Raw genomic sequence first — 72089 nt, forward strand, 5'->3', positions numbered from 1 at the left:
ACACCATCCATCAACTTTTTTATATTATTCCAAAGCATGATCCCAAAAATTATGCACATCTAAAGTTCAAATCAACCACACTATAAAAAGTAGTGGGAATGTAACAACTACCATTAAAACCTTCCTAAGGTCCACCGTAAGATTATTTGTCATCTAACCTCTTCATAAGGTCACATAGACCTGTATGAAGAGAAAACACAAAAACGAACTTGATTAGAGCCTTCTGTAGCCCTAAGAAGTTTTCAACAGTAGGCATCTAATTCTCACTGTTTACTCCTGCATTGCCTACATGAGCCTTAGATCTGCCTAGATTTTGGCATTAATTTTTAAAATAATGTGAAAAAATGGATGAACGATGTGGATGAAACATATACATTAGGGTAGATCCCACGTAGCCCTAGACTGTCTGTCTCTAGCCAAATCCTCATGGGGTAGAGTACCGAATCCCTAACTGGATTCGGAGGGGAAAGCGGATTGTGTGGTGTGCCACAAGACGCGGATTTCCTGCTAAAACCTTTCGCTTGAAGTCCCCGCACAAGGATTTTGGAGATCCAAAACTCAAGTGGGCCATACGTGATGAAACAATGGGAAAAGGAACGCCTACCGTCGAAACCTTTCTAGGCTCCAACTTGATGTTTATATGCCATCCAAACTGTTTATAAGGTCATTTTCACTGAGATGAAGTGAAAACACCAAAAACTTAGCTTGATACAAAACTTTTATGGTCATGTAAATGTTTCAATGGTGGTCACTAAATACCCACTGTTTCCTCTCGTGTGGCCCATTTGAATTTTGGATCCACCTTATATTTGGATGAATATCCTAAAATTAGCTCGAAAAATTGATGGATGGGTTGGATTTCTCACAAATGTCGCAGTGGGCCCCACTTAGAATCCTTGCGTAGGAACTTACTGGGAAAGGGTTTAGCAGGAAATCCGCATGTTATATCCACACCGTTCATCTATTTGGCAAGATTAGCATAGATCATGAGCCTAAAAATGAGTTATATTAAAAGCTCATGTGGACTATGCCATAAAAAGCGGTGGGGAAAATGATTCCCACCATTGAAATATTCATTGGGTCCACAATGATGTTTATTTTCCATCCAAACTGTTTATAAGGTCATATAGACGGGGTGAAAACTAAATATCAGATGGGTCCAAAACTTCTGTGACCCCAAGAAGGTTTCAATGGTAGATGTTCAATCCTCACTGCTTTATGAAGTGTGGTCCACTTGAGCTTTGGATCTGTCTCATTTTTGGGCTCAGGTCTTAAAATGTTCTCACCAAATAGACGGACATTTTGGATATAACACATACATCATGGTGGGGCCCACTAAACTTGTTGACGTCAAGGATCTCTATGCCGACTGCTTAGCGTAACGAGCAGGCTATTGGATAGTACATGTTTTATCCACGCTGTCCTTCTATTTTTCCAAATCATTTTATGACATGAGACCAAAATCAAGACATATCCAAATCTAAAGTGGACGACACCACTAGAAAACAATGGTGATTGAACACCCATCATTAAAAACTTTCTAGGGCCTAATGTAATGTTTGTTTACCATCCAATGTGTTCATTAGGCCACATAGACATGGATGAAGGGAAAACATAAATATCAACTTCATCCAAAACTTTTGAGGTCCCTAAGAAGCTTTTAATGATGTGAGTTCAATCACCACTCCACATGAGATTTGGACCTTCCTCATTTTTGGGATCACTCCCTAAAACGATATGGAAAAAAATAGATGGACGGCGTGGATAAAACACATACATTATGATGTGGGCCACACAACATCATCCGATAGCCAGGGGCTACTAACATAGTCGGTACGCAATCCAGATTCACTTAGGTGGGTGGGACTCCTGACTGTGGGGCCCACCGTAATGTTTGTGATTACATCTATCCTGTCCATTCGTATTGAAAGCTCATTCTTAAGCATGATCTAAAAAATAAAGTAGATCCAAATCTTAGATGGACCATAGTACAAGAAAAGTGGTAAATGACAATTAAAAATCTCTTGTGGGCCACAAAAGCTTTGGATTAAGATGATATTTGTGTGGTCTCTTCATCTAGGTCTTTTTAATATTATCAATAAATTGAATGGCAAATAAACATTTTGGTGGAATCCATGAAAATTTTAACGGTAGGGATTCAATCAGGACTGTTTCATGTGGAGACAGGGGCAAATGTGTCAAATTAACATATTTCAGACATTTCGGAAGTTAGTTAACAAACTGGTTGTTCCGTACTCATACTTAATTTTATGACTTCATACTTTAGATTTAGATTTCAAATTTAGCCTTCATACTTCAGATTTAACAAACAGGCCCATATTCATAAAATCAATTTTAATAAAGTATGGTGTATGCACCCTTGCATTTTTTTTTGGTTAGCTTTCAATATAGAACTTCATTTGTCCAATTGTCACTTATATTAAATATTTGTTTTACATTAAAGATATTTTGAATTAGTAGGCTCCATTTTTGTAGCTCACCTGAAAATTGATTAAATTTAAAAATCGGCTCAACTGTTCATCTAAATATAATAAGCATATTTTAATTAATTTGTTTACATGACGAAACACGAAGATATATATGTTCGGACACTACTTTCATAATGTGGCATTCAAAGATATTATACAATCTTTTAATGTTACTATATATATATATATATATATATATATATATATATATATATATATATATATATATATATATATATATATATATGTGTGTGTGTGTGTGTGTGTGTGTACTCGCATGTATGCATGAATGATCCACATCTTAAAAAATTAGAGGCGTCCAAATATCTCATAATAGACGAGTTCGACGGTAGTCCGTCATACAAGAAAAAGGGCTTCATGCAGCTACAATATTTTAAAACGCATGTGATCGTTTCCCTTCTTGTAGGTCGCCTCTCTCCACGTGCATAAGTTTCATGTTCCATACCCACAACTAAATACTAAAAAACGCAGCATTTGCCGAAAGCGTGGGTTCAAGGCCGGTATGATAAAAGTAGACGTGCCCTGCACTGGAGCACGTGGAATTAGGTTGCATGTGGAATTCTGTACGGCACAAATAGATACCATGAGAAAAATAAACGGTGTGGTCCACGTGATGAACGACTTAGATAGTATACCAGATTGTCATGTGTTGAGAATCCTGCATGTGCACGGATGCCTTTTGCACCGATAGAGTAGGGGTCAAAGGAAACTCCTCCTATTTGGGCTGGAAGCTAGATGCCCTACTTTTTAGGTATCCAAATCTGGCGATTCTCACCAGATTTTACGACCTGCGGATCCGCAGTGCGCTCGCTGTTCACTTTTCTGATGCTCCTGCCTCAAGTCTGCAATCTTGGAACCCTCGTGCTAGATCCAGTCGCTTCATCAGGCAAGGAACACAGTCTATATGTCTCGAACCAAAATCTAGGCTGATCTGATCATCTAGTGGACGATATCTGTACAAAATAAATGAACGGTTAAAAAATACCTACAATATACATGTACGTCGAACCGGATGATGCGGACTGCCCTGATTTTCACTCAGGTACAAACGGTGCGGCACACCGTTTGAGCTGCTTGGATATTTCACACGAGTGAGATATGAGATTGGGAGTGTAGCGAAAGAAGTGCAGTCGCAATTCGCGAATAGAATCCGGTGCTTTCTGCTCTGGAGATGCCGTCACGTGCAGGAGAAATGGACCGTATCCTGATATCCGTCCAAGACTGACGTTCGGATGACGTCGCAGATCCGCCTTGATTGAATTCAACTTCCGTGAGGTCTGCACTCAGCGCCAGACGACTTTTACTTTTCGCTGGATAACCTCAGGCAGTGTATGACCGTCCATTTCGCAGGCCTACAGCCACTTCCTGTCGAACACGTGGCATTAGAAACCATAACAGTGATTAGTAAGTTAATCCCATTTAGACGATCTCTCGTTGTAGAGCCTTCTCGGATAAGGATTTTGATGATCCACCCTTGCCAGGTGGCGGCATATGATAGGATCTCACCTCATTAATGCTACGATGCAGATGGGATTTCTAGCTTTTAGATAAATTCCTCTTGGGTAGGCTGTACATGGAGCCCAGTCGGGTCCAGCTGGGCAAAGTCGGGTCCAGCTGGGCAAAGCTAAGCTTTACCTGTCGATGCTATGCTCGAGTTTGAGCTTGCCTTCGAGCTAAACATTGAAGGTTAGCTTACTTGTCAAAGCTTTCGAGTCAACCTTGAATCAAGCTAGTGGTTTAAGTTGAGTCGAGCTTATCTCGAGTTGAGACGAGTTTGTTCATATGCTAACCTAGCACTTAGCCCGACCCAAACTCACACCCAACTTAACTCGGTGCTTAACCCAACTCAACTCAGCCCCCACCTCGACCCAAACTCACACCCAACTCAACTCGGTGCCTAACTCAACCCAACCCAGCCCTCACCCCGACCCAAACCCCAACCCGACTCAATCAAGCACGGTCAGATAAGGTTTTTTTAGTAAAAACTTTTAAGTTTTAACTCTCTTTTTTTTAAAAAAAAAGTTAAACATATTATATATATATATATATATATATATATATATATATAAAATATTAAAATATATTATTCAAGCCGAGCTCGAGCTCGAGCTCAAGCTTCGAGTCGAGTCGAGTTGAAATGCACCATGATCAAACTCGGTTTGAACTCAATTCAAGCTTCAAAAAACAAGCTTGACTCGCCCCGAGTCGGCCTTTCAAGCCGAGTCAATTCAAGTTGACTCAAGCCGAGTCGAGCAAGCTTTTCAAGCCAGCCCTGCTCTTGGGTTAAAAATGTGGTTTTAAAAATATTATTAAATATTAAAAAGTTAGGCATCCACTTAAATTTTATTTTATTTTTTCTAGGAGCAATAAATAAGCTATGCTTTGAATATTGGGTAAAGATTAGCAAGTCTGACCCAACTTACCTAAATTTAAATCAAATTCAAGCTCATGTCTATATTTATTTTGGCTTGAATTCAAATCCAAATTGAGCTCAATGACAGGCCTAGGTTCTAGTCATCATTGAGCTCATGTCTGTTATAAGTTCACGCCCAACTACCACCAAAAAACTGGAAGTTATTTTCATTGAACCCAAGCTTACATATGAATATTACTTCATTGTTTTGGACCATCTGAAATCATTCATACTAAAAAAATTAACCATTATTTTAACAAATGTGGTCGTGGGAACATGACTGAGATAAGTAGAAAGATTAGTGACTGAAGATCACTACAAACAGGAGGATTCTTCTTGAATGATTAATTGCATTTAATCGGATTTCGTTTCAAATATGTATATGTGATATCGTCATGAGTTGTAAAAATGATTTATCAAATCTAGTAAAAACTGACATGTTAAACAAAACGAATTTTGGGATGTGAAAAAATAAAATTCAATTTCGGGATTTGAAAACATAGAATCCTATTCCTGTTGCAAGTTGAGAAATTAAAATACATTCTCAAATCACCAGAACATGCTAAACGCACTGAGAATTCAACTTGTGAGGAGAAAGCTGCCTACACAGTGCTTGTAGGATGATGAATCTATTAGGAATATCATATAAGGTTTGATGACATACAACTAGATGCTTAAATCACTCTTACTTGCCAAATAATTAATTTTTAGAAAAGTGAGTTTTAAGTAAACATCCTACTAAATTACTAACACTTCAACTCATGAATCCATATGTTAGTTATAAAGTGTCAGAAGGAACATCTATAGTCAGTCATGTTGCAAATATGGTTGTCATGGCTAGAGAACTGGCCTTAGATAGGATAGGTGACACTTCCAAAGAATTTATCTTTTGAGAAAATTTCCCTCATCCTGGGAATTAGCCTTGCAAACCTTCAATTTGTAAAAACGTTTAACCTTGAAAGAAATCAAGGCTGAATTGATCAGTAAGGGCCCCTTTGGATACCACCAAATAAGTTACTTTTTCTATTTAAGGCAGTAGATAAGTAATTTATTTGAGATAAGTAAGTTTGGTTTATGATTGATTATAAGTAACTTTTTTATTTAAAATTACTTAGGGCCTGTTTGTTAACTCTGAATTTTTATACTTAACATGGAATTTTTGTTAATGTGGAAGAAGCAAAGCGCTCCACCATTTTACGCTGAAATTTTTACGTGAATCCAAAATTGTCCTCTGTGACAAAGATTTTCTCCCTTGTGTTCTCTGAGCCCACCATGATTTCTTTGTTAGATCAACACCGTCTATTAACTTTTCTATATCATTCTAAAGCATGATCTGAAAAAAGTTGCACATCCAAAGCTCAAGTCAACCACACCACATAAAGTAGTGGGACAAGAATGACTACCGTTAAAACCTTCCTGATGTCTATCGTGAAGCTTATTTGCCGTCAAATCTCTTTATAAGGTTACACAGACCTGGATGAAGGAAAAACACAAAAATTAGCATGATCAGAGCCTTATGTGGCCCCAAGAAGTTTTTAATGATAGGCACCAAATTTCCACGGGTTCTTGTAGTATGGCTCATTTAAGCTTTAGATTTGTCTTGTTTTTTGTCTTAATTTTTAAAATAATATGAAAAAATGAATGGACGGTATGGATAAAACATATATATTGTGGTAGGCCCCACAAAGCTCTTAATTGTCTATATTTAGGTAGATCTTGGTGGGTAGTATGCAATCCCTTCCCAAATTTGGGGTGCAAATTATATGCAAATGCCTTTGATAGGAAGTTTTTGCGCTGGAATCTTAGGTGGAGCCCACCGTTATATTTGTGATAAATCTAATCTGTCCATCCGTGTTTTGAGATCATTTTAGGACTTAGAGACAAAAAATGAGGATGATACAAGACTTAAGTGGGCCACACTAAAAGGAAAAGCTAGGTAGGAAAATTCTTACTGTTGAAACCTCATCGAGGTCAACAGTGATGTTTACATGCCATCAATACCATTCATACTGTCATTCCTAGTGAGTTGAACTCAAACCACAAATATTAGCATGATTGAAAACTTTTGTGGCCCCACGAATATTTTAATTATGAGCGTCTAATCCTTGCATTTTCGGCCCATTTGAGTATTGGATACAGCTTATTTTTAACACTATATCTTAAAATGATCTCACAAAACAGGTGGACGAGATGGATTTCACATAAACATCCCGGTGGGCCCTACCTAGATTTCCAACGGTGGACTTCCGGGGAAAGACTTTCCCATGAAATCCGGCTCACACCTGGGGACGTGGTTTGGCTAGTGGTCAGTGCTTTGTGGGCCCACCATGATGTATATGTTTCATCTATGCCATTCATCCATTTTTCAAACAGTGGTGATCGACCATTTAAATAAGCTTCAAATCTTAGATGGACCTTTGTACAGGAAATAGTGGTGATTGACCATTTAAAAATTCTTTTGGGCCACAAAAGCTTTGGATCATATTGATATTTGTTTCATATATGTAAATGTGTCAAATTAATATATTTCAAACATTTCAGATGTTAGTTAACAAACAAGTTATTCTAAATTTACTATTAGTTTTCCGGCTTCAGATTCAGATTTCAGATTCAGATTTAACAAACAGGCCCTTAATCACTTCAATTAAATTTTTTTACCTTTTTTACTTTTCAGGAGTTGCAGAAGGGAGGCAGCATTAGGAGAGACGAAAGAGAGGAGAGGCTGATAAGTATGTTGTTTACCATTGTTTACCAAACACACTTATCCACTTGATGAGTGTAAACCAAGATAAACTAGTTGAGGCGTAAGTAGCTTATTTTAAATAACTTACCATCCAAACGTCCCCTCAAAGACTGTATAAGGAGGTACGTGATACAAAGATGGCCTTTATTTCTCAAGTAAATCCTGCTGGAGAATCATTCAGTGGTAAAGAAATTTCAAAAAAAAAAAAAAAAACATACAATTTGGAGAGAGAGAGAGAGAGAGAGAGAGGCCTCATCAAAATGGAAATGGAGTCAAATGCTACAGAAAAAAAAAAGAGAGTGAAATATGGGCATTATCAGCTAAATGTCCGAGTGGAAAGAAGAATTTAGGTGAAAAACAAACGGAGAATCAAGGACGTCATGAACCAAAGAACAAAGACCGTGTGTATGTAAGCACTAAGTCTACAATGGTGGATATAGACCCAAACAACTAGTGACCTGGCTCTGGGTCTATTTGTTACATCTCCAGGACAGAGATCAGTTCAGGGAATTCCAATTAATTAAAGTTAGGGATTCGTATTATTTTAGTCAAGTGTCTAGAAATATTTTTCTAAATAATGTTTATATAAAGTAACCCGCGACGAGATGCTATTTTCTGGGTCACTGATTAAGAACTTGTATCTTCTGAATACTGAAATGAATGTTACTTCTTATGATTGCTTGCATATTTCTCCTAACGGTTTAACATATTTCTCTTCCTCTGATCAACACTCCACTACAAGGTACTGCCCATTTGTTGAAGGAAATCTAGTCACTCCGAAAAATGAGAAGCAAATCATTGTCGCTCATTCTAATGAGGCCGAATACCGCAATGGTTTCTGCAACTTGTGAATTACTGCGGTGTACCTTTATGATTTTCATATTAGTCTTAGGCTTAGCTTCCCTAATTTCACTTTTATTCTACTCTTTAGCTACCTATTGCAATTAAACCCCCTCCTCTCGTAAGTCTAAATTTTCTATAACGTTTAAGGAGAGAGGGAGTAGATGCAAGCTCTCTCCCTCGTCTCACGTTCTTCTCTCCTCTCCTCTCTCTTGTACATATGCTTTTCAGCAATAATCCAACTGGCGATCTAATTTTTTACTCTCATCCAATGCCATTTAAAATTACATTGCTTCTGATTCAAACAAGAAACACAAACTGAATCGAATGAAGTGACAATATTCTATGAGTTTAAGTCCGCAAGAGTTGGAATTACAGGCACAAGATAGTTCCCAAACTGAGAGCTGAAACTTCTAAAATTTCCGACGCATCCATCCTGCTGCGCCTGTGCTACTGCAAATTGCTTGGCTTGTTGAACCTTGGGATCCATTCTACCTACATTAGTCACTGGAACCTGCATATATGAAATTCCCATGAAGATATATGGTTCCAGAAATTTATACAGATACTATAACCAAAGCAGTGAAAGGTGGAAAATTTGTACTGCTGAGCTGTGTGACAAAGTTGCAAAAATGTCTGTCTTTGGTGCTGGTGAAGGGATATTCATATTCCTGCATAGCAATCAGAAGAAAGAATCAACACATGAAGATCACACACTATTACAGAGAATGAAACAAAACTAGCAAAAATCAGAGTATGAAACCAGAAAACCCAACTATACTCAATGTCTAGCCTACTCCGATGTGCCATGGCAGTAAAATGCTGCCATAAAGGCCCTGTTTCAAATTTCTTTTCAACTCATGTTCGAGTAAGGCCTATTTGTTTGAATTTCAGCATGTCAGGCTAACGGACATCATTCTACTAAAGAATGGACTGATAGGCCATTGCATATATGTTAAAAACACTGTATGTATATATAATATTAATACACTACTCCTTAAAGCCAACTCTTTCAAGAAGAGCCTCTTTAAGATTTTTAGGAATAGTAAAAGAAGAACTCAAGGGCAAAAACAAGGACTTGTAAACTGGAGATAGAATGAATAGGAAACAAAATGTTCAATAGGATGAAAAATACAGTCTTTTGGCTTTTCTAATAGCAACAGACAAATCCAAAGATGAGTTTAGATATGGATCGGTAAAAATAGGCAAGCCAATAGGAATACTATCAGTACTTGTCGCCAAAGGAGCATGCTTCATGGTGACCTGAAGAAGAACTAGAGTACATGCATTCCTTTCACACACCTTCAAATCTAGTTTAATCGATTGCGAATAAAAAACAACATTATCATTAACATTATCAGGTTTAAAAGGAACAAACCAAATTCAAGAATGGGAATAAGAACCATAAAATTTTGCTCTCCTGACCCATGGAAAAATATGAGACGTCTTAAAAAAAACTTAACACTTAAACAAAAAAAACTGTGTACTTCTCATTCTATTGAACATTTTGTTTCCTATCATTCTGTCTCCAGTTCACATATCCTTTGTTTCTGGCCTAGAGTGTTTTGCTTTAACTAGTTTTAAAAATCTTTAAGAGGCAATTAATTCTCCTCTATAGCAGCAAGCTATGGAGAAACAGATGGTTACCTTTGAGAAGAATCATACATGGGAGATGATTAATTCATTAGTTTGAAAGAATCCAGTGGGTTGTCGCTGAGTGTGTACTCTTAAGTACAACCTTGATGGTAGTACAACTCGATATAACGCGTCTTATAGCTAAACAATTTACACAAACATATGTTGAGGATTATTTTGAGGCTTTTACTCATGTTGCTAAGATGAATTCGGTAAGCATGATTATTTTGAGGCTTTTACTCATGTTGCTAAGATGGATTCGGTAAGAGTGATAATTTCTCTTGTTGTTAATTTGAATTGGTCGTTGCACCAATTAGATGTTAAGAATGATTTTTTGAATCGTGATTTGACTAAAGAGATTTATATGCTTCCCCCCTCCTGGTTTTGATAAAAATGGGGAGAAAAGATAAAAGGGAGATCAAGGGAGGACAAGAAGAAGACCCTAGGAACTTTTTTGCTCTAATATCATGTCAGAGGGGAAAAAAAACCTCTGGGAGGGGGGAAAATGCTTAACTAGGGTTGAATGTCCAACCCCTTTCTTATTTATATTAAGTGATGTCCCAAATTACATAAAATATCCTTGAGGGAAAAAGCATAAAAATAATAATAATAATAATAAGAGAAATAAAAGGACAATAAGAAACAGCCTATGGTTCAAACAGAGAAGGCCCACGGTCTAGAAATATCTACAATTAATAAAAGTAACAGGCACCCAAGCAACCCCTTAGGGAAAGTAAGCTAGCATGTAACCTAGTGGGAGTTAAGCCAGCATGGATCTTTTCCAAGTATAGAGACATGTGGGTTGTAAGTGAAATCTAAGCCATTGAATGGCTTTTTGCAGGTGAAACCTCAACTATTCGAATGACAACAACCACATTTTCATTTTCCAAAAATACCCATAACATCATCTAAAATGTCATCTAATCTCCTTTGAATGTTAAATTTCTAACCCCCTATCTAAAAGAACCAATTGGGGGGATAAAAATGTCCAAACACAACTTAATTACAATAACGAAAACGGGCTAATGTGTGAAATGCAGTTCATCAATGCAAAGAAATTGTGCATAGTAATTACAACAATCAAAACAGGCTAACATGCAAAACATATTTCCTACTGAAAATAAAATTCATCAATGCAAATAATTTGTCATTTGATTGGATGGTTTCAAATTGGTTATCTTATAAAACCAAACAGCCAAAACAGATTCGTATCTTTTAGATTCAGAGGACCGCAATCTCGGAAAGATGTGTTGTTATTCAAGAAACCCAAAACAAAGCCCCCAATCATCACTATGACCTAACAAACTGAACATAAAAAAGAGTTTCATTTTTTTCTTTCTTTATTTTTCCCCTCCTTTTTCTCCAAATGAGAATCAAGTCAACCCAAAGGACTTCAATCCGACGGCATATATGGTAATATTGCCATTGCTTGTTGGCATTTTTGCTCATGATACCAAAGGCCTAGAGGAAAACCAATAGTACATGGGAAAATTCCTTGCAGGAAATAGCATCTTCTAATAAAAAAGATTTATGAAATGACTGGGCCATTCAACGGTCTAGATTATCTTGTCACAATTCCCATATTTATGCTTTTGGGGAACATATGATTCCTCTACAATATACTGCCAAAATAGTAAAAACAGGAAGAAGGCATGTACAATGGACCTGAGACCCTAATTCCATAAAGGGAACATGATCAAGACCATTCATCTGATAGGATCCACTATAAATAATGAATCCCCAAAATTTTTCAGATGGATTATACTTTATGTAATAATCATTATAGACAAGTATTGTTTTTAAAATATTTAATATAATTTCTATGATTATTCATGCAATTTGAAATGTCTCCCATGTGCAATGCATGTGCATTTTAGTACATGCACGCACACGCGCGCACACACACAGTGTTTTACTTTTTCCCTCTCTTCTTGATAATTTTCAAAACTACTTGGGCAAAAGCAAAAAAAAAAATCAGTCGATAAGGGTCTGATAAATCATAATTTTGCTAAAATCCCTAATTTTTCCATGCCTCAAAAATCCAAAATTTCAATATTCCCCAACCTCGTAACCTAAAAGTTTCAATTCCCCATAAAATCCCCAATTTTCCATCTGTCCATTATATGGCACAAATGAAAGTTCAAATTGCTTTAAGAAGCCCAATGTAGTTCTTGAAATACCAATAGAAGAAAGAAACCAAGAGGAAGATATTATGAATATTATACAATGCCTAAGAAATTTAGAAGAGGATGTATTTTCATAAATCAAGCTTTGATATAAAAGAAATGGGGAAAATGTACTCTTAAGGGGGTTTACAAGATGTCTTTCCACCCTTAATGGGTGTCCACATTTAAAAGATACCACTCTTTAAGGTAACAAAAGTTTACATCATAACATTATGCATGTGACAGCCAAGCACACCCAAGCTCATTTAAGCATCAGGCACAGCTTCATACATGCATGGGGATAATGCCTCGCCTGGGGCCCAGTCATGCAAAAGAACCTAGATCACCTTTGACTATGCTGCCAAAACCTATATGGGATGATGCTCGCTACGCGCATGATGTAATTATATGCTCATACAAGGTTTGCTGATTGTAATTTGTATCTAGTTCTCATTATTGGATGATGTATGCCATCCAACTTGTGCCGTAAGATCTAAACCAGTGGATCTAGTCCTTTGTTTTCAAAACTATTGCATTTACTAGTTCTCAAAGTATTGAGGTTGAGATTGAGGATGATTGGGACCATCCAACAGTCACCATCTTGTGATCGTTGGTCAACCCAAAGACTTGAATGATACAATATCTGAAGATGTAAGGAAAATATAGCAAATTTGTCAATAGTATAGAAAGCAGAGGATAAAAAATAAAAATAATAAAAAAAGGGGGGGTGGGGGTGGGTGGGGTGGGGTTGGTTTATTTCTTTCAAAACGCTTTTTTTGTTTTTATTTTTTTTAGTTTAGAAGTTGGAAAAGGAAAACCAAGACGACACTTGGTCGAGTTGGGTGCATTGAGCCCATTGAATCTTGATAGTCTTGGCCAATTCAGTATTTAGGTTTTTTTTTTTTGAAGGATCCAATTGAGTATTTAGTTGACTCAAAGTCTAACCAAGCTGAGTTTGACCTTTTATTTATTCAACTTTCCAAATGACAGAAGTAATCTAAATAATTATCAGTCTCTTTATTGATTGATGCAGGGCCTGATTTTCTCCCCTTGAACACTCATAATTCAATGCGAAATGAAAAGCAAGCATCCATTTCTTACTATTCCATTTCCAACTTACCCAAGCTTTTCTAGAATTGCGAAGATGCCCCTAGTTTCTGTAGTCATTGTCCATAGAAATCTGACACAACGTGCGTGTCATTGTTGGACATCACAATCTGAGAACCTGAAATATGTTTATGTTTGTAGAAGCGAGTTGCAGTATTAGCAGATGCATTAGATGGCAAGTACAGTTATTTTAAATAGATACAAACATACACAACAAAGCATCTACTTATGGATTGCTTGTATATTCATCTCGTTCTGGGTTCCAAACTTGGGTATGTGAATAGGTCTACCCAAACCTCCTCTTGCCCATTCCACCAATCCAAGTTTCCACCTCACTGATGTTTGTTGTTCTACTATGGCTAAATTATGAGCTTCCACTGGCACTATATGTTTCCATGTTTCCTCCTTTCTCCCATCATTCCGTTGCTCATTATAAAAGAACAGCAGATATAAAACAAGACAAACAAACAATCCTCGAGAGACAAGGAAACATGAATACTCGTTATCTCAATCTGAGACTACTCGCCTCAATACACAATCAGTTACAGATGTCTTTGCTTGGAATCTTTTGGCTCGAGTATTAGCAGGCCCTTGTTTCCCCTCTCATCTAGAAATTTTATCTATCTCCATTCAACATCCAAGCCTATTCAATTTTCAGTAGTTCAAAAAGATTGCTAAACAAATCTACCATCGCTATTTCAAATCAACACTCCACTACAAGGTACTGCCCATCGCTATTTGTAACAACCCGCGTCTTCTAGTTCAAACAACTCCAACTGTCTATTCAATACATTCCACACTACGATGCACTTCAAAACTCTCTAAGTCTACGGCATTCACACAACATTTTTTTTCTCCATTGCGCAGATTCAATGGAGGATATCTATCAGGTCTTTCGCTGTAATCTTTACTCTTGTGCAATTGACCCATATTTCTCATGCCAAAGAAAGGGTTGTCACATCACTGCAACTGCTTGCACACTTATACTCTGTTTTCACTGCGATAGAATTCAAGTTATCATCTCGTTAATGTAAGAAATGGTATTCAAAACGTAACAGTAACAGCCGATATGAAAAAAAAAAAAAAAGAAGGCCCGTAACAGACATGTAATGGTTATGATGGCCATTACAGGCCCGTAACAGGCCGATATGGGCCTAATATATTTTCTTTTAAAAAAAATAACCGTTATGGGGCTGTTACAGCCTGTATCATAACAGGCATAAGGGCGGCCATTACGGCCACCGTTACCATTATTGAATACCATGTATGGCCTCCTATCATCACTACTCGCATCTCTCTTATTAAGCATCCCTCTAGACTTCATTCAAACTATCAGCATCTCAATCTTTACAGCCACTTGCTTTGTTGTCTTCCCTCACATGGATCACACCAAATTCCTCAAAAGTTTTGTGAATATGCTTTTCTTTATTATCCTTGAACATTTAAGGTCCACTACTATGAGTCTATGACTCAACATTTGGATACATATCTTCCAAGATACCATCTTCTATGAGCATATGCTATTCTTTATATTTAAAACATTTATACTAATATAGATAACACTCTATATTAGTAATCATAGATTCGTAATTGTAATCCATTCATTTAAAATCATAATCCATTCGTCATTTAAACCTCAAACTTGACCACAGCCCATCGTACTGATATAAACAACACTCTGCCATTGGAGTAGTCCGCCTTCCATCCATCAATCTTCTTCTTCCTTTTTGCACAATTTTTGTTTATTCAAGGACAATCTTCCTAAGCCGATCCTCTCCACATGCTAAAAAACGTTTATGTAATTGCATAACTCTTCCATGGAGGGCGCTACTCCTGCTTCAAACTCTTGACTTGCAGACACTAAATATCACAAAATAGCTTAATTTCTACTCTTTCTTGTTCTGGTACCAACCACTTCTACAATTGACCCAAGTAAGAGCTCATGCATGAAGAGCTAAAAATGCTTGACAGTTCGGTTCAATCGCATGACAGACATCATGACACTCATAGCAAGGAACTAACTAGGAAATGGGTATGCAAAGTGATGTCGGAGTTATATGCATTGTAGCCAGCATGATGCAATCAGCTCCCCAACCTTGCATCTCCTTCAAAACACGCACTAGTATCATGCAATAGTAACGCTATAGTAGTATATGGTGCAGCCTGGTTATCAAGTCAATGATATCTCGACACCAGATTGCAAAGAAATGGACAAGAGTACACCCACAAGAATTTTTGAAAAGAGAATGAGAGAACTTTATTGATATCAAACTTTTGCTCTTACAATGCTTAAGAAAAACTCAACTTATTGATATAAAAAATAATAATAATAATAATCTTACAATCAATCTATGCGCTTCTCTCATATTTTAGGAGAGCCCATATTTGTTTAATAGTTTAGAGGCAATAGAAGCCAGTCCTTCAATTAATCTATTATTTTTAGTAGTCCAGATGGATATTTATTTATGAAAGACATTTGAGGCCAAAGAGGAAACACCCTATACAACTCTATAGTATAACCTATACCCAAAGACACATATTGAGAATTGAAATAAAGATAGTCTTCTTTCTGGATTTCCCGCAAGGGGAATTCATCTCTAGTGGTGCAACACCCTAGAATCTAGTGGTGCAGTTCCCTACAAATCTGTTGCTGCTTCTCCTTTGGCCTTCAGCCTCATGTGGAACGATTCCTCATGGTTACCCCTTTTTTTTTTTTTTTCATTTATGGTCTGTCTTCAAGATTCTGGTATGTAATGTTTTTAGAATTTTGCAATTAGACTGTTTTAATTCTAGTTGAATTAGATCATGTACAAAAAAAATCCACCCTCATAGTTGCCCCTAGCAACACCATTATTAGCCAAAAAAAAAAAAACACTTTTAGTTCCATCCTCACTGCCTGGATGCACAAGAAACAAGATCTGCCAGCCATATATAGTTCCAACACCAGATATTGAGCTTATATCCTGTACCAATAGCAAGACCATCGGGCTTCTAGTACTAGTTTGCAAACCACTTAAAATCAATACAAAGCTCTTAGGGTCTGTTTCGTAGATGCCTTAAAACGAGTTTGTTTCTTTTTAATTCATCGTAATTATGTATTAGAGATCATTTTTCTTTTCAGTAAGGATAAAAAAATAACCTTGGTAACCAACAGTCATCATCTCTAATACATAATTATGGTTAGCTAAAATGAGACAAACTCATTTTTAGGCATCTACCGAATAATAGGCCGTTCATATTCGTGTTTGGGATTTACATATTCAGTGGTGGACAGGATGTGCTACCATCAAATTGGTAGCAAGACAAAAACAGCATAAGCACATTTTCTGTGGGAAAAAAAAAAAAACCGCTTAAACATGGGCTTCCAATAAAGATTTGGGTTGCTTAAAAACAGGCCATTTTGGATCCATTCAAAGCACCCTCAAGGCTGCCCAAGCTAGTATTTCATATATGTATCAGATAGAAACTTCGATGCTCTGGCAGAGTGCAATGGTTGATACACAGGCACCAAGAAATTGCAATGCTGAATACCAGAAACCTAAATTAAGTCATCCAAATTGTGCATCCCAATTCCAATGGCTTAGAGACCAAAATTGACACTGTTTTGATTTCCCAGCTAGTTGATTAGTGGGCATTTGATGGACGATCAAGATGAAAGATAACTAACAGTCCCAACTCAACACAAAAAAATGCTCATTAATCAGAGGTTAGTGTCTTTCAATTAATCCGAATTATGGAAAGTGACCACAATCTGGACAGCTTAAATTGAGCTAATGCATGCCATGTGCACAATTTCTGAGTTCCTGCGTATGAACCGCCAAACTCTGCCAGAATATCAAATAACATGTTGAGATCGATTATCAATGCATAAAATGGCAAGCTTCTTTCAGTGGGTAAATCCTTCAATTTCCCAACCATTCCTCATCTCTTTGAAACATGTTTTCTGTGAAAAAAAAAAAAAAAGCAACAAAAAGATCTGCGGAGAGAGAGAGAGAGAGAGAGAGAGAGAGAGAGAGAGAGAGAGAGAGAGAGAGATGAATGCAATACAGAAGAAGTTAAAAGGGGAGGAATTACTGGGGCATTTGTAGATAATTTCCGTTTCTTGGCTTTCTCCTCTTTATTCCTCTTGTCTTCTTAGGCGGCATCTTTTCAGAATTCTCTCTCCCTTCCCGCGCTTCTTTGTGATTCCTGGCATTTTCTAGGAGCAACGAGGAAGGAGAAAACCCCAACTGATGATGTAGGCGTGCGCTGTAGGCTGTAGCTACGGTACAGGCGAGCTGTCCACCGTACACGTGGGCTACACCTCCCATCCGAACCGTCCAAATAGAGGGATCGAGTGTAGATGGATTATGACCCAAAAATTACAGCGGAAGGATGATCTTAAATGATGGAATGGGTGGACATCCAGTGGACCGTAGAAAAAAGAGCATTTGTAGGTCAGAAAACAATGTTGGTTGACAGAGGTAAAGATTTTCTAATCAAAATGATTTTTGATTACCTGAACAATGTAAAATGCGCAGCACAATTTGAACGGTTGGGATTCAATTGAAGTACCATCTTGTAGAGTTGGATTGCTCACATGTATTGTAGCTACAGTCAATTTGGCAGCTGCTTGGACGATCTTCCCTCACGTGCCAGCGCGACGCACGTATTGTGGAGCCAAGTCATTGCCCTCATACTAACCTTGGCACAAAAATCAGGTCGTAAAAAACGAACGGTTAGGGAGGGCCCGTGTTCCCTAGTGCACACGGTTCGGTCATGGTTACGGGGTGAAATACGAACCCAAGAAAACTAGAATAGGAACCGGACTGTTTGCACCCTATAACCGAATTGGAACTTAACTGTAAAAATCGGTTCGGTTCTATAGTTCTGGACTTTTTACAATCTAGTCCAGTTGCATGGTTTTTTTTATTTTTATTTTATTTTTTATAATCCAGCTCAAGCTCCTCTGCTGAAAATTTTCGCAAAGAGTAATCTTGTCATGGTTTGTTTTTATGAACCTTTTGTGTTCCCAAAATAATTTTGCAGCCAATGTGTATTAGTGTTGTGATCTATTTTATAAATGGTATAGTTTTTTATGTTTTTTAAAAATAAAATTTAAATATTATTGGCCAAGGGTGCGTTCGAGGGTTCGGTTCTACGGTCCAGATCATAGTCCTGTTCGATTCTGCACAACCCCAAATCTAGAATTGAACCGAACTAACTGGTTCTTTAATTTTTAGAATCGGAACCGATGCACTTCAGAACTAGACCAAACCGTGTGGTCTGGTCAGCTCTGGTCCGGTTTATTGGTTCTACCAGTTCCATGTGCACCCTAGTGTTGGGGGCGGATTGACTGGTTAATGGATACTACCCACACTAGGACCTAGCTAGAGATGAATTGTCATATTAGGAGCTCCGTGGGGCCCACCGTGAAAATGCACAAGCCCTAGAAAGGAAGCATATCAAAGGCTCAAGTGGACCACACCACATGAAGCAGTACTGATTGAACTCATTACTGTTGAAATTTTCTTAGGGCCTACCATGATTTTTATTTGCCAACCTGCTCATAAGGTCAGGTAAATCTGTACCAAGTGAAAACATAAATATCAACTTGATCCAATACTCCTACGGCCCCCCAGGAAGTATTCAACGGTAGGCTTTAAATCCCCACTGCTTCATGTGTAATCCACTCAAGCCTTCAATCTACCTCAAAAAAATGATCCGTTAAAATAAATGATTTTAATGGACCGCATGGATAAAACATATAGATCACATTGGCCCCCACAGAGCCCCTAACATGACCATCTGTCTGTAGATAGGTCCTGGTTGGGGTAGTACCCAATCCACGCCCATATATATGGTACCTGATGGGGTCCTCAAATGACGAGGCCAGAAATACATGTAGAAATACAAGTTTGAATGTAGATTGTTGGCCTTTCTTTCTAACTATTCGTTTTTCTCATTTTAAGCATCCAAAAATAAAGAGGCCTGGGTAGGTCATCTTCATGCAAGAGTTGCAACCTGGGTTTAGGTCAGCTTGAACCAGGTTGATCCAACAGAAGTTTGGTCAGGTTGAGTTACGGTTGGAAAACTCCAACCCGGTTTAATCAGGTTGGGTTCAGGTTAAACAAATTCCGGTCGAGTCAAGTCAAGTTGAGAAAAATCACTGGTATTTGGTTTGGGTTAATTGGCTAAGAGTCGAATATAAAGGAATTGTGTTAGGTGCAGTTTGGGAGCCTCGTATTGGAATTCAGATCAGGCTGGAGTCTGGACTATGGGTCGGGTCTTTTTCAGGTTGGGTCAGGCCAGAGTTGAACATCAACCTGACCTGACCCAACCGAGTTGCACTTCTAGTTCATGGTGTCTCCCCAGATTGAATGGTTCAAATCTCACACAACCATCAACCATGATGGCACATGTACAATGATCCACCTCTTCAATCTCTCCTGGCTTGAAACACCTTTTCTAAATTGGAAGCAAAATTTGAAGTGCTGATTCATGGCATTTTTGATATCCTGTGAGACATATTTGGCATTGTTAAAAGTTGAGTCAGTCCACTTAGATGGGACTATGTTTTAAAAAAATAATCATAAAAGGACAAATTTCGAGAATTAAATTTCATGGAAACAGAATTCATTCCTAGGCAGATAGATTCCCAAGAGCCAACAGCAGATCATACACATGATGACTGATTTCACGAGTGAATTGGCCTCCCGACTGATGAATAGCTAGCCAGGCTACCATTCGCATGTCATGCTCGATCCAAAAGAAATGAACCCGACCCACTTTCTCAAAAGAGCTCAAATGAATGATCACCACAGGACCAGTGTACATGCACCAATCTCTCGATGAAAGACCACATGTATAATCGCACAAGTAATTTTAAGTAAATAGCTAATATATAAAATGTTAAATTCACCTTTCGATGCAAAACGGATGAAAATAAGTCCACTACGTACTCAATATTTGACTATAACAAAAATAATGCATACTTATTAAAAAGATAAAACCAAGGTGAGAAAAGCTTATCCCCAATTTATTTATTTATTTTGAAAGATAAGCTTATCTCTGATAATATTCCATGCACATACATCATGTGTGAAAAATGTATCACCATCCATGTTCCGACACCTATATTTGCTACCATCAATCTTCAAGTGCCTTACATGTGTCAATGTGTACATGCTTAGTGCACTTGCATCACACATGCAAAATGTGTTATTTGACAGGTCATAGACAACTTCATAGAAAGGTAGGATCAAAAGAAGTTATGTGTGGATAGTTGAAATAAAGAGAAAAAATGGCTTCAAAGAGGGTTGGTATAAGAAGTTTAGCATGACTAGCTGAGAAATAGGAAAAGAATAATAATAATAATAATGAGCATATAAAATATAAATTTTGGCGGCTAGTAAATTATCAATATCAACAGTATTGTGCACATAAAATATCGTAAGAAAGCTATCCACGAGCCCTACAACTTCGCCAATCAAATGAGGTACATTAGCACCTGGAAGGCTTCACAAAACAAGGTCATTTTAGGGGCTAAATTTCAATCTAAAATCAAATTTGATCATTTTTAGTATGTTATGATTTTGCTATTTTTCAATCATTTGAAGGTTTGAAGAGTCCAATCGTAACTTTAGTCCTTTTTGAGTCATCTAATTTACTATTTTGGATAGTTACGAGCGTTGTAAAAGAACATTTAATTAAGTACTATCAATTTTATTCTTGTTTTACAGGTTTTCCACTGTTGTGGATTTAAGGCTTATTGAAGGAAGGAAAACTGTGATCTTTTCCCCCTTTTTTCTCCATGCACCCGCCACATAAATCTGCTACATGTATGACCACCCATGTTTAGACCCCCACATGTACCACCGTCAACCTTCAAGTGCCTCACATGTGCCACCCGTGTCAACGTATATACATGCCACAAATGCTACATGAACAACCGACCACCTTAAGCTCCCAACATGTTCCGCTACTCCCTGTTCCACATGTTTGGTAAATAGGGAACAATGCAACTAATCGAAAATAGCATGACCTAGATAGCTTAATTGGGACAGCACATGCAAGATAGCTTGTGCATGACACAACTTAGCTTGCGTCTGAACAGCCCTTTAGATGTCGCACACATGTATCAGGTTGGCACGTGTGGCCATGTGTGGAGGCTCAACAGAGTTATATATGACTACCTAACCATGATCAAATGACAAACCAGCTAATCAATTGAATTGCTAGAGTCTATCAATGACATGATTGCCAAGAGAACCATAACCCGAATAAATGGGATAATGGATCCAGATTATTTGATCTAGGATGCCTTTGGAAGTCCTCAGTTCTCCTGGCTGACACAATAAGCTAGCACCAAAACAGCAGTGAGAAGAAGAATTGGAGCTGAAAAATCGGAACCCGTTTACCGCCGGCATATAAATCAGCTCAAAAGTCCCACCAATTGCAATCAAAACAGCTACTTGACTCCCTTCCCTGCTCTCCCAATACAATTGAAACAAGATATGCATCACAGGCAATTTAAATTCAGTTGGGAAGAAACCAAACATGTTGAATAAAAGAATGATATTTGATCACATTATTCTTCATTGAGTGATACAGATAGCAAGATAAATGAATCGCAATTACAACAGATCAAATGTTGAAGAACTCAAAAACAAGATCAGAGTCGAGGTTCGAAAGAAAAACCACAAGAATTGTGATAGTGAGGGTCTAAAAGCCAAGGCGAAGGGTCTAAGAACTTCATACAATTGCTCGATATAACATACATTGCAACATAAGGACACCTCTTACTGGTGAAATATATGAGATCACCATGCCCAGTGCAAGCGAATCGTCTCCTTAGAGATTGAAGGAAGAAATTGCAGATTTCTTTCTGTATCCATCCAATCACTTTCCATTCCCTGCCTGATTCGTCGAGCTCCCATATCCCAATCTCTTCTGTGATTCCTGCCATTCCCACTCCGCCGATCATGACCAACCTGTCATTGCGGTCCATTAGTCTAATTGCAGTAAGAGAATGTGGCAATGGAGCCTCCACCATAAACCAGCCCTTGATCTTCACATTGAAGGCTATGATTGACATTGGAGATCGGCCCAATACACAATAAAGAACGCCATTGCTGATGGCCCGCCATGGAGAAACCGGGCTACTCACAGGAAAGCTCTTGATCCTGACCCATAATTCAGTCTCAGATTCGTAGACTTCAGCCGACAGGACAAATTGGCTCAACCCATCTGAGATGGGATTGGATCCAACTAAAACCAATCGAAAGAACCCATTAATTCGATCGAAAAACAAACCAGAAACGATGTGGAAGTACCTGAAAAGACTAATGGATGTCGGTATATCAGTACAAGATTTGGAGATCGGATTGCAGAGAGAAAGGCTAAGGCCAGATGGGGTCTTGCACAGCAGGCAGACGAGCCCATGGCCAGCGGCAATTGGGCGGAAGAGCAACGGGAGGAATCGGAAGGAAAGGTTGGTCCATCGGTTGAGGCAGGGATCATAGGCCAAGCAGAAATGAGAGAATTCTCGGTGGAAAATAAAGAACCAAGGGTGGTGGGAATTTGGTGGGATTTGGGAATTCAGCGTTTGGAATAATGGAGAGGAAATGATGGATTTCCATGACTTGCACAAGAGGGTAGATCTGAAAATGATTGAGATGGGTAGATATGAGAGGACTCTGGCCATTAGATCTTCTGGGAATCTGCACCAGATTCTCTCATCCATGTCCGAATTTGGTTCTTTTTGGTCTAATTCTTCTTGGAAACGGATTTTCTTCACACTGCAATTGGGTGGATTTGCAGTGCTTGGGATTGAAATTGGATTCATTTTCTTTTCTTCTTTTGGAGGTCTGTTTGGTGGAGTCAGATGAAGATTTTGGTGATGGAACTGAAAGAAAAGAGATGAGTTTTTGGAGAAATTGGGAAGAAAGAAGGGAATTTGATGATTTCGTCTGAGGAATGTTGATGGTGGGATTGAGAAAAGAAATGGCAGGTTGCTTTTTTAGTCAGAGATTTCTGTTGAAGCCTTCCTTGGACAATAATCGTAAGGTCCAGATGCATATGCATCAATTTTATACAAGTTTAGACAAAATTTGAGTGATCCAGACCGTTGATATGATGGGCGCACCCTTAATATCTTATTGAACGAATGGATTTCAGATCTAACCATACGGTCCATACCACATATGGACTTTATTTTGGACCGTTATAATGTTTTCTGTCTAACCTTTTGTTTGTTGGCCATCTATCCTTTTGTTAAAATCATCCGAACTAGAAAATTTTATTAGGAATAATCCGTTCATTCTCTGCTCCTTCAGATTAACCGTTAGGATCCACCAACTATGGGTTAATGTAAACATTAGGACACTTCTAACTTGGATGCAGAAGGACCCTATAATTCCTGAGCCGTACGGGGATTACTTCCGTGAGATCCATTCCTCCCCATATATCAGGTATGGTGGCTAATTTTAACAGTTTGAACCCAAAATCCATGATCATCCATAACTCTAGTCCATAAGAATATATATATATATATATTCCTAAAACCTCTAAATTCACTTGACATGGCCCACCTGACCTCTATAATAATTTGATTTTTGGATAATTCTTTCACCCTGATGAGGCACATAAGAATGGATTGGAAGATACAAACATCATGGTGGGTCCTTCACAAACAGTTAGGAATAATATATTTTTTATGGACCACCTGAGGGTTGAATCATCCTGATTTGTGGGATCAAGGCCCAACAAGGGGTTGGGTATGAGATGGACGGCTTGGATTTCATTAACGCTAGATTTTCCTCCCACGTTGTTGAAAGTAACCCTTGTAGGTATCTGGCGGAGGGTACCCAAGTGTTTCGATGATTCGTTTCTTCCGAATGGACTGCAGTGAAATGATTCCGTCCCTTACAGGAATGATCGTATACGTTTGAATGTACAGTAATTAGGTGCATTGGCAATTGAAACGGTTCATCCGGTGAGACTCGTCATGGGAACAGTACATACCAATAATTACTCCTATAAAAAAAATTAGGTTGGACACCCCAAAGGGAGAAATGTACAATCTTGCCTAGAGACCATATAATTACTTCTCGTGTCCCTCCTAAAATTTGGAACGTCTTGGGTTTTGGTATGGAGGGCAACTGATGAATGGGTTGGATGTCAAGGACACGATAGGGTGGACTCCACATGCACTCTGTAAGCTCGTCCCCAGCACCCTTGCTTAGGCAGGTCTCTCCCACCAAGTTGATTGAAAAACATTATTATCAAGTGGTCAACACGCCCATAGAATTTGGAGCAATGGTTAACCACTCAAAATCCCTCTCAACCATTCATTCATTTGGTAGAAATTGGAGCATTAGTGAACCACTCAAATCCCTCTCAACCCTTCATTCATTCGGTAGAATTTGGAGCATTGGTTAACCACTCAAATCCCTCTCAACCGTTCATTCATTTGGTAGAATTTGGTAGAATTTGCGCTAACCACTCAAATCCCTCTCAACCATTCATTCATTTGGTAGAATTTGCGCTAACCACTCAAATCCCTCTCAACCATTCATTCATTTTGCTGAGGCATCGATGACCTAATAATCATATAGGCCTGGGTCAACATCATCAGGCCTGATGATCAGTTGCGATCTCTACACGTTGTTCCTGGCAGCATGATGGATGATGATACGCAGCCCCTTTGGCAAAACCGTTCTAATTATGGGTAACAGTTTAACACACCATGAACGGCACTTAATTACAATGCAACCATCGGGCATTATTTAGGAAGTTTAAATGAAAGAAAACCCACGGTCCAAGTTCAGTATCGAGTGAGATATTAGGGGCCTTAACTTACAAATAGCACAATCTAGTTGAACAAATTTGAGTAGCGTATTAAAGCCTCCAACACCAGAGGTAATAAATAAAATTCATAGATGCATGCATAAATTCATAGTAGCATTTTGTTCGGGCCAGCATTCACCACATCCAAACGATTTGTGATCAGGATCATTCATGAATCAGATCCTACACGCCCACCAGACATCTTTAGCCTAGCAAATAGATAGCCAAAATCCAAACTTTGGACGAGTCTGTGTTTTGATCACACTGTCACAAGGCGAGTGGAACCAACAATCGCTATAGTGATCACCTCCTACAAGGGGGAGGATGGAGCAGGAAAAAGTACACTACAAACACTGAACTAAGAAACAGTGTTTGTGGTTTTCGGATTAAAGATGCAAATAAGAAAATACCAACAGCACTGCATCATTCATTCATTCATTCTAGCATGCCACAATGATCATCAGGGGTGAGACGCCCACAGCCTGCTTAGATAGGTGCTATCAGTGGGCTGGGGCCAGGCAACGCATAATAAAATTTTATATCAGAATGACCAACCAGTTCAAAAGCCCAGGCCAGAACACACAACCACCCTACAGTTAAAGAGGTTTGAATTCCACACACACACACACAAAGTAAATGTTAAGAATATTGTATTACAAGGGGCACCAAATGTACAAGGGTTTGAGCACGGAGAAATAATAAGTTAAAAAAAAAAAAAAAAAAAAATCTAGTAAAAAAAAAAAAAGATAACAGAAAAAGAGTGCACCACATCTTCAACCCACCCAACCTGCTTGCCTCAAAACCTGAATCAAAACCCCTAAAACCTGCCTTTTCGTCCCCATTTTCCTCTTAGCCTAGTGTTACAGAGCAGAGCCACACCATAATATCACCGACGCCCAAAGTTAATAAGAAAACGAAAAAAAAAAAAAAAAGAAGAAGAAGAAGAAGCCCAGTAGCTGCCATTTCTCCCCGCTCTTTTAGACGAGAGCTTTTGGTGCGTACAATTGGCTTCTGCATCAAACACCATAATACACAAACTACTGTACAAAGAAACCAGCAACCTTACCACACTTGGCCAAGATTACCAGTAGTCTGACCTGGTCCCAAACCGCACAAGATGGCACGCACGCACGCACACAAACAGCCACGACTCAAAACCAAATAGAAAGCCAGCAATTTAAAAGGAAACTTACCCTTCAAAAGTGCTGGCCTCTCTCAATCTCTTCGGCTCAAATGTCTGCTTTGCATTCTCCATTAGCTTGAAACATCCGCCACTAAAAATTCTTTCTCCATCTGCTTGAGATATCTGCCACTACAAATCCCTTATGCTGTCGAGGTCAGACTCAACCTGCCACAATGATAAGACCCGAAAAAAACAACCAAACAGGACAGCATAAAGATAATATAGCATGAACATCCCCAGCATAAAATTTAGGGTTTAGAAACGCATGCCTTATCACTGGTTTCTGAACAGGTTCAGATTTGACTCCACTCCGAGCTTGTAGAACCATCCCAAGTGCATCATTTGGCTTCATAAATGCAAAACATAAGCAAAAAGGAGTTTGCTGGGTAAGCACATTTTGTTTAGCTACGAGGTGGAACAAAACCTCAAAACAATAAAGAAGAAGAAATTGGGCATATGATGCAACCAACCTCCAACTCTTCCGTCAAGCCATTCTGAAATCTTCCACTTCCATCTAAACAACTATTCCCCAAAACCGCCTCTGAGTCTGCCCCAAGCACATCACCCTGCAAAGACTCCTGGTTGTCACTCTCTGCAATACTCTCAGTATTATCCTCGCTGCTGCCTGCGACAGACAGCTCCAATTCAACCTCTCCACACGAACTGACCTGACTTGTGACATCCAAACTGCTGCTGCTGCTGCCATCTTGGAACCGAGCCTCAGCAACCTCCAATGTCCGCTTCTCCCGCTTCACCGTCTCACCAGCCTTAGCATCTACCATGTTGCCCACTGGAAAATCCTCCACTTTAACATCCTCAGCCAAGCTGGCCTGACATGACCCACCAGACCTGCGACTACAGACATCTGATGGAGAAAGAGCTTGCTTATTTGGGCTAATAGAAGCCTGCTTTTCTGGTTTAGTTGACAGCATCAGATGATCCTCTGAATCTTTTCTCCTCATGAGAAATCCCTCGGCTGACCTGGACTCAGCATTCTTCATTTTCACTGCCTCCACATCCTCTGCACATGAGCTTATGTGACTGCTAACTTGAGATAGAGATGCAGAATTCTGCCTGTTTGGGGTAAGGGAAGCCTGTTTCTCTGGTGTATCAGGAGATTCCTGTCTACTTGGGCTAAGGGAAGCACGTTTATCTGGTTTTTCTGGCTTTACATCGTTGTCTTCAGCATCCTTTTTCCTCTTGAGCTGTTGCTTCTCTGGGGACCGAGACCCACACTCTTCACCTCCATCTTCGCCAGAATCTTTTCCAGGCTGGTGGCTACCGTGCCTTGAAGGCCGGGGACGCTTGTACCCAGGAGGAAAGACATAAGAAGGGATCTGCTTCCTACGAACGTGAGACACATATATTTCCATCCTTGGCTTCCAAAACATGTACATGTTCACTGAGAGCCTGAACTCATCTACCGTTCCGCGTATGTCAAACTGTTGGCCTTCTTGGATTCTCACCCCTTGTTTCCTCTGCAAACCCATGAAAAAAGCACAATGCGGACACTGCTTGGAAGTATCTACATACTCATTAGGGTAAGGGTGGCACTGCAACATCCCATATGTGTCCCGCTCTATCTGCAAAGTCAGAGATGCAGAGTGGCTGTTATGAGAACAGAAAACAGCATTTGCTACTTTGCTTTCACATCATTTTATTGTATATGTTGATCATGAATAGGTTTAGCAGAAGTTTTAAAACACCAAAGTGTCTTGGCGCCAAAAAGCATATTACCGAGCATAGAATTCTTTAGCAAGATCTCTCAATCTCAATCATGAACAGGGACCCAAAAGCATAGAATTTACCTTCAGAGTCAGCTGCCTCAACCGGGATTCCACCCAGCCCTTCCAAGAGAGCAAATCATCAGCATCAGCGGCAACAATGTCAACCTGCAAATAATTCTTATATGCCTCGAAGAATAAATACGGCTCAAATAGAGAACTCCAATGAGATTTATTCAGCTCAATCTCCTGGATAAAGAGAAACCAAAGAATACGTGGATATAAGTAATTGTGGGTACAACCCAAGAGGGCGGTAATTAAAAAAAATTATCATCTTACCTCACAGATTTTGTTACCATTCTGAAATTGCTCCATCATAACACGAAGAGTACTTGTTGAAACATTGTAACTGGAGTTCATGCATGGATACGCAGGTGTAATTATCGGCATATGATGAGTTCGGTCCCGAGGATTCTTACGTGGATCCCATACTGGAAAGCCAAGTTCATCCTCCTCTATTGCACATAGCATCACAGGATTCGGCCAACGCCACTGTGTATAAACTCTAAAAAATCTGGGAACTAGCATGCTAGGAACTGCATTGGGATAAAGCTGGCAGACACGAGCAACTAAGAGTGCCCAATTCACACCGCCAAGAAATCCAGTAACCTGAACAAAGAAGAGAAGGGACAAAGGGAAAAATGGTCAATCTGAAATTCCAGAGCAAATACTTAGTAAAAGAAGAATCAAGGAAGCCGACTTACATTTGAATAAACACCACGCCTTTTGGCCCAAAACTTTAAGCACCTGAGAGTCATTCGGAAATGCTACGAATGACAGAAAAGGTTCAAAAATAAATAAATAGATAGAATAATACATACCATATATGCATTCAGCCATTCACGCATATAAATACATCTATATAGACACAGCTTTAGTACACCTACACATGTACAAGGCATACCATTTACACTCCACGTGCCAACGTGCTATACATGCAAAATCCAAGCTGTCCATCTGGTGGGCCTGTCTATATGCAGATGCTCTGTCCCAAAAATAAAGCTGGTATGCTAAGCAAGGCGGGCAATTATTTTGGGAACAGGTGGATGGACTCGTTTTGCAAACTGTTGGCACCTGAGTAGTGGACTGACCTGATTCTTGGGCCAGGGAATCTATGTAGTGGTACCCTTCATTGATGGATTGGATATTGTACCTTCGCACCATGTTGGTATATGTGACGCTGGTGCACATGTGGCGCATACATGAACTCCCTTATACATGCATTTGTACTTATGGAAACTCTATAGGCATTCACAAAAAAAAAAAAGGAGTAAAACAGAAAAACTTTGTAGTTCGAGCAGTGAAGCAATTATGAACACTATAGAGACGGTCCAATGGTCAAGTATTTAATTTTTCTACCTCAACATTTGGAACAAGTCGAAGAATTTGATCTGCAACCCTGCAACCATTAAGACTTCGAACAGTCGGTTCGTCAACATTGTACAATACAGATCCCTGAGAGATATCAAAGTCCTACACAAAAGTTGGTTTCAGCAAATCGAGGGTGTTAAACACGTTGTTTGAAAAAGACGGGAAAAAAAAAAAAAACAGATTTGCGTTTACTTTCCATGAGATAAGCTGGAACAAACATTAGATAATCATAATCAAGTGTTGTTGTAAAACATTGCACAGAATCAAATTAACATGCCATTTAAGCACCGGATGGCCTTCGCATTAGATTGTAAATAATAAATAGGTATACTAACACACACGGTGCTCTTACAGCACAATAAATTATAGTTGCACACTGTAACAGACAAAGCAATTTAGGAAATAAACAATGCAATGCATGCTTCCATTCCACATAAATGAATATACCCAAAGCAGAATCACGCAAAGACGTACGCTTGACCAAAGATGGGTTACTCAATGATATGTAAATGCAACAAGTGCTTATGACAAAAATAAAATAAAATCCAGTCCCTGCATTCTGGGAAAACATTTACCACACAATTAGACTGCACTGCATTATGCATCCCCAAAGAATAGTTTCATGCACAGCACAACCACAACTTCAGAAGTGGATGACTGTATGCAAGTGGTTCCAGAGATATGTATATGCGACAAGTGCTTATGACAAAAAAATCCAGCCCCTGCATTCTCAGAAAACATTTACCAAACAATTTGACTGCACTGCATTATGCATTTCCAAAGAATAGTTTCATGCACAGCACAACCACATGTTCAGAAATAGATAAGTGTATGCAGGTGGTTCCAGAGATACGCATATGCGGCAAGTGGTTATGACAAAAACATCCACCCTGCATTCTCAGAAAACATTTACCACACAATTTGACTGCCCTGCATTATGCATTTAGCAAGAATAGTTCCATGAACAGCACAACCACAACTTCAGAAGTGAATTACTGTATGCAAGTGGTTCCAGAGATATGTTAACTACTACAGCTTCAAAAGTGGATGCTTGACAGATCCTTTCCTAGGAACAGTATGGTGCCCTATCACAGCATGATTTTTGTTGATCTAAAATCACGTCTTTCTGATATCCAAAATTTTATGTTTTCAGTTCTTCATTAGATTACAGCATAGACAAAGTAGTTGCAACTTTGACTGTTGTCCTCAACTCGTGCTACAAGTTGGCAAAAGAACAGCTGAAAAAGAATATGAAGCAAGGGAAGTCCTGTGGCATGAAGAAAACTGTAGCTTGAAGTTAGAAAGCTGTTCGATAAGAGAACTCCTCTGGCTGCAGGTAAGAGTAGGCAAGGGGTTTCAAATAGAAAAAGTTAAGCATCAAAAGACAGAACAGTGTTCCAAAACTACAAAATCAACTATAAAAACAAAAACAAAAACAAAAACAAAAAACAGAATAAGATTCCATGATCAAAGAAGGCTAACTCATTTTCCTCTCATTAAATATGTGAGGGAAGTTCTCTCAGTAAACTGAGGAAAGGAAGAAAAAGAAAACAAGAAGAAAGAAGAAGAAAGCTCATGGTTGCAGGACATTCTTGTTACAGGCTACTGGCTAGAGTCCCTGACCATGAGCCCCCTTCCACAGCACCAAGAGATATGAGAGACATTCAAACCCAAGAAAACAGGGTTCCATCCAAAATTCAATTCAAGGAATCATGTGAAAGGCGCTCCTTCCATCTTTCAACAGGTCTTGATGTTTCACCTCTAACCTTCTCTTATTCCCTTACAAGTTATCAGATAACCCACTGTGAAGCAATGAAACTCCACAGACAACAAAAAGGGAAATCATTAATTTATGACAATTAAGCATAGAAGATGTTCCCATAGAACAAGTAGATTAAGAATTCTTAGTTGCAACTCACTCAGAATAAGATAAATTACCCCTATCAACCTGAGGAACCATCATAAGTTAGATATATATAGCTTAACTAATTGAAATTGAAAATTAAATAAATAAAACAAAAGGTATAATAGATAACATTGGTTTCAGGAAAACTTGCACAGAAAACTTTCTGATGGTGGATTAAAGCAAATTTATACATAAGAACAAATCACTCAAAAGAACAGAAAACCAGAGGGAAATCTATGTTTTAACTGACTTACTTCAGGAACAACCAAGCGAGAGATACTGGCATAAAGAAGATCAATTGATATTCCGCAGAACTTGAATTTCATTACTGGTACATGAGCATCTGGAACTGGTTGTAATTCGGTCACTTCTTCCCTTTCAGCCAGGGTGTCATGCAATATTATGAAAAAATCTTCCTGCAGAAAGAAATCAACAACTTAAGCTTGCCCTTAAAATCACAAAACAACAATCTGAATCATGCAAAAAGAAAAACAAAAGCCTCTCAGTTTACATTGGAAAGAAATCACAAAACAACAATTTGAGTCAAATATTAAATACGAATTGCGCAAAAAGAAAAAGAAAAAGAAAAAGAAAAACCTCTCGGTTTACATAGGACGGTCCCACGCAGAGTGTATCAATATCAGCACCAGGGCCATGAACCTGTCAACATACAAAAGGGCTGCAGGATTATTAAATAGAAAAGGACTAATCTCTAAGCATATATAAGAATATAAAAGCAAGAAATTACAGTGAAGCAGCTATCATTTGTAAGTCGATATCACAATAAAAATCCCAAAGAGCACAAAAAGACAAAAGTCAGTGGATTATGTAAGATCTTTATAGTTCCTATTTGCTCAAATATTTTCTTTATTGAGCATTTCTTCCTTAGGTCCCTCGTTGAATAGGAATGGGATTGGGAACCCAAAATTTCCTGGCAGAGAAATCAATGATACATATAGCTAAAGCTAACAAGGAACACACTGTTTTCTTACCTTATGTGAGAAAGAAATGCCAGGAGCAAGGAACTGACTGTGTCAAAATGTTAGCAAGCACAAAAATATCTAGGAAGTAGGACACAAGTCTGAAGTGGAATTTGAAGGACCACCTACTTACAAAGATTGTGCAACTAAGTACTGGCATGTTGCCAGCACTGATTAAAAAAAGGCAATCTAACATACAGAACTATTAAAGCAATTGAACACTGTTTCCACACCTTATCAAGTACGGTAATGCATGAGAATATGAAGAATCCGTGGATTATTAGATAAGGCAGGAGAAGATAAAGAGTTTGTAGATTATTAGAAAAGGGAAAAGGAGCGTGGTAAAGATGCAAGGACAAGATCTTTTACTACAGCAAAGTGACAAATCCAAACCAAATTGTGATGATGTGTGGCAGCTTAGAACATTTCAGCAGTATTCGAGACTGGAACATCAACGGTGGATGCCGAAGTGGAAAACAATGCACTTAACTGGTATTCTAATCATCCGTCATCATCATAGCCCAGCACCGCTTAACATAGGATGAGTATACAGATTCCTTCACCAATTATAATGATTTGAAACAGGAATTCTCATGATTGCTTGGTGAAAGTTAAACATGCCAATCAGACATTAAACCACATCCATTACTCAGGCTAGGGACCATATGCCACACATACCATGGAAAATTTTGCAAAATGAATGATTAAATTCTGAATTATGGTTCCACTTGACTCATATTTACTTAATCAAAAAATCTATTTCCAATAAATTACAAGAAAATAAATTTTAGGAACTTCAATATTGCCGCAGTAAGAAACAAGCTCAAACTCAAATCTTACCCCTAATCTATAGGATCCAAATGTAAATATGACAGCATTTGCATCCTCAATCATTTGATCAGTATAACCTCTTTGACGGGTCAGCTGCTTCACCCAATCTTTCACAATCTGAAATCTCAACCAAAAACACTGAGAAAATCGGGAAAAAACAGCATCTGACCTTTCAACCATGAATTAACACAAATCTAATCTTTCAACATTTTTTTCCTGTGGAGTATCTTTCAACCATAAACTAACACATTTAAACCATGAAAAGTCACATCACATTTGCAGCCTTAAGATTATGCCAACTGTTTTATATCTAGAAATTAAAAAACAAAAAAAAAAAAAAAAAAGCCAAGCAAAAGAGCTTCATCAACTTATGCAACATATGACAAACTCCCATCCGACTAGAACTTAACTTTCCAGCAACAAAATTCCTGCCACAACATTATACCCTCCCACAATTGGTCATAATCAACTAAATCATAACTATGTTGATATTGGGATTTTCAAATAGATAACTTGATACGCTTTCCAACTGTGGCAAAGTGGCGGAATGCTGGAAACATAATATAACCATATCAACTTCCAACAGCTCCATTCAAGAAACAATATTTTTTTATGAGAGAGAGAGAGAGAGAGAGAGAGAGAGAGAGAGAGAGCTTCTATTAGAGCCTTTTTGGGATAATGAGAATCAGATTATCGATTTGGTAAATTCACGGATTAACACTGGATTTGGATTTGTGGATTTGACAAAATCCAATACTGTTTAGTAATAGTAATAAAGCTACAAATCCATGAATTTGGGGAGCATTTATAGTAATAGCAAACATTAATTACAAGGGCATAACGTCTATTACTTTGAGAGAGTCAAGTTTGTGGATTTGTCAAATCTTTGGCTCTTTTAGGGATTCAGATTTGACTGAAATCCATGAATTTGTAGGAGTATGGGATTGGGAAATCTACAAATTTGGCAGATCCCCAACAAAAAACAAACAGTGGAGATTTTAAATCCGTGAATTTCACAAATCCTGGCCATGAATCCCTAACTCCAAATAGGTCCTCAAAGAAAACAAACATGCAGTTCCAAATAAGTGAGGAAACGTGACACAACACCCCATGGCAAGGTTTACAAAAATGGTTACGAAATGGCCATAACCATTACGCGTTACAGGGTTGTAATAGCCGTTACAGGAAAAACTGCCTGTAACGAAAACGGTTATGAAATGGCCATAACCGTTACGCGTTACAGGGTTGTAACGGCCGTTATAGGAAAAACTGCCTGTAACGGCCTCGCAACGGTCCTGAAACAGGGTTTTTCATATTAAAAAAAAAAATGTTGTATTGGCCGTTACGGCCCATGTCATAATGGCAATGGCGGTGGCCGTTACGACCACCGTTACCATTATTGAACACCTTGCCCCATGGAGAAAACCCCATCCTAGAAATCGTAGTCATTTCAAGGAAAAATGGGTGCCTTCACTATCTGCAATGTTATGACTCCAACAAGCCACCAAAGTTTCTAGAACAAATCATCACTCCCAACCAGTTCAACTTCTCTGTTCTCCTCCTTTAGGTTTCTTTTCCACTGGGACATAAAGGTTGTTAACTCACCCCAAATCTTGGTCCGAGCACAACTGCTTTATATTTGGCTTGGGAAAAGCTTAGACGCCAGTAGTTTGACCAGTAAGTCATCAAATCAACACATTGGAACTGTCTGCTTAAAAGCCTGACAGGCCCCACCTCCAGCTTGAAACTGTGGTGCTCAGAATCTCGAAAGGTGACAACTGAACTGAGACTGACATCCTTATCTCATGGAGGCTAGGCTTGGACATACTTAGGTCATTGGCTTGGCCTAATGCACTTCAGCCAGGTCAAGTGCCATTACAACCCTAGTCTATGTCAATCTTCTAACTGGAGGACTGAGGATTGGGTCAGTGTTGTTATAGATGGGTTGACTACCTTGAGACATTTTAGTCTATCAATATTGAGACAAAATCTTGGTTCTTGAAGTCAACAAGACTACTTGATTCATATTGTAGTCAGTATCAGTTGGCATTGAGACAAGATCTTGGATCTTGAAGTCAAGAAGATTACTTGCTTCATATAGTAGTCAGTATTAGCATGCACACATCACATTTGATCTCTTTTCTGGATCCACTTAGAAAACTGACTGGAGAAAGCATCACTCTGCCTCATTTGAGTGGTCAGAATCTCAAAGCTCGGTTCAGAAATCACAAACTGTACCAGTCTTCAAATTCACATGACCTGAACATAATGCAGAAGCTTCTAAAAAGTCAGGCAATGTAGGAAGACGCTTAGTTGCACAATCCTTCTAATCAGGTGACACTCCCAATTTGAATAGTGCTGTGGACTCATGATTCTACTCCTTCCTAGCAGTTTGTAGTTGTTAACATTTTGAAATAAACTCGTCCTACACCCACACCACAATACATTGCTCATACGCTTCATGAGAAAGTTATAGAGTGACCACAGAAACACAGCAAGTTTTACCTTTTCTCAGAACCTACTTCTAAGAGATATTCCACACGACCCACCACCTCAAGATGTCGGACACTGCTGTTCTGTATGGTAAGCCAACTGCTCTGGCTCCTCCCCATTGAATAACGGAGATTCCAGTTTAAAAACCAAGAGGAGTTGACTACCGATCCATTGTATTTGTACCCCTACATGTCGAATGAAATCTAAAGCAGAAGTGGCTGGTGAAACTCTTCTTCTCCTCCCATGAAGATTCAGACAAAAGCAGGCTTCCTGGAACTGAACAATATTGGGCAAACAAATACAGTGGTCGTACGAGGAGGAGCTCTTCTGGTCCAGTTGCTAAATAATTAATCGAGTTCCTCTTGCAAATATTTCCTAGAGGCATACACCACGTAAACTTGCAGTGTAAGCTGCAGTCAATGATACACATCATCTCCTCATTGCATCTTTCAGTCGCCTACAATAGCTCTTGTTGCATCTTCCTTCTTGATATCTCTCTTCTAGTTGTGATGGTTTGGTGAGTCCGTAGGAAGTTGTTTCTATTGGACAATAATGGCTTTATTTTTAAAGAAAAAAATAATATGCTTCCATGGGGACAACCGGCTATCCTTTATCATAATGCACTTTGAGATGGCTACCTCCATGGTCAAACTCAAAGGAGACCTTTTTCACACTCTTATATGATCCCATCTATAACAACCCAACACTCGTAGGAAAATGGAAAACAAACTTAATAAAATCCCTATAGAGCATATCTTCATCAAACCCCTCCCCAACCCTTACTACAATTACAAGATTAGCACTAACAACGAATTTCCCTAATTTCCACGCCAACGATTAGCCAAAAGAAGATTTTATCAATAAAAAGACCTTTCAAATATTCCTCAACACATTAAGAATGTTTCAATTAAGGCCACAGTTCTCGATCTGTGGGGGTTGACACCAATGCCTAAATCTAATCTTTTTGGGTGCGAACAAAATTTATAAGGAAGGAAATACGTTGGATGCAAAAGAGAGTCTGTACCTGATCGATCTGACCCAGAACCTCTTCTCTCTTGACAGCTTCTTCTTTGCTTTCATAAAGACCCGAATCCACCAAGAACTTCAATACAACAAAACCACAAATTAGGAAGAAAAAAAAAATCTGACAAACATTAAAAAAAAATCCAGATAACATGCCTTCTCTAACTCCAAGCTCCTCTGAAGATCCGCCTCCGACGGTCCCGCAACAGAGATCGGCTTCGTCACGCCGTACTGCTTCGCAGCAGGCGCTGGCGAACCACCCGAATCATCAGAACTCACCATCTCCACACCTAAAAGAACCGTAAAAGCCCTAAGAAAGGAAAATCAAAGAGATCTTATCCACTTTCCGGCCCTGAGGTCAGATCGAATCAAAAGTACGGAGCAATTTAAGAAAAAAGATCCCCAAAGAATCAGATCGGTGGCGAGGAAACAAGAATAACTGAAAGATAGACGATCGGAACCAAAGAACCATCAAGAAAACCCTAAAAACCTCAGCGGAGAACAGTACCTGCAGATCAAACCCTAGATCGGAAAATAGGTATTCGGAAACCCTAGAAAAGCGATTCTAGGCCGAATTCGACGTAAGAAAAGGGGTAAGAGATCTAAGAGAGACCGCAGAGAGGGAGAGAGGGAGATCTGAGAGAGACCGCAGAAACCCTAAAACCGGAGGAGAAAAGCGGTTTTAGGGGAGAGAGAGAGAGAGGTTGGACCAGCGACGAAGCGCGGACGTCTATCCTGGATTAAAACTTATAAATTAAGGTTTCCTATTTGGGCTTGGATTTGTACGATTTACTTATCCGTGCAACAACTACCGTACAACCCACGCATAATTCTCGATCTAGACCGTTGAAATACTGGGCCCTACTTCGATGGCATATAGATCGTAAATCTCGCTGATCGGGCTTTTGTAACTGCATATTTTAGTTGGGTTCGTAATGATCGTAACCACGTGTCCTCTGTGACCGTCCACCTCATGGCTAGATATTATGCGGTTCGATCAGCCGCGGCAAGTGTAACCTCAGCTTATCTTCATCCAGACGGTTCCCGTACTTGGACGGTCAGGATAGGTGTGCATGTGCAGCACGTGCGCTTTGAAGGCTTTTTGGATAGGTGCATGGCCGACACGTGTAGGCTGAGGTGCAACTGTAATAATACTCACGAAATGACCGCACCGTCAGTTTCACACGAGGTTTTCAAAACGCGGTATTTCTAAAGCAGTTTTGACGGAGACTAGCGGTTTTTGAGAGGGGGTGGGGATTTCGATTCACGGCGGATATTTATTGTTAGAATGAAATTACGTAATTGCCCGTGGATTTTCCTGTTTGACTGGAACTTGAGTGATGCGTTGTTTAGATATTTTATATAAAGTCAGGGAGAATTTGGTCAATATGTATAATGATCTTCGCAGGAAGGTTGGTTTGTGACAGAAGGAAAGTATCTGGATTCCCTGAGGCCTGCTTGCATTCGCCGCGTTGGATGGGGAAGGATGGTTCGTCACCTGATTCCTCCCATATTCAGGGACCATTCCCGCTAGGAGATGTTATTTTGGAGTCTAATTATTTTTTGTTTATGGCTTTATGTGGGCCGTTGATTTCAAGACAAGTGAGGTCGGATTGTTTTAAGCTAAGGTCTATCGATGAATGGGAACCACTAGATGGACGGTGTAGATCCACCGCGACCACTTCCCTTATATCGGATACGGTCAACTAAAATCCTTTCCCAAACACGAATTCGGTGATGCCGCGACCGTCGGGCCCACCCTAATGTATGTGTTGTATATCCAGGCCGCCCATACGCTTTTCCAGTTCATTTCAGGGGATGAGCACAAAATTGAAGTAAATCCACGTCTAAGGAGGACCACACTTCAAAAATCAGCTTGATCCAGAATTTTTGTGGCCCACGAGCATTCAATCACCACTGTTTCCTGTAGCGTAGTCTACCTTAGAGTTGGATCTACTTCATATTTTGGCCCTTTTACTAAAGTGATATGGAAAAACGGATGAACAGAGTGGATTAGTACACATACATCAGGGTGGGCCCCACCGAGTCCACGTTCTCCTTTCCCTATCCTCCTCGGAGGAGGATCGACACGATTCCAAGATGGTTCGCGACGGAAACGGATTGGGTACTCCCCCTGCCACCAACCAATGGCTGATGGTTACCAATGGCTGATGGTTGATGCTATGTGGGCCCACCATGCTGTATGTGTTTCATCCATGCTGTCCATCTATTTTTTTCAGATCATTTTATTGTACGAGAAAAAACATTAAGTATATAAAAATCTCAAGTGGACCACATTACAAGAAACATTGTTGAATGAGTGTCGACCATTGAAAACTTTACGGTGGCATAAAAGCTTTGAATCAATCTGATATTTGTTTTTTCCTTCATCTGGATCTGTATAACTTAATCAACAGATGTCAAATAAACAGTACAGAAGGCCTTAGGAGGATTTTAATGGTGGATATCCAATCACTAATATTTTTCTGTGGTGTAGCACACCTGAGATTTATATCCCTCTAACTTTTGGGATCAAGCCTAAAATGATATGTAAAAATGGATGAACGGAATGGATGAAATAAATACATCATATAGGTGCCCACAGACCACCGGGCGCGTGTATGTGTTTCCAGGAACATTCCAGGGTCCTGCGCATAGGATGCAGAACAATCCCTGACTTGCGATCCTGGCCTTTGATTTCTCATGACACGCCGCTCCACATAATTAATCCATGGGAGCCCACTGGATCCATGATGACTGCCCCGGTGGCTACGCTTCAGGTGCAGAGCGGCGATTGCTCCTTACTCGACACCTGCCACTGAGATGCGAGTGCACCAAAAGGGTACTCCCACGTTTGTATGGTGGGGAATGATAGCATGTTGGATATTTCAGGTAGCAAAGAAGGAAATGACTTTCCGAATGGAACAAAAAGTGGGACCCACCTTATTCAGAGTATCACTCAAAAATCTAAACTGAAAGCATGACCATTAGCCACCGATTGCTGGCCATCTAAATGGCCGGCAAACATGAACGGTCCAATTTTAACAAAGAAATGCCTGTCAATTAGAAGTAACGATTTTATTTTTTCATTCGATCTGATTTTGAGATCTAAACTGGGTCCCACTCTTGAGGCCTAGCCCCGGCCTGCCGCCCAAAAAGCTAGGCCTGAGCCCAGTCCAATTATTTCTCGGCCCACAGCTCTAAGGCCTATGAATTAAACCCAAGCCCCAAGCCCATTCCAGGGAGGGTTGTCCGGATAGCCCTAAAACATTCCTGGCCAATCGACCGTCCTAGGACTGGACCATGATGGAAAACTGCAACAAAATCGGACTCGAATTGCGTCCTACACCCGCCGTCTCTAGCCCCAAACTGCCAGTTCCGTGGATGGGCCTACCATGATGTGTCTTTTTATCCAAGCCGTCCATCCCTTTTCTCATATCATTTTAAAGCATTAGCACAAAAATGAGGTAGATCCGACGTTCGGACCGCACCCCAGATGGTTCTTGCCTTAAATGCATAAGCTTATTATTTGGTATGGTCCACTTGAGCGTTAGATTGCTTCATTTTTGTGTTCATGACCTAAAATAATGCAAGAAAAGGAATAAACAGTTCAGATAAACAGATACATCACCAACAAAATCAGGCAATGGTGGCCATCCGAACAGTGGCCAGCAAATAGACGGATAAAAGTAGCTCTATTAGCTATTGGCAGCCGTCGGGATTTTGAACTTATTTTAAGTTGAAGAATGTTAAGAAATGGCAAATGGACCACATTAAAATACCATAGCCGTTGGATGATGAGGATTCTCCCATCACTGTAATTCTGAAGGCCGGTAAATCGATGGCACACAACATCAACTTCACTCACCACGCACGTTTCTAATGTGCGTCGTGCGGCTTCAATTTATGACTGTCGGTCGGCAATATTTTCACGCATTGAAATGGCCTTTATCATACTGCGGGCACCACGCGTAGAGACAAATATGGTCCTAATCTGTTTTAGACATCGAGTAAAACACCCAGATACTGCCGGGCCCACCTTGTTTATGTAAATCCACTTCATCCATCAGGTGATCAACCTTATTCTGATCGTACGTACAAAATATCAGCATGATAGAGAAATCTGATGGGCCACACCAATGGGAAAGATGTAAAATTGCTCCTAAAATCTCTAAGTTCACATGGTGTGGCTCGTTGAGTTTTGGATCAGGTTAATTTCTGTATGTTCACTTCGTCCTCGCTAATCACACTTGATTAAAAGGTTTGGATCAAGTTCATTTTTGCATGTTCACTTTGTCTTTTCTAGTCACACCTGATTAAAAAGGTTTGATGAAAGATACATACCTTTTAGGCCCCCATGCTAACCTATGATTAGCATCTCACTCCCATTTTTCCAAGTTGTTTGACCCACATGAGATATGGATGTGGCTGATATTTTACCAGGGTGCATGTTATACATACAACAGAGGTGGTGTTTAACAGGTTGCCTACTACATTTGCTACAGAGGATTTTGGGTCCCATGCAAGCACATGTCTCGCCCAGAAGTCACTCGTTTCTATCTTCTTGCCATGAAACATGCATATCTCTAAAGTCAATGCCATTAGGTACCGTCTCCATGCTCCTATATCTATGGTGCTAAAATTTGATTTGATGGCAGGCTACTATCAAAGAATAGCAAATTAATTAGGTAAGGTCAAGACAAGGGCAGCAAGATTTGACAGACTAACACACATCTGTCAAAGATGAGGCCATACAAAGCATTTTCAAAGTGGTTCACTCAACCTACCTTACATGGAGGCTGGCTCAATCAAACCTTACCACGTTAGAACCTTATTATGTTTGGTGTGGGCTCAAGTACCAAACAACTGTCAAATATGTTTTGCTTCGGTTTTTTTCTCTAACAATGGTACATTGTGTAATTAAATCCTACTTCATCAAGGGAAAAGGGATGTCAGTCCAAGAGACAGCAGTTCCCAACGCAGGTCCCTTTCAAGTGGAATAATAGTTATTTTTGCATTTGTACCAATGGGACTTATCGCTTGGTGAGCCAAACCTTTGATAGAAAATTCTTATCATTTGATCATAAAATCATTACATTCTAATGTACGTGATTAGTCCCTACAAAGTTCTTCGCTACGTGCCATAAACAACTTGGGTTGATGTTATAAGCTACAGGCTTAGGTATTGCATAGTACCTTTGTAGCTGCTTGTGTATCATTTAGATACAGAAAGTAGACGATGCGACCCAATCAAGAGTATGCACTACCTTAATGAGCAGTAGATTGCCTGAGCAGTTGCAAAATGCTTGATGATGATACAAGACCAAATGATCAAAAATTGGGTGGACAGGACCAACTTTGTATGGGCCACCATGATGTGTGTTATTTATCTACGACATCTATCCATTTTGACAGATCATTTATAATTTGTTGAGATCTTGTAACCACGTAACATTATTTAAGTCGCTAGACTTGACATGATTATATAAGGCATAAATAGTACCATATGATGGGGATTTTCTCCTCCGGCTTGACCGGTCAAGCTCGCTCGACCGGTCGAGAGTGGTGCTTGACCAGTCGAGGCATAGTACGACTCAAAGTCCAGCGACCAATTGTATTAATTCCTCCGCACTGCTCGACGAGTCTGCTCAACCGGTCGAGGGCAGATTCAGTCCGTATTTGGTGCGGACCGCATAAATTTGAGGCAGTTTCGCAAGAGGTGTGAAAGGGAGTTTCATAAACTATAAATAGGGGTCCCTAGGGCTTTTCTAAGGAATGGAAGAGAGTTTCCTAAAGCTTTACAAGGGTTTGCTAAAGGGTTTAGGGCTATCAAAGGGTGAGAGAAAGAGAAAAAGAGAGAGAGGAAGCTTGTGGAGGGGATGTTCTGCTTGTAGAAATGATATACTTCGCAGTCAATGTCTCAGCGCTTCTACGTCTTCGTAATCGGTAAAATCTCTCCGTTTTTCATTATTCTCTTATTGTCCATCTACTCCTGCATGAGTGAAGAAGGTTTGATCCAAGCGGTGTGTGCTTGTGATCGGTTGTAACATTCTACTTTATAGTGAATTGTTGCTCTGGACGAGGTCCCGTGGTTTTTACCTCTTTAAGGGTTTTCCACGTAAAAATCTCGTGTCGTGTGGTTTGCGCTTTGATTTATTTCATTGCTTTATTATCTCATAATTCTGGTGTTTTGGGAGGCTAGATCTTAAGGTTTTTGTGCAACGACCCCCAGCAAAGTGGTATCAAAGCGTTCAGGTTGGTTGAACAGAGTGAGATCGGTTCTGAATTATGGAAGGTGACTCATCAAGGGTGATCAATCTCAATGGTTCTAACTGAACCATATAAAAGGCTAAGATGGAGGACTTGCTTTATTGCAAGGACCTGTATTCTCCAATTCAAGGCATATCAGAAAAGTCAAAGGATATGTCATATGATAATTGGAATAAGTTGGACTGGAAAGCGGTGAGGTTTATTAGACAATGGCTGGACAATTTCGTATTCCACCATGTGTCTACGGAGACCTCAGCCGCTAGCCTATGGCTGAAACTGCAAGGACTGTATGAGAGGAAGACAGCTGGTAATAAAAAAAATTTGATAAAATGACTTGTGAATCTCAAGTTCAAATATGGTGGTTCTGTAGCTGAGCACATGAATGAAGTCAGCAATATATTGAACTAGCTCTCCGCTATGAAGATGGTTATGGACGATGAATTACAGGCTTTTTGCTATTGCTTAGCTCATTACCTGATAGTTGGGAGACATTGGTGGTGTCTCTGAGTAACTCCGCGCCAGACGGAAAGGTGTCCATGCAATAGGTAACTAGTTGTCTCTTCAATGAGGAGACAAGGAGAAAGTTTCAGGGGTCAACTCAACAAGAGACCCTTATGATACAAAATTAATGGAGAGAAATAACAGAAAGGGCAGGAATGGCCGATATAAATCGAGAGGCAAGTCAAGTACCAGAAAGGATATTGAATGTTGGAATTGTAGCAAGAAGGACCACTACAAGCATGAATGCCGTAAGAATAAGAACAACAAGAAAAGAAAAGGAAATGAGAAGGAAGATGAATCACACTACGGTCACTTCTGATGGCGACATTGTAGTTATTCTTTCAGCAGATCATGATGTTTGTCTCGCGGCTACGAGTCAGGAAACCGACTGGGTGATAGAATCGGAAGCCTCGTTTCATGCGACTCCACGCAGAAATTTCTTCACTAGCTACAAGTCAAGTGACTATGGGACCATGGAGATGAGAAATTCTGGCGTATTGAAGATCGTAGGGGTCGATGATATTTGTGTGAAGACCGATGTTAGCTGCACATTGGTTCTAAGGGATGTGAGGCATATCCCAGACCTTCGCCTCAACTTAATGTCGACGGGAAGGTTGGATGATGATGGCTATGAAAGCCGATTTGTTGGTGGGCACTAGAAGCTCATCAAGGGTTCATTGATCGTGGCCAGAGAAAAGAAGTGTTGCACCCTTTACAAGGTAAGTGTCAGTGTATGCAAGGGTGGGTTGAATGCAACGAAAGATTCAACTATTGACATGTGGCACATGCGTCTAGGCCACATAAGTAAAAAGGGGCTTCAGCTACTAGCAAAGAAGCGGCTCCTTCTAGACGTGGCGGGTATACTTCTCAAAACTTGTATTGACTGTTTATTAGGGAAACAACATAGAGTTTCATTTGTTAAATCTGATTCTCATGTTAATAAAGTGTATGCATTAGATTTGGTTTATTCTGATGTTTGTGGTCCTATGAGGACAAAAACCTTGGTGGGACATTGTATTTTGTCACTTTTATAAATGATGCATGTAAGAGGGTTTGGATTTATGCTTTGAAATCCAAGAACGAGGTCTTTGGTATGTTTAAATTGTTTCATGTTATGGTTAAGAAAGAGAGACAAGTAGATCATTAAAGTGCATTCGTATTGACAATAGTGGTGAATACATTAGTGACTTCCATAAGTATTATAAGTCCCTAGGTATACGGCATGAACAAACGGTTCCCACGACCCCTGTCATAATGGTGTAGCTGAGCGAATGAATCACACCATTGTAGAGAGAATCGGATGCATGTTATCCTATGGAAGTTGCTCAAGATGTTTTGGGGAGAAGCAATGCACACGGCAATGTATTTGATAAACAGGTCTCCATCAGCCCCATTGAATGGAGAAATACCCGAAAAGGTGTGGACTGGACAAGATCCATCATACAGTCATCTCAAGGCGTTTCGATACAGGGCATCTGTTCACGTACTAAAGGACGAGAGGTCCAAGCTCGATATAAAGATTAGGCAATGTGTGTTCTTGGGGTACAATGATGAAAAGTTCAGCTACAAATTATGTAATCCGATTGAGAATAAGCTCGTCAGGAGCAGAGATGTGGTTTTCTTTAAAGATCAATATATTAAAGACATTTGTAAGCTAGAAAAGACGCAGCCTAGTTCAGGAGAGCTAGAAGATATGGATCCGATTATTCCTCCCGTGGTGCCTGATGACGGGGGAGTACAGCGAGGTGTAGAGGATGAGGGAGTTCCTACAGAAGATAGACCAGGGGAGCAGCTCCTACTTGATCCATTTGTTGAGCCACAAGTGAGGAGGTCATATAGGGATAGACATCTATCCAAAAGGTACTCGCCGTATGAGTACATTATGTTCACTGATGGGGGAGAGCCAAAAGATTATTTTGAGGCCCTAGTCGACGAGCATAAGGGGGAGTGATTGAAAGCTATGCAAGAGGAGATGGAATCTTTGCATAAGAACCACACCTATGATAAAGTGAAGTGGATACTGCGGTATCGAAGAGGCTCATCCAGGTTGAGCCTTTGCTATGATGATAGAAAATCTGTGTTAGATGGCTACACAGATGTATATATGACAGGTGACATAGACTCCATGAAGTTTACATCGGAGTTCATGTTCACGTTTGCAGGGGGAGCGGTCTCTTGGAAGAACAAGCTACAGAAGGTCGTAGCATTGTCGACGACAGAGGTCGAGTACATTGCGGTCATAAAGGCTTTGGATGAAAAAGTTCCTACAAAAACTTAACCTGAAGTAGGAGTAGCACATAGTCTATTGCGATAGTCAAAGTGCTATACACTTGAGCAAAAATCCAAGTCAGCACTCCAAGTCGAAGCACATGGAAACACTGGATCAGTGATACCTTGGAACAGAAGGTGTTAAAGTTTGAGAAGGTCTACACGGACAATAATGGGTCAGACATGATGACCAATGCATTACTCAAGGGCAAGTTTGAGGTTTATAGAAACTTGGCTAGCTTGAAGATGACGGATTTCTCCTAAGTCGAAAAGGGAGAGATTTGATGAGGATTTTCTCCTCAGGCCCGATCGGTCGAGTGCCTCGCTCGACCGGTTGAGGATGGTGCTCAATCAGTCGAGGCCTGGCTCGACTCAAAGTCTAGTGACCAATTATGTTAATTCTTTCGCACTGCTCGACCAGTCGAGGAGTCCGCTCGACCGGTCAAGGACTCAGCTCGATTAATCGAGGTTATGCAGATTCAGTCCGGATTTGGTACGGACTGCGTAAATTTGAGACGATTTCGCAAGAGGTGTGAAAGAGAGTTTCCTAAACTATAAATAGGGGGTCCTTAGGGCTTTTCTAGAGAATGCAAGAGAGTTTTCTAAAATTTTATAAGAGTTTACTAAAGGGTTTAGGGCTATCAAAGGGTGAGAGAAAGAGAAAAAGAGAGAGAGAGGAAACTTGTGGGAGGGAGGTTCTGGTCGTAGAGGTGATCTACTTCGCAGTCGATGTCTCAGCGCTTCTACGTCCACGTAATCGGTGAGATCTCTCCGTTTTCATTATTCTCTTATTGTTCATCCACTCCTGCGTGAGTGAAGAGGGTTTGATCCAAGCGATGTGTGCTTGTGATTGGTTGTAACATTCTACTTCATAGTAAATTGTTGCTCTGGACGAGGTCCCGTGGTTTTTACCTCTTTAAGAGTTTTCCATGTAAAAATCTCTTGTCTCATATGGTTTGTACTTTGATTTATTCATTGCTTTATTATCCCATAATTGTGGTGTTTTGGGAGGCTAGATCCTATAGTTTCTGTGCAACGGCCCCCAACACCATAAACAATCCAAATTAATGGTAGAAAATATCAACCTGCAGTCCATGTGGCACCTTCTTAGTAAATGAGTATTACCCCCGAATGTCCCTAGCTAGGAACGGATAGGGACCACTATGATATATGGGTTTTATCTACATTTTTCATATCATTTTAGTGTACTAGTCTAAAAAGTAAGGCATTTCCAGGGCTCAAGTGATTAAAACTTTTGGGGGGCATATCAATTAGTGAGTATTGAATCATGTAGGTATTTGTGTTTTCCTTTCATCAAGGTCTATATGACCTTGTGAATATGTTAATTATTGGGTGAGCCCTCAAATTATTGTCTCAATTTTGGGCTTGAACTATAAAATAACATGGAAAAATGGATAGACAGAGGTGGATAAAATCCATGCATCACCCTACTCCTAACTAGGGACCAGCAGAGGTAGTAAACAATCCACATCTTTCTTCTTCTTTTTTTTTATTTTGTTTGTTTGTCTGTTTAGGTTAGCTTGTTCCATTGGAGGTATACGCTACTGCTAGTCACCCCCGTTAGGGAATCAAACCAAGACCTCAGTGTTGAAATGAGTTTATCTTCACCCAATCTACTACTTGAGCCATGGATCAGGTGTAAACAATCAGCATCCTTTGTTACACATTGGCCCTCTCACCTAGTGTATTTTTTTGGCACTGAAAATAAATGATGATGAGACCCACCTTAGAGCATGCACAGCCTTAACGAGTGGTACTTTGCATGAGCCGTTGTGACTGTTTAATGACGGTACAAAACCAAATTATCTAAAATTGGAGGCGGGTTGCATCCTACCTTGTAGGACCGGCTCTATGTGCCCCCATCATGATGTATGTGTTGTATCCACACCATCTATCCATTTTGATATATTATTTTAGGCCATAAGCCCAAAAAGGAAGCAGATCCAAGGCTCAAGTGGACCACACCCCAAGAAGCAAGGGTGATAATGACACCTACCATTGAAACCTTCCTAAGGCCCAAAGTCATGTTTATTTGCCACCCAACTTATGCATAAGGTCACGTACACGTAAAGCAAGAGAAATCACAAATACCAACTCTGATCAAAACTTCTACCGCTGCCAAGAAGCTTTTAAGAAGCTTTTAATGGTGGTTGTTCATTCCCCGCTTTGTGGGTCCCTTGAATGTAGGATAAACCTCATTATTAGGCTCGTATCCTAAAATAATCTGAGAAAACGGATGCACGGTGTGGATAAAACACATACATCATGGTGGTCCATGGAGCCCCTGCCAAAACTGAGTCCATCCTGTCAGGGAAGATGCAATCAGCCCTATGCAATTATAATAAAAATGATGAGATGTGCATCAACTCAACGCCATCTATCATATATAAGATCGAAACCCCTGGCACAAATACATGTGGCAAAAGGGATACTGGACCCCGGCCATTCATTTAACTGGCAGTGTTTTATAACCCAGAACGGAGTGCCGAATTGGACTAGTTTGGACCGCTCATTTCAACGGGTCCAAGCATCTGCGTCATGTTTGTATGGTTAAGATCTACAGCTCGACCGGCTCTATAGAAGGAGGATCTACGTCAGGCAGGCGGTGTCAAACTTCAGCCACAGCCTTTCTTATGATCCTGACAATCCCACGATTTAAGCTAAAGTGGAATCGAGGAGGAATATTCGTGTAGCTGACCCAAATGACAAGGCTTAAATAATGAAAATGATGGGAGCGGATTAGGTGAGAGTGACCTTGGATCCACCGAAGTGGGTGGGACCCCTGACCGTGAGGCTCACGGTGATGTACGTGACTACATCCACTCCGTCCATCCGTATTGAAACCTCATTTTAGGTCATGGTCTAAAAAATAATCAGTTTCAAATCGCAGACCAACCGTGGTACAGGAAACAGTAGTGATTGATCATTAAAAACTTATTTTTGGACCACAAAAGCTTTGGATCAAGATGATATTTATATGGACTCTTCATCTAAGTGTTTGTGACCTCATCAATAGATTTGATGACAAATAAACATTCCGATGGTCCACCTAAGATTTGAGTCAGCTTCATTTATGGTATCATGCCTTAAAATGAGCTTTCAAAATTTCTGGATGGTGTGGATTTAAGGCACATACATCACTGGGGACCCACCGACGTTGGTGGATCCGGGGTCTCACCTAATCACCTAATCCGCACCCGATAAGGATATATAAAACGTCATTTCAGACAACGGCCTCAGGCTCTGGAAGTCAAAGTTCAAAGCCAGTTGGTTTTAGACTAGAAAGTGGGCAATTAGGATCCGATCGAGAGCCAAAATGGGTCCAATCCCTTCAAGGTGACCGAACCATTGACAGGCAATGATTCGAAAATTTCGAAACTTGACCAATCCCATCCAAATGCCAGCCTTTCAACAAGGCCTACTTGATGGACGGTCCCAATCCATCACCACACCTAGGGTTGGCAAAGGGTCGTGGCCCAGCTTTAGAATAGGCTTGGACCTATTAGCTTTTTCTGTGGGCCAGGCTTAGGCTAGCCATGCATGGCCTTGTCAATTTTCAGGCTCGGGTCATGCGTGTGCTTGTTCTATTAAACACATGCCGAAGCCTTTGATTTGTTAGGCAAAACATCATACGTTGGTTTTTTTTACTTTTCAAATTGTTTATAATTCTGTGCATGTGTGGCCCACCTGATTGGAGATAGATAAAGAAAATCCACGGTGGGAAATAGATTTTTTTTAAATCAATTTTCAATCTAGATTGGGTTGGACCTACGACCAACCCTTTTTTGCTTACCCTTTTTAATTCTCATCAAGGGTACCGACGGTTATCGGTGAGACGGACCAAATGTACCGGTGTCTCTCCACCGTACAATATAATTGGATGGTTTGTGTTTATCTCAAGATCTTATCAAAATTGGACTGTTAATCCATTGGTGAGTCAGGGGTTTGGGCTAATCTTCGGTTCCCATTTTCATATAAATTTTCTATTAAGCACCTTTTCATATGAAATTTATTGTGTTACATGATTCTACATGCACTGGAACACTTGCTAGATTGTCCATAGGTCTGGCACAACCATGAGAAGATCACATCTGATGGACAATCTAAATGCCTGAGCAACAGGTAATAAATGGATGGTCCTCATTTATATAAATAGGTCCAATCAATAATTTTAGCCATTTATTTGTGGGAGCCTGTCATGGAACACTTAAATCATTTGGGAGCATGTATCTAAGATGCATTCAAATCCAAATCATAATTATATTGGAATCAATGTGATTTTGAATCTTCATTTGCGTTGGGCTGAAATGGACTGAAATCTGAATCTTTTGTTTGGGAGATTGTAATTGGAAGGCATTCAATATCTTTCCTATATTGAATGGACTTAGATTTGATTAACTAAATCAACTCTCGTATTCTAAATTTGTGTATGTATATATGTCATATCTGATAGAATGATTGTAATAAGTTCATTAAAATATACACTTTGGCTAAAGAAAAGACAAAATTATGAGCCTTAGGTGGGCAACTCATCGATATTTTTAACCGTCCATTTAGATGTCTAATGTTTAGATGGTTCAAATCATTTCCTAAATGTAATTTTTGCATTGCAATTAATAATTGAATTGTTTTGAATATCATTAACGCGTCGTATGTCTAATGGATTAATAGCTGGGAGACACCTTTATTATATGTGCGCTTCTTGAACCCATAAAACCTCCGAAGCAAAGGCTGCCAAACACAAAAAGCAGCTAGATGAATTTGACATACACCCATTTACCATCAAATCAAGGTGCCAAACGGGTGAGGTTTCTAAAGAATCTCTCTCTTTTAAATATAAAAAATCACTTTATAGATAATAATAGCCATCCAATCTCCAACTTGGATGGCGATTGGCTACAAAATATTAGGACAACTTGACAGTGGATAATTTCATCTGCTGACTCTGATTTTTTGCATGTTAACCCCTGAATTATGTAAGAATTGCCTAAATAACCAGGGTGCATCTTGCCAATGCCTTTTTTGTTTGAGGGTGTGTTTTGCACAACCAAATACCCAAAATACTCTGAAATTTTGCACCAAATTAAACTGATCAACCATGATGTTTCACAATATTTGCCATAACCAAACACGCCCATAGTGTTATTATTCTTAAACCACATCTAATAAAAGAATAAGGTCTAAAAAGACGTAGAATACTTAAGGCCTGTTTGGTAGATGCCTAGAAAGAAATTCATATCATTTTAGTCAACGAATAATTATAAGTTAGGAATCAAGATTGTTAGGTATCAAGATTATTTCGAGTAGAAAGAATGCCAATAGTTCCCCACAAGTCCTTGTAGAATATGGCACATTGCCTCTTGTACTAGAGAATTTTGACCATGGATAAAAATAATAATTACAATGTGAACTGTACAAATCTAAATAATCCAATTACCTTGTCAGTGGAAAACAATTTCTATTTTTATATTCATTAGGTGTATCCAAACGCACCCTTAAGTGTATCTAAACCTCCGGTCACATTGAAAACTTGCTCACCTGCCTATTCACCCTGCCTAAGCAGCTATTCACTTGCTTAGGCATGCATGGTCCCACCATGTTGTGTGTATTCTAGCAAACCATATGGCATTAAAAGTAAGTCCTGCAACAATGATGGGATGATTTTAAGTCAGGCTTGTCCAATCATTAGGTAAGCCACATCAAAGAAAATGATTGAAAACAACTCAAAAACCTCTATTTGGCATGTGGTTTCACATGTGATGGAATTGCATTTGGTCCTATGCAAATTCCACTGGATATTTGGAGACAACACAACGAATTGGGACTGGGTGATAGAATTACATTTGGTCTCATGTGAGATTTATGTAAATTTTAAAATTCAGTACTTCTCTGGGCTCCACGTTAATGAATGTATTTTATCCTTATCTATATGTGTCCTTTACACTTGACATTAAAATTATAAAAATGCATAAGTGACGTATATCATTTATGAATTATACACTGCTGACTTCATTTTCATGGTCCAAGTGTTCGTTTCACTTTAATGAAATGTTTTTCTACCGGAAGGATTTGATCTCAAATGTGAAAATTGAATGGCCACAATACTATGGTACTTTTAGGCAAACAATTATTGTGCAATAATAGTATTAATTTTATTTAATGCAATTCCATACCATTTAATCCCACCGGCCAAACAGGCCATGATGATTGGATTGGCATGATTTTTTGGTACGAATAATCAGACTATTGTGGGCCACCTGCGAACCATGTTTAAAGTGAAACCAGCCCACAGAGAAAATCACATATTCTGGTGCTTTTTAATAGTAAGAAGTACCCATGATCGGTGAACCGTTGGGTACATCGCCCCCACCATGGTTGTACTAAAATTTCCTCTACAGGGCTATCTTAACCTTTGGATTGGCCGTACGGCGGTTAATAGCAAGAAGCCACCTGAAGAATACCTCATCAGAAATCGGATTGAGTACTCAAGTTACCCGGTACCCTTTTTATCGTACAGTAAACTCAGCTGGGCCCACCATGAATGTGCGCGGTTTATCCATGCTGTCCACTAGTTTTTCCACCTCATTATAGGGGTTGAGACTAAAATTAAAGCATATCCAAAGGTCAAGTGGACCATAGGAAACAGTGCAATAATGATTTCCACCATTGAAACCTTGTTAGGGCCCACAGTGATGTTTATTTGTCATCCAACCTTTTCATAATATCGCACGGACATGGATGGCAGAAAAACACAAATAATAGTTTGATTCAAAACTTTTATTACCCCCGAGAATTTTTCAATGGTAGAAATCCAATTCACACCACTTCCTGTGGTCTGGTCCACTTGGGTGGCTTGCAATTCACACCGCTTCCTGTGGTCTGGCCCACTTCGGCTTTCAATGGTAGAATTTTTTATTGAACTTTTTCCATTCACACCGCTTCTTGTGGTCTGGTCCACTTGGGCTTTGAATATGCTTTTTTTTCTTTTTGGGCAAAAGCTCTAAAATTATTTAGTAAAATACATAAATCATGGTGGGGTTTTTTTTTTTTTTTTCTCTTTTATCTTTTTCTTTTTTGCCATTTAAACTTCCGTGGTTTTTGCTTTTGCGAGTAGCTTTGGTTTCTAAAGCCTGCACGAGTGACACGAGGTCTGCTGGCCAACTCCCAGTGTACCGAGCCCGTGCCTCATGCGCTGCTTGAGAAACCCTTTTTATACACTGGCGACGGTAAACCCTTGATATGCAAGCATTATGAAAATGCATATCAGCATATAAACAACTTAGATTATACCATCCAAATTGTGGGATCTAATTTATATGGATGCTAAACCAAAAATTACACCGATTTGATTTTTTTTGCTAGCTGATTGGCCCACAATTAGTGAACGGTCAAAATAAAGCTTAATCAATGGTCTGAATTGAACAAACAAATTCCTGTACATCAGAGATTATTACTTTTCGATCAAGATTCTTTTGGATCATGAGCTATCTACAGTGGCTCTGCAATTTGGCCGGTTTAATTTGAGCTAATGTACACCAAATATATAGCCCTGTGTGTATGAGTATCAACTATCACACACTGCGGGAGTATCAAATTACTCCTCCATCTGTTTGAGAAAAACTCTGGCAGAGTGTGAAAGTTGATACGCAGGCACTTAGAAATTCATATGTAATAAAAACTTAATTTAAATTAAAACATTCTAAAATTCCCAGTTTCGATGTAACATGAATAAAAAATTAAGCTAATTTGATCAGCTGACTATTGTATTGATGGACATTTTAATGAACGGTTAAAAGTAAAAATATCCAGTGGTCTCGTTTCAACAAAGCCCAGCTTGGATTGTTTGAACAAGAAACAGTCAAAATGAAAACATCCATTGTCCAAACCTTCTTGGAGCCGACCATGATATTTATGTGCCTGTTCACACCCCAAGTGCAGGGTTGTGATGTAGTAATAAACTCGGTAAGACCGAGGTCGATTCCACAGGGACTGAAACCTGTACGTTATCTGAAACCAAGTAGAAATAGAAATAGACTAAGATGTGATCTAAACCAAGTAGAATTTAAGAAATAATTGTGGAACAATTATCTAAAGCTTTAAGGAATTCAGAGGAAAGAAACTAGGGATTCAGAGGATCCACTTGTAGAGATCAGGGAGATCTCTGCTTCAGAAATCATGGAAATCAAACTAAACCTACTTGATCTAGTCTTCACAAGATGAAAGGTATATGAATTAGAATGGATTCCATCATCTAACCATGCCCAGGAGACAAAGCAAATAACAGGATTAAACTAATTACCAACCAATCAACAATGTATGAGGATCAGGAAGGGTACTGCCATCTTACCATGCCCATGGAGCAATGATGAACAACAGGGCTTCCTGACTTCATAAACATAAAAAGGGGAAAGAAATATTCAAAGTCATTGCAAACCCATTGTAATTTTGAGTAGAAGGAATGCCAATAGTTCCCCACAAGACCTTGTAGAATATGGCACATTGCCTCTTGTACCAGAGAATTTTGACCACGGATAAAAATAATAATTACAATGTGAACTGTACAAATCTAAATAATCCAATTACCTTGTCAGTGGAAAACAATTTCTATTTTTACATTAATTAGGTGTATCCAAACGCACCCTTAAGTGTATCTAAACCTCCGGTCACATTGAAAACTTGTTCACCTGCCCATTCACCCTGCCTAAGCAGCTATTCACTTGCTTAGGCATGCATGGTCCCACCATGTTGTGTATATTCTAGCAAACCATATGGCATTAAAAGTTAAGTCCCGCAACAATGATGGGATGATTTTAAATCAGGCTTGTCCAATCATTAGGTAAGCCACATCAAAGAAAATGGTCGAAAACAACTCAAAAACCTCTATTTGGCATGTGGGTTCACATGGGATGGAATTGCATTTGGTCCCATGCAAATTCCATTGGACATTTGGAGACAACACGGCAAATTGGGACTGGGTGATAGAATTACATTTGGTCTGATGTGGGATTTTTGTAAATTTTAAAATTCAGTACTTCTTTGGGCTTCACATTAATAAATGTATTTTATCCTTACCTATATGTGTCCTTTACACGTGACATTAAAATTATAAAAGTATACAAGTGACTTATATCATTTATGAATTATACACTGCTGACTATATTTTCATGGTCCAAGTGTAAGTTTCACTTTAATGAAGTGTTTTTCTACAAGAAGGATTTGATCACAAATGTGAAAATTGAATAGCCACAATACCATGGCACTTTTAGGCATACAATTATTGTGCAATAATGGTATTAATTTTATTTAATGCAATTCCATACCATTTAATCCCACCAGCCAAACAGGCCATGATGATTGGATTGGCATGATTTTTTTGGTACGAATAATCAGACTATTGTGGGCCACCTGGGAACCATGTTTAAAGTGAAACCTGCCCACAGAGAAAATCACATATTCTGGTTCTTTTTAATAGTAAGAAGTACCCATGATCGGTGAACCGTTGGGTTCATCGCCCCCACCATGGTTGTACTAAAATTTCCTCTACAGGGCTATCTTAACCTGTGGAATAATGATTTCCACCGTTGAAACCTTGTTAGGGCCCACAGTGATGTTTATTTGTCATCCAACCTGTTCATAATATCGCAGCGGACATGGATGACGGGAAATCACATATAATAGTTTGATCCAAAACTTTTATTGCCCCCAAGAATTTTTCAATTGGTAGAAGTTCAATTCACACCGCTTCCTGTGGTCTGGTCCACATGGGCTTAGAATATGCTTTTCGTTTTTGGCAAAAGCCCTAAAATTATCTAGTAACATACATAAATCATGGGTTTTTTTCCTTTCCCTTTAAACTTCCGTGGTTTTTGCATTTGCGAGTAGCTTTGGTTTCTAAAGCCTGCACGTGTGACACGAGGTCTGCTGGCCAACTCCCAGTGTACTGAGCCCGTGCCTCATGTGCTGCTTGAGGAACCTTCTTATACACTGGCGACGATAAACACTTGATATGCAAGCATTATGAAAATGCATATCAGCATATAAGCAACTTAAATTATACCATCCAAATTGTGGGATCTAATTTATATGAATGCTAAACCAAAAATTACACCGATTTGATTTTTTTAGCTAGCTGATTGGCCCACAATTAGTGAACGGTCAAAATAAAGCTTAATCAATGGTCTGAATTGAACAAACAAATTCCTGTACATCAGAGATTATTACTTTTCGATCAAGATTCTTTTGGATCATGAGCTATTACAGTGGGCTCTGCAATTTGGCCGGTTTAATTTGAGCTAATGTACACCAAATATATAGCCCTGTGTGTATGAGTATCAACTATAACACACTGCGGGAGCATCAAATAACTCTCACCAGCTGTTTGAGAAAAACTCTGGCAGAGTGTGAAAGTTGATACGCAGGCACTTAGAAATTCATATGTAATAAATACTTAATTCAAATTAAAACAGTCTAAATTTCCCAGTTTCGATGTATCATGAATCACAAATTAAGCTAATTTGATCAGCTGACTATTGGATTGACGGACATTTTAATGGACGGTTAAAAGTAAAAATATCCAGTGGTCTCGTTTCAACAAAGCCCAGTTTGGATTGTTTGAACAATAAACAGTCAAAATGAAAACATCCACTGTCCAAACCTTCTTGGAGCCGCCCATGATATTTATGTGCCATCCAAACCGTTCATAAGGTCATTACCACTGGAATTTTGTAGACACATATATCATCATGATCCAGAACTTCTGTGGCCCACACAAATTACCAATCGTGGGCGTTCAATGCCTACTGTTTTGTGTGCCATGGCCACATGCAATTCGTGGTCGTACTGTGTGAGTTGCATAAACACAGCGACAAGCATACATCTTGGACGCAGATATATGTTGAACCAACACCACCAAAATATGTGGTTTGAGTAGGGGTGCATGAACCGAGTTAGCTCGGTTAGCTCGTTCGACTCGGTTTGAAGCTGAGTTCGAGCCGAGTTGAGCTGATTTTTGAGCTTGAAAAAATTTTAAACCGAGTTTGAGCTTGCCTGAGCTCAACTTGACTCGGATCGAACCCCAAACCCTAACTCGAATCGAACCCAGATCGAACTAGTTCGGTGACTCAGTTACTTTGATATTGATGTTTCTCACCAAGTGTTTGATGAAATAACTCAACGAAGTGTTGGCTAGTGGCAAGGAAGGTATGTATATGAAACAAATACCATTTTCCTTGATTTTGATGTTGCCTATAAGGTGTTTGATGAAATACTTGTAAGTAGAGCTGTACACGAGCAGAGTTAGCTCGGTAGCTCGCTCGACTCGACTCGAAAAAGCTCAACTTGACTCGGATCGAAGCTGAGTTCGAACCGAGTCGAGTTGATTTTTGGAGCTCGAAATGAGTTCGAGCCGAGTTCGATCTTGCCCCAGCTCGACTCGGCTCGACTCGAATACTACTCGAACTCGGCTCAACTCGATACAGGGTATATATACCCTTAAAAAAAAAAAAAACCCTACCCCACCTTTTCAAAACGATCCCGCCCGGCGTTCGCACAACTCTAACCCTCTCTTCCTATTTCCTCCCTCTCTTCCACCCTCTTTGTCAGTCCGGCAGCCGGCGAAGCTCCTCCCTCTCTCTCTCTACTCTCTCCCTCATCCTCCCTTACCTACCCGCATAGCCGCACCGATGCACGACCTCGCTTCCTCCCTCTCTGTCAGTCCGGCCGGCGAGCCTCTCTCTCTTTATACTCTCTCCCTCAGCCTTCCTTACCTGCACGACCGCACCGACGCACGGCCCGTCTTCCTCCCTCTCTGTCAGTCCGATTGCCCCTGCGACCTTACCAGCCACTGCTCGGTCGCCCCTGTCGGCTGCCACTGCTTTGTCAGTCCGATCGTCCCAAGTAAATTCGGTAAGCCCCCGCCCTGTTGTTGTTGTTGTTGTATGAATTGATTAACTGATTAATTGATTAATTAATTGGGTAGTTTATCTTTTTATTTACCCCTAACTATAAATTAGAGATCAAGATCTCTAATAAATAATTATTGTTAATATAAACTCATTAGGCATTGGATATCAAGATCTCTGAAACATAAGTGTTCATATAAACTCATTATGTTATCAATTTGATAGTCTGTTACTTGATTGCTCATGATCCCAACTAGTCTAACTGCCTAATCAAGATCTTTAATATGATGTTTCTATGTATTCAATCAATGGCCATATAATGGATGGTCCTGACTAATCATATTGAAAATTGTTTGATAATCAGTTTAGGCCATTCATCATGTGGGCCCATCTTTTATTACCCATATGCTTCAACATCACTTTGATCAAATGATTTGAACAGTCCAATCAACAACTAAGAAAATGGGTCCAAACTGTTTATATTAGGAAAATAAAAGAAAACTGTTTAGCTTAAAATACTAATTTAACACTTATAAGAATTAAAATTTGCAAAGCCATTTAAAAGCCAATGAACCTTGCGTTAATGGGCAGTCTAAAGAGCTTCTCAATAGCTTTCCAATGATATATTATTACTGAGGAAAAAGAGTCCAATCATAAGTCAAGGTCTTTGTTTTAGTTATCTAAGATAATTTATAAGTTTTGGTAGAATTATACATTTTTATTTACCATTTTTAATAAATTTTGTCATTTCATGAAAGTGTTATATTTTAAATCAAATTAGGGTCTTAAGGTTTCTTTTGCTTTTATATAAAAGCCCACGAGATACTTTGTCAGCATAACTTTTTATCAGTTATATAAATTGCTTCCTTTAATTTTAAAGAATTTTCCTTTTTATGAATTCAATATTTTTTATAAGAAGATGACTGTAACTTTTTATCAATGATATAAATTGCTTCATTTGGTTTTAAAGATTTTCCCCTTTTTATGAATTCAATATTTTTTTATAAGAAGATAATCATCTCCTCTTTTTTATCCATGCACCCACTTTGCTACATGAGAAGTAAAAATTAAAGAAGGAATTACTATTTCTAATGCAAACATACATATGTTGTGTGTAAGAAACAAGACAGACATTCATTTGGCTGAGCCCAAGGAAATATTGCGCTAGTTCCAAAAACAGGCCACCCACTCATTTGCTTGCCCACAACCACAAACATGTCCTGCTGGTTTGACATCTCAAATGCATTCCTAACAAAGGCATTCCTTCAATGCCAATCACTGAATGAGGTTATTGTGCGACATTGCACAATTGATCTATGCCATTCACTTGATGATTGGACAGATAGGTGGCTCATTCACTGGTAATTACTTTTGGTTGTAGCCATTACTTACTTTATTTTGAAATATGTGTTCCAAAGATGTGAAATGGCCTGAAATTTATATGGTAGCTTGTGCATTGTGTTTTCTCTTAATATTATGTTAGTTGTGGGTGTTTAGAAGAAAATACTTTGCCTTGTCAGCCACAAGTGATGTAATTATATCCAATATGAGTTCATATCATTCAAATGCCATACAATGCAAACATAAAACACAAAGCTCTCAACAGCCCGTTTGGTATAAGAGGTGGTAACACCTCTAGTCGTGCTATCTAAGCAGTAGCTCCTTTGGATCCCACTTTCACGTCGGCTCAAGGGTCTTAGCGTGGAACTACCAGATCTACTCGTTGATTGCTTCTAAAAGAGAGACAATGTTTTTTGTTTTTGTTATCTAGTCTTAATTTATGTTTATACCTATTGGCTATTGGATATCTTTTATTTTTATAAATGTTTTTAATAATTATTCTTTCAGCCTGTCATTTTGTTTGCATAGATATTAATTATTTTTATTATTCTAGTTGTAATATAGGATAATCAGTTGCCCATTTGAGAATTTCTATGTTGCCAGACACATATTCAGTGTATTCTTGAATGCATAGAAATTATCAAATTGTTCCTTTTTGTACAGTTAAAGGTTAGATAGATTATAATGTATTCATTTATTCCAATTTAAATGCATATGACTGTTCTAGTTTCGTCTCTCTTTTTTCTCTCTGAATATATTTCCTGTATTTATTTCCATTGTCAAATGTCCACACTTTTTGTTGATGATTGATATGGGAATCAAATACAGGATTAATATATTCTGAAGAGATAAGGGGAGATGCTGCCCGAATTTCAGTGTAGCATTTAAATTGAAAAATGAAGACATTACAGTCTATCCAACCTTTAATGAGTGACTGATTTAGAAAGCTAAGTAAGTATACTCGTCTAGTGGTCTAAGTATACTCGTATAACATATCAAGAACTTTATTTTATAGATGACTAGTCAAGACGAAAGCCCAAATCTCCCAAAATGGGTGCATCAGCCGCATCTCCTCTAATCGTAGAGGGAGGCACGTTAACTACAGGCAAAGGGAAGAAGAAGAGATCAGCAGTGTGGGATGACTTTGAAGAAGTCACGGTTAATGGTGTAGATAAGATAAAGTGTAATAATTGAAAAGAGTTATACAACAAGATTCCAGGAGAATCTACCACACATCTAAATAAACATTTGAAGACGTGTCCTAAGAGACCAAGACTCCCTCTTCCCGGCCAACAGTTGCTGTTACAAAGTCAGAAGGGGATGACTCACAAGGCGTAGTGTCCACTCATAAGTTTGATAAAGGGGAGCTGAAAGAGTGGTATGATAGATTAATGATTCTCGAAGAAAAACCGTTCAGAATGATAAAAAGTAAAGGGTTTAAGTCTTTCTGTTAATTCATTAACATTCGAGCCGAGAATGTCTCCCATGTCACAGTGCAGAAAGAGTGCATAAAGATGTACACAAATGAGAAGATGAAACTGAAAGAAGTTTTGGCTTCAGTGTCCAGAATAGGTTTAACGTTTGATTTATGGATGGCGTCCAATCAAAGAAAATGATACATTTCATTAACCGCTCACTATGTAGATCAGGATTGGAAACTTAGAAAGAGAATTTTGAACTTTCGCAACCTTCCTCCTCCACATACTGATTTACTTATTTCAGATTGCATATACAGTTGTCTACAAGACTGGGGCATTAAGAAGAAAATTTCAGCAATAACTTTAGACAATGCTTCAGCAAATGATAGTGTCATTTCATGCTTATGCAATTAGTTTAGGGATATAAGAAATTTATTTTTTGATGGAAAGATATTCCAGGTCAGATGTTGTGCCCATATTCTAAATTTGATTGTATAAGAAGGGTTGAAAGAAATTGACCTCACTATAGAGAACATAAGAGAAAGTGTGAAATATATAAGGGGGTCGTCATCGAGACTAAGTGTATGGAATGACATCATCCAACGTTTGAATGTGCCATTTAAAAAAAATGTTGAAGTTGGATGTGTGTACACGTTGAAACTCGACGTTTGAAGTGTTAGATACGGTAATGGAATTACAGCTTGCATTTTTTGAATATGCGACGCGTGTCAGAACGTATTCTTGGTTACCGAGTACAGATAATTGGGCCAAAGCAAAACAAGTTCAAACATTTCTCAAAGTTTTCTACGATTGCATGAAGATTTTTTTTCAGGAATCAGTATCCAACTACGAATCCATTTCTTCCGTTTCTTTAGAAGATTAAGGATACTCTACTGAAAAATGCCAGTGTGGGTTCAGATTTTATACGTCAGATGACAGTTGGTATGAAGACGAAGTTTGATAAATATTGTGACGAATGTCATCTGTTGATGTCCTTAGCAGTTGTTCTTAATCCTCATTGTAATATGGGATTGGTGAAGTTTATTTTCATAAAGATTTATTCTACTAATAGAGCGGCAACAGAGACATTCAAGGTTCATCAAGCCCTTGAAGATTTGTACAATTCGTATGCTACTACTTTACCTGTAGCAGATGTTGAAGAAAATAGAGATACGGATGTTTCTATACCTGATAATGATGATCTGCTAAATGAATACATATCATATTTGGCACAAGAACGAATGAGAGTTGAGACTAAGGAATCAAAGCTAGAAATGTACCTCAATTAGCCAATCATAGTGCGATCCGACTTTGATGTGTTGGAATGGTGGAAGGTGAGGGTTAGTGAATCAAAATACCCTACATTAGAATCCGTATTTAGCACAGGGAGTAGGGTTGTGAGCAAGTATCGAAGCTCACTTGCACCAAATACAGTTGAAGTGTTGATTTGTACGGAAGATTGGTTGCGTCCAATATGGGGAGGAGATATGAATGATGATGATAAAGAAGAGATTGAGATTCATGACGAGTCTCTACCTGCAGATCTGTAATTATTTTCAGTTTTTCAATTCTATTTAGTTGAAACTTGAATGATGTAAGACCCATATCCTAGCCCATACTATTCAGTCGAATCCCGCGATCCTTCCTATCGAATTCTGGCAAACTGCGATCGATAATCAATGTTTGCGCGCGACCCTAAGTTGTATCGTGTAGATTCGAGTCGGCTTAATCCGAGACTTATACCATTGCGACCGCACCGTAGCCGCGGTTCCAACGCCGCGACCCGCGCACCGATTCGACACCCTGGCTGAGAGATGTGGGCCGGTGTTTATTTTGAAGAAACGCCGCGCGGTTGCAATCCGAAGAGAATCTCTACATCATGTCCCATCAATCAATCACTCAAATCAATCAATCAATCAATCAATGCTTTCTTTCTCCCCAAGTTAAGCAACCACCAAGTCAACTCATTCTCACCCTCTCTCTTACACACTCATACATGTCAAGTACAACATCACCTCACCCATCACTCTCTCCTTACATCCCATCTCTCTCTCTCTCTCTCTCTCTCTCTCTCTTCTCTACACAATTTCCAAGCAACTAAAGAGAGCAAAAAAAATGGACGTCCAAGCTCTTCCTTAGGTGAGAGAAAAGTGTATGTTGTGTGGCCCACTTCCCACCCCAAGAACCATCATCCTAGCCGTCCAAACCTCCTCACCCTCCATCAAAGAAAAGCATAAGGAGACTGGCTTTCCAACGGACTAAGAAGATCGAACAGTGGGTGCTTCTATAGGTATAAATTTCTTATTTTTATGATGGGCCAAGTGAGGCTTACCGATTGATGGTATGGATCTCACTTTGGACCTTACGTGTGGTCGATGGCCCACCTTGATCGTCATTATCATTTCATGATGGGGCCATTTTCCATGGACCCCATCATGATGTTTATTTTCTTCATTTGAATAGGGTCATCTAGACCTTTCATTTTGGTGGAGGAAGGATCTCCACCGTTGATTTTGATCGATGGGCCCATAGGTAATGGGACCCACTTGATGTATATTGTAAATCATGCAAAGGAGGGCCCATAGTGCCGGAGTCCCTCCATCATCACGTGTCTCACTCTCTCTCTCTCCTTCCTTTATTTTGTGGCCCATTTAATGATTATATGTGGTGTCCAAACCATCCATCAAATAGACCCCCACGACCGTCCAAACCACGTGGGCCCTACCTTATAGCGATGGGAAAACACAAATATCAGATTAATCAAGTGAGCCACGTCCACATGGGACCCACCTTGATGAAACATGTTCAGCCGTCCGACCAGGGACGCTGGACGATGTCCAGTGAGGAGTGAATAGCCATGGGAGGTCCAGAACATCTGGACGTGCTTTGGGAAAAAAACAAAAATATCAACTTGGTGTAAAGCTTTTGGGTGAGCCACTCATGCAGGCCCCACCTTGATGTATTAATCCAATCCATGCCGTCCATTCCATTCCCCATGTCATTTTAGGCGTTGAGCCGAAAAATGAAGTCAATTCGACTATTTGGTGGGCCATAACTTAGAAAACAATGGTTTTCATCGTTAAAATATACTCTGATCTTTCTACACTGCCGAAATATACTGAATATTGGATTGTTTGGCTTGTCTTGAGCCATAGGAGTCAGTGGATGGGTCGGATTCTACTGATGCGGGCCCCACCTATGAAAAACTGCAGAAAAAAGAAATTTTCAAAAAAAAAAAACATGGGATGCAGCAGGCGCTGCTACTGTCCTCTGGACGCGCAGCGTCCTGCTGCACTGAACGTGAGAGAGAGGTAGGGATGTGGGTCCCCTACGTGGGCCCCACCGTGATGTATGTTAAACATCACACCGTACATATGGTGGGCCCCTTTTATCTATGAGCCACACTCTAAAAATCAGCCATATATGTTACTTAGGTGGCCCATGTCACAAGAAATAGTGGGATTGAACGTCTGTCATTACAACCCTTTTGGGTGTCCCAGAAGTTCTGGATCATCATGAAATTTGGTTTCCCTCTTCATATGGGTCTACATGACCTTATCAACGGTTTGGATGGAAAATAAATCATTATGGTGGGCCCCACGTGGGACCCAAGGATGTATGTGTTATATACCACACTGTCCACGGACGGTGGAACCACCACAGTGCATGTGTTTTATACATGCCGTCCATCCATCTGATAGAGACGGTGGGTCCCACTGCTGTTGACATCAGCAAGGTCTGTGGGACCCACTTATGATGTATGTATACCCACACCGTCCAGTAAAGGACGGTGGGACCCACTTGATGTATGCATTTTACATCCACGTTGTTTGTGAAATGCTGCTGACTAGCAGCTGCTGCAGCCCACCTTGTTGTATGTTTTGTACGTTCACACTATCCGTCCATGTGGGACGTGTGGACCCCAAAGCATGATGTATGGGTCCCATCCACTCCGTCCGTTTATTGGACGAGTGGGGTCCACCTTGAATTATGTATCCTATAGCTGCGCTGTCCATCTGATAGGGATGGTGGGCCCCTTATGCATGTATTTCTCTCTCTCTCTCTCTCTCTCTCTCTCTCTCTTCCCATATGATTTGTATGTGTGATATCTGGACCGTTCAAATGATGTGGACCCATCCTAATGTATGTATTCTATGTCCTCATCGTCTGTCCCTTGTTGGGACGTGGGACCCACCCACACGTGCTGCACATGTAGGGTGCGCCCCTATCTTCATAATATGTTGTATATCATGCTATCCATTTTGCTTCTCGGTATGGGCGCACCATGATGCATGTGTTGGACCCACTGTCCATCTATTTTTGCCCAATCATGGGCTGCCTTATGAGGCCCACCTTTGATGTATTTATGGCTCATCCATGAGGCCAATATTGATGTATTTGTGGCCCATCTATGAGGCCCACTTTGATGAATTTTGTGGCCCATCCATCAGGCCCACTCTGATGTATTTTGTGGACCAATCGAGAGGCCCATTTAATACACATATGGCCCGTGTGATGTGGCCCATTTGCCATATTTAGGGCCCATGGGTTGAGGCCCATTGTGATGTATAAGGGCCCGTGGTTTGAGGCCCATTATGATGTATTTGGGGCCCATGGGTTGAGGCCCATTGTGATGTAATCAACGTTTGTTATTTGAGGCCCACCTTGATGTGTATGAGGCCCGTTATTGAGGCCCACCGTGATGTGTATGAGGCCCGTTGTTGAGGCCCACCTTGATATATATGAGGACCATATGATGAGGCCCATTTGATGTATTTAAGGCTCATGGGTCGAGGCCCAATGGAATGTATACAAGGTTTATTGCATTGTGTGATTCCACCATGGGTTACGTAATGACATTTATGGTGGGTCATGCCTTAGGAGCAATGTTAGTTTGACATCCACATTGTAAGAATAATGTTGGTTAAATGTCCGCATTATAACTCTCCCTAGGGCCCATTGATAGGCCCATACTTATTGTGTGTAGGCCATCAAAGCTCATATTCGTTGTGAGGATAGTTCATCACCATATAAAATGCTTAGTATAACTTCATGATTCATGCATATACGCATCATATGTATGCCTGATATGAGGAATGTTTGATCATAGCATACGTCATTGGGCAGATTATTTACGAGACTCCGTATGAGACGGAGTGCCCACATTATCGCGCTGTATGCGCAGGATTGATGCATGACTGGATAATGTGACTCATGCATCTCACATATATATGACTTGATCATTGTACGCCCTAGCGACATCAGGGTTGTGGCCTCCAATGGCATATTGTGGATGGATAAATGAGACACCAAAAATACTTGGTTCTAGCACTGTGGGCACTTAGAATGTCCTTGGGTGAAAATTCCAGAACCTCCTTGGTACCAGGAGATGCTCCAACGTCTAGACCGAGTGGAATATGAGCGTTGGTGCCTATACCATGAGGTCGTGTCTCCTACTGTGTCGTGGTCGGTTAGAAGGGGGTGTGGCCTTATCCGCCCGAGTGAGGGAGCTATAAGCTAGGCTGAGTATGACTAGCTCGTAAATGGGTCCGCTATCGACGAGCCGGGCCCGATATTGGCAGGCAGATAGAGAGGTCTCTTCCACTCACTGAGCTGTGCAGCTAGGGAGGAGGCAGTCGGAGTGGAGTGTAATAGACCCCGGTGATTTCTCCAGAGAGTAACCGTACTGATATGTGAACATATTGAGCATGAATTACATATCCATTCATTCACTATCCACTCGGGTTGTGGTGCGTAACTATTTGTTACGTGTACCTTCGCATGACCAGGATTTCGGTTGGGCGCACGACTAACCTGAGATTAGGAGTCTACCACATTGAGTCAGACTCTCCAAATTTAGGTATGAGACTAGTTTGAATAGAAGTCCTTGTGGTGGACCTCGTAGCCTGTGATACTACGTACTATCATCCCGACTTAACATTCCAGCATAGTCATTTCATTCACACCGCATATTACATTGCATCCGCAGTATTTAGCATTTTGGGTTACTATATTTTTGCACTTATATGGCTTAGATGAGGTTGATGGTATTCGTGGCTTGTCAGGGTTTGCATATTGCATTTGCATCCTCAGTATCTGTTATTGTCTTATTATGTTTGCATCGCATAGCCTTGGTACGGCTGATAGCACTCATGGACTTACTAGTATATTCTGCTTACTCTGATATCGTATGATTCATGATCTTGTCAGTATTTTCGCTTATTCCAATTATGTATAATTTATGGGCTTTATGGTATACTTGACACTTATCTTGTGCACACACTTACACCACCCTCTAAGTTTCTATAAGCTTATGCACGATAGATGCATGCAGGTGATGTTAGGTTGCAGCAGTGTTGAGCTTCGAGTGTGCAGCGGTCTTCTGGAGCTTGATTTTTGGTTTATGTATTTCCCTTTCAGCATTGTACTTAAATGATTATATTAGTGGATATGCGATGATGATGTTGCCTTTATGACTTCGTTATACTTGTGGTTATGCTCCATTACACAAAAAAATTCATACTGAAAATCCTCCTTGTAGGATCATAGGATCGGAATTGGGCACGTGAGTGCTGGGATCCAAGAATGGGGCACTATGGAGGTTGTCGGCGCCAGATTCGGCGATCGAGAATTTTGTGAGCCCGTTTTTTGAGTTTGGAGCGTGACAAATGATCTGTAATATTATTTAATTTGAAACATGAAAGTAGTGGAATGTGGTTTGTAAGACTTTGATATTTATTTACTCACTACTGTTTATTTGCTTTTATTTTTGATACATTTATAGTGCTTTTATTTTGTTCATATATCAAGTTTATATTATTTATCAACATTCTGATTTTTTATTAAAAATTGAGTGTAGATATGTCGTCATTTGACCCATCGACAAATATTTGGAACTGTACTTCCCTAATTGAATCACTACTAAGGTCTAAAAGAACAAAGATTATATATGGTTTGTGTGGCACAAAGTTTGTGAACAAGACTAATCGGTTTCGGTTACACTTGTCATGTTGAGGTGATGATGCAAAACCATGCCCTAATGCCCCTAAGGATGTCTAAATTCATTTTCAGGCCCTTTTAGATTCGAATAGAAAATCTTCCATTCCTTCCAAACTTTCTGGTTCTGGATCTAGTACACGAATGACATCCACAAAAGATACAAAGGAGGAAGCCAGATTAAAAGCTTTGGATGAAACACAATTCCAACTCAACTTAAAAACGCAATATGGAAGAAATTTTTAGACTTCAGCGATATCATCAAAGATAACACGATGTTAAAGTAGGATCGAGTACGACAAACAACAAGAAGAAGAAGAGTAACAAATTCAAATTCCTCACCCATCTCGGTGAATTTTATAAGGTATTGGGTACTACATACAATTCTTCACATAAAGAAAGCTTGAAAAATCTAGTTCAAAGCATAAAAGAGCACGAAGGAAACATCTCTTCGCCTTCTGACTCAGAGGAAGTAAACAAATATATATATGAAAAAATAAATAGTAGTTCGAATGGATCAGATGACAATACAAGAAGACACTCATCTTATGGAGGTTATTAGTTGTAAATTGTCATTTTGAACAATGTAAATATGTAATTATCGACGTTTTTTAATCGTAAATTTTGCATTTTATATATTTTATTGCTTTGTTCAACCTCGAATTCTAATTGATAATCGAATTCAAATTCAAATGAATCTCAATTTATAACTCGAACTTGGAACTCGATACTCGGCTCGAAAACTCGAGCTCAAAACAGGCTCGAAGACTCGAACTCGAACTCGACTAAAAAAATCTACTCGAACTCGGATAAGCTAAGCATGAGCTGCTGTTCCGAGCTCGAAGGCCGAGCCGAGCATGAGTTGGGACTCGAGCAGTCCAAGTCGAGCACGAGCTGGGCAAAGCTCAGCTTGGCTCGACTTGTGTACACCTCTACTTGTAAGCAGTTACTGCTGTTTTACATACAGTGGGAAATTGCAAGTGCATTGCGTGTGTCTGTGAAAATGCTACAGAGGCTCCATTTTGGCTCGAACTTGGCTCGAACGGGCTCAAGCAGTTAACCAAACCAAGCCAAGCTGGCCAGTCAGGCTCGAGGACCGAGCCAAGCCGAGTTTGAGCTGGGGTCAGCTAGTGACCGAGCCGAGTCAAGCTGAGGCCAGCTCAACTCGATTTGACTCGGTGTACACCCCTAGGTGTGAGGGGTCTGTGGTCCAAGTTGTTGTAGGTGTTTTATATATCTAGGCTTTTCATCTGTTCTGCCAACTCATTTTAAGACATGATCCCAACATTGAAAATATCCAAAGCTCAAGTAAACTACATCATTGTTGAAACCTTCTTAGAGCCCACACGATGTTTATTATCATCTAACTTGTTCATAAGTTCACGTAGACTAAGATAAAAAAAAAACACAAATATCAATTTTATCCAAAACTTTTATAAATTTTAAACGGTAGGCGTTTAATCCCCATTATTTTCTACCGTGTGGTTCACATGAGTTTTAAAAATACTTCAATTATGGGCTCATGCTGTAAAATGAGCTGGAAAAATGGATAAACAGTATGAATAAAATACATACTTCATGATGGACCCCAGAAAGTCCTTACACCATCTATGTGGTTTTGGGTTCACCACACACTCTACGTCCGTACAACTTAAGTGACACTGATTGCATGGTTACTTGGTCCACATGAGTTCTGCATGTGTTTCGACAGAAGGCTTTAATTGGGTCACATGCGGCATTTAGAGATGCGGCTGGTTGAGTCCAAACTCTCGTGAGCAATTTTCAAATATACTTTTGAGGGACCCTTCTCTGATTGAAATCTCGCCATATCTGTCCGATTCACCACCATCGGTTAGGTAACCCAGTAATCTGGCTCCCAAGTATGTGGTGACAGTAAGATCAGGACTTTGTAGGGCCTACTATGATGCATGTGTTTTTATCCATACTGTCCATTTGTTCCATGAGCTTATTTTAGAGCATGGGCAGAAAGTTGAAGCGTATACAAAGCTTAAGTGGACCACACTATAGGAAACAATGACAATTAAGCGGTTAACATTTAAAACTTTTTGTGGGCCACAACAATGTTTATTTGTCATTCAGCCCGTTTATTAGGTCAAACAAATCATGGATGAAGAGAAAACTCTAGTATTAGTATGATCCAAAACTTCTATGGCTCCCGAGAAGGTTTCAACATTTGGCGTCCAGTCCCTACTATCCATTGTGCCATGGTCCACTTGAGCTTTTCATGTGCTCCAAATATGGGCTCAGGCCCTAAGATCAGTTAGAAAAAGGGATGGACAACATAGATAAAACACATACATCATGGTGGGTCACATGTCTTGAGCATAAATAAAACACATACATCACAGTGGGCCAAATATCCTGAGCTGCGTGGTGACGGTCACCACGAAATCTGTGTTCACCCCCGACCAGTGTTTTAAATATCGATGATATCATTCGATATATTTCATGATATATCTTGTATTCCACTTGTGCGATATGAAACACATAAGTAGTGGGATATATCCCATATGTTTGAGCCCGTGAGCATTTTTTATTTTCAATCATTTTTTCTGTAAAATTAGTGTCAAATTTTTATATGAAAAATTATAAATTGAGAGCTTCAGTTTTGAGATTTAAATGATCGAGTTGCAAAAATTAAAAAAAAAAACAAAATAAAAAATTTCCAATTTCTTGTAAATTGGTGGTAATCTTTGTGTTTAAATATAAAATCAAACATGTATGTAGTCTGATATAGTAATTTTTCTTTTAATTTTGAATATATTATTTTTGTTTTCATACGTCTTATTATGGTTATAAATTATATGAATAAACTTTGAATATATTTGCATCAATTCAGTTAGACAACACATATATTAAGACCTTATACAAAGAAAACCTCTTATATACATTTGTTTTTCATAATGCTTCATTTATAAGTATGTATTAATATTTCTTTTAACTGTCACTGAAATTTCATTGAAAAATTCGGCCATTTCCAATGTTTGCCCATGTTTCCAACAACGATAATACATTACACGATACATTTGATATATCTCATGCAATAATCAATGGATACGTATCCGTATCGCAGCGGTGCGACACCTCATGCACGGTACCAATATTTTGAACACAGCTCCCAACTTTCCAACATACAAGGGATGGTCAACTCCACAGGCTTGCAGCACATTTTCCAAAATAATCACATAGAAGCAACGGTTCCTGTACCGTACCTTTTTTTCTTTTTTACCAAGATGACTTTTCTGCACTACATCAGTACTGTAGATCCAATCATGAAGATCTTCCTCCTATAAATCAGGCTAATATCCTCATTAGGTGGACCACAAGTATATGAATAGTACGACAAGAGTTTTCCATTTGTTTCAATGGTGTGGTCCACCTGACGATTGAACATCCTGATCTTTGACTCAGGTGATCTTGATGGTAGTAGCTAGCGTTTTAATGGTACTGATGTCCTATCCAACTGGCAAGTGACAGAGAAAGATGGTACGGTACCACATGCTATGGTACCTCTTTTTTTGCCACAAGCCATTGTAACTAACGTGTACGTGAGTATTCTCATTGTACAATGCTGGCTCGTATGAGTGGGCCCCATGATTCAGTGATCCAAATCGTTCGTACGACTGGATCCATTTTGGATGGACAATTCACCAGAAATCTCAAAAATGGAGACAATGGGACCCGTCAACAAGTGAGCAGGGGCTCTAAGTAGCCACCGTGATGTATGGATTTTATGCACACCGTCTATTCATTTCTACGTGTCATTTTAGTACATAAACTCAAAAATGAGGCAGATCCAGCGCTCAAATGGGCCACACCACAGGAATCAGCTGTGATAATGATGCTCACGGTTGAAACTTTACTAGGCCGAACCATGATGTTTATTTACCATCCAAACAATTCATAAAGTGACATAGACCTAGATGAAGGGAACCAACAAATATCAGCTCGATCCAAAATTTCTGTGGTCCCAAAGAAGTTTTCATCAGTGTGAGTTTAATCCCCATTGTGTGGTTCACTTTGATCTTGGATATGCCTCAATTTTCAGCCAATATCCTAAAATGATACCGAAAAATAGATAGACGGTGTGGATAAAACCCATACATCACGGTGGCCACTCAGAGCCCCTTCCCGTTTCTAGCTTGGGACAGGCCGGGGTAGGACGCAATCCACGTTCCAGGCAAATAGATACTTATATGGTAACGGTCCACGTTCAACCACGATGACATCAAAGGCTCCGTACAGGTTCTTTTCGCCGTTGGATATTTAGTGCCTGACCATCCAAGGCGGGGCCTTCGTAGGCATCCCGGGTCCCATGCGTACAAACTAGAAGTTGAGGCTACTGCAGAAAGTCTCCCGCTGCGGCAATGGGCCGGGCCAGGCTAGACCCGTGCCTGACCCGACTCTCAGGACCCAGAGCCCAAGCTGAACCAAGCAAGGGCCTAGCATAGCAGGCACAACTCGGACTGAAAAGAATTAGTTGGGTCTGACCCAACCTGACCCAAAAATAGATATTTGCCTAAATAAGACTAAAAATGGG

General features: G+C 39.7%; 1 protein-coding gene across 10 annotated transcripts; it reads right to left on the reverse strand.

Moving 5' to 3' along the window:
- Positions 1–8738: 8738 nt before the first annotated feature.
- Positions 8739–37567, reverse strand: LOC131258248 (nuclear poly(A) polymerase 4-like). Of its 10 annotated transcripts, none has more exons than XR_009178035.1 (14): positions 36970–37567; positions 36815–36892; positions 33307–33414; positions 32084–32146; positions 31741–31902; positions 29569–29682; positions 28914–28976; positions 28489–28818; positions 28234–28398; positions 26896–28008; positions 26695–26771; positions 26436–26590; positions 9111–9177; positions 8739–9020 (listed from the first exon to the last, which is right to left on the reverse strand). XR_009178035.1 is itself a non-coding variant. In XM_058259460.1 (12 exons), exons 2-12 carry the CDS (start codon positions 37093–37095, stop codon positions 26586–26588), a joined length of 2508 nt encoding a protein of 835 aa, XP_058115443.1. In that variant the 5' UTR covers positions 37096–37103; positions 37322–37567; the 3' UTR covers positions 25876–26585. The 10 variants fall into 10 exon arrangements, 5 of the variants coding, with proteins under 5 accessions (XP_058115443.1, XP_058115424.1, XP_058115460.1 ...); XR_009178025.1 differs by adding an exon at positions 17488–17792 and having other exon boundaries at positions 8739–9013; positions 26436–26771; XR_009178021.1 differs by adding an exon at positions 17488–17792 and having other exon boundaries at positions 26436–26771.
- Positions 37568–72089: the final 34522 nt, after the last annotated feature.

This window comes from Magnolia sinica, chromosome 1 (genome assembly GCF_029962835.1).
Source record: "Magnolia sinica isolate HGM2019 chromosome 1, MsV1, whole genome shotgun sequence".
In the NCBI taxonomy this organism is placed as follows: domain Eukaryota; kingdom Viridiplantae; phylum Streptophyta; class Magnoliopsida; order Magnoliales; family Magnoliaceae; genus Magnolia; species Magnolia sinica.

Bases quoted from the DNA above. Each gene is read 5' to 3' on its own strand.
- LOC131258248 (XM_058259460.1), bottom strand. From the start codon at position 37,095: ATGGTGAGTTCTGATGATTCGGGTGGTTCGCCAGCGCCTGCTGCGAAG. The intron at 32,147-33,306 runs GTAAGATTTGAG...GTATGTTGACAG, and splicing joins TTGGATCCTATAGATTAGGG to GTTCATGGCCCTGGTGCTGA. The intron at 28,399-28,488 runs GTAAGATGATAA...CTCTTTATCCAG, and splicing joins ATGGTAACAAAATCTGTGAG to GAGATTGAGCTGAATAAATC.